At 43.7% G+C, this 71394-nt stretch overlaps 2 protein-coding genes, 1 long non-coding RNA gene and 1 pseudogene across 4 annotated transcripts in view; 1 reads left to right on the top strand and 3 right to left on the bottom strand.

Annotated features, from left to right (window-relative positions):
• RPL14 (ribosomal protein L14) overlaps window positions 1–2973 on the bottom strand; it is a 3906-nt gene extending 933 nt beyond the window's left edge. The window contains exons 1-3 of the mRNA XM_044252425.1: window positions 2890–2973; window positions 2291–2392; window positions 1631–1725 (exon numbers count right to left, since the gene is read on the bottom strand). Of these exons, the coding sequence (XP_044108360.1) occupies window positions 1631–1725; window positions 2291–2392; window positions 2890–2892 (200 nt within the window). The 5' untranslated portion in view covers window positions 2893–2973. The remainder of the gene's footprint in view (window positions 1–1630; window positions 1726–2290; window positions 2393–2889) is intronic.
• Window positions 2974–23515: 20542 nt separating this feature from the next.
• ENTPD3 (ectonucleoside triphosphate diphosphohydrolase 3) lies at window positions 23516–56997 on the bottom strand. Of its 2 annotated transcripts, XM_044252424.1 has the most exons (11): window positions 56936–56997; window positions 55721–55772; window positions 53272–53399; window positions 47003–47120; window positions 38623–38773; window positions 36106–36265; window positions 34832–35065; window positions 28490–28762; window positions 28206–28316; window positions 27664–27801; window positions 23516–24774 (listed from the first exon to the last, which is right to left on the bottom strand). In XM_044252424.1, exons 2-11 carry the CDS (start codon window positions 55758–55760, stop codon window positions 24538–24540), a joined length of 1590 nt encoding a protein of 529 aa, XP_044108359.1. In that variant the 5' UTR covers window positions 55761–55772; window positions 56936–56997; the 3' UTR covers window positions 23516–24537. The 2 variants fall into 2 exon arrangements, with proteins under 2 accessions (XP_044108359.1, XP_044108358.1); XM_044252423.1 differs by lacking the exons at window positions 55721–55772; window positions 56936–56997 and adding an exon at window positions 55148–55268.
• LOC122911022 lies at window positions 35317–35439 on the bottom strand (annotated as a pseudogene).
• An 8572-nt stretch (window positions 56998–65569) lies between the features above and the next one.
• On the top strand, window positions 65570–67991 carry LOC122910559. The gene is made up of 3 exons (XR_006385241.1): window positions 65570–65673; window positions 65753–65942; window positions 67970–67991. It is a non-coding gene; the product is annotated as an uncharacterized LOC122910559 (long non-coding RNA).
• The last annotated feature ends 3403 nt before the right edge of the window (window positions 67992–71394 follow it).

Below are 71394 nucleotides of genomic sequence, written 5' to 3'. Positions count from 1 at the left end.
TATACTTCCAACTCTAGGTTGACAACATACACCACATATCTTGTGTTTTACTAACTTGAACGCTGTTCACTATACCAGGAAGTCTCATAATCCCAAACACGATTTTATTTATTTGAAAGAGTAAGAGAACACAGAGGGAGAAACAGAGTCCAACACGGGGCTCGATCCCAAGACCCTGAGATCATGACCTGAACCGAAAGCAGACACTTAACTGACTGAGCCACCCAGGTGCCCCTGATTTTTAAAAATAAGCTCTAGGTCCAATATGGGGCTTGAACTCACAACTCCATAAGATCAAGAGTTACATGCTCTATTGCCTGTGGCAGCCAGGAGCTCCTCAAATATACTTTTTTTTTTTTTAAATTTATTTGACAGAGATCACAAATAGGCAGAGAGGCAGGCAGAGAGAGAGGAAGGAAAGCAGGCTCCTTGCTGATCAGAGAGCCCGATGCGGGGCTCGATCCCAGGACCCTGGGATCATGACCTGCGCCAAAAGCAGAGGCTTTAACCCACTGAGCCACCCAGGCGCCCCTCGAATATACCATTTTAATAAAAAATGCAAACCAGCTCATTTTCTGTATTTATTTTTTAAAGATTTTATTTATTTATTTGACAGAGAGAGATTACAAGTAGGCAGAGAGGCAGGCAGAGAGAGAGGGGAGGAAGCAGGCTCCCTGCCGAGCAGAGAGCCCGATGTGGGACTCGATCCCAGGACCCTGAGATCATGACCTGAGCCGAAGGCAGTGGCTTAACCCACTGAGCCACCCAGGCGCCCCTCATTTTCTGTATTTAAAAATCATCTCTGATCTTGTATATAACATCACTCTACTGCACTGGATATACAGGAAGCAATTTCCTTTACATAAAGGATGATGTAATACTAATCCTCATGCCTGCTGTACAATGCTAAAAAATATGTGGCCAAACACCACATCTAATTATAACCATTTTGAAGTTCTTTTCAAATATTTTAAGTATCAAAACCCTGCACGTTTAAAAAATAAACCAGCAGTACACATACCAACACGTTCTACTGCGACTGCCACTGTAGCTCCAACAGCCCAAGAGTAACCACCACAGCGTTTTAACTTCCATAATTTACATCACATCAAGAAAGAATCACTACTGATTTCCTCAATTCCCCATAAGGAACTGGGAATAGAATTTCCTTAGGAGCTGTCAAAACTAGATGACATAAGTCAAATATACTTAATAACTGCCACACACTAGAAACTCAACTGATGACAGCTAATACTGTGAGAGAAAATAATTAGTATTTTTGTTCTGAAGCTAAAGATGACTAAAAGTATGTTTGGGAGACCAGAATTCCTTAGGGAAGTCTTTGTTGTGTAAATCCTGAAAGTCGGCAGGAAAAAGGATGGCAAATCTGGATAAAGATGAAGCCAGAGAACTGGCAGGGTGGAAGATAATCACAGGACATTTAAAAAGTAAACAATGGCCCCCCATTTCTATACTGAAAATCCCTCTTCTGAATTGCTCTTCCTCTTCAACGCTGCATACTCCCTTCTCAAGAAACAAACAAGATAGCAAAACAGTTTTGAATTAAACTAAGCAGATTTTTACTAAGCAAGAAAAGCTGGGAGAGGGGCATTGGTTGGTGGATAGTTACCTGTGAGGGAATTTGAGGATGAAGTCAGTGAGCTGCATGCACTTGAAAGGCATAGCCTGTCTCCTCACCTGAGTGCAAGGTCCGTCAACCAAAGCCTAGAACAAGTAAGATCAAAAAATTTCAGTGCAGAACAAAGCAGCAACTCAAGCACATTGTGTATTTATCCTTCCAGAATCACCAAATCTCGGCTACTTAAATGCTTTAAAGAAAGATGAAACTATTAATAGTAGTGTACCCTATAACCTAACTACATGGACCTTACTGGGCAATATCTAAGTCTTTAATCCTTATGTTTCCAACAATAGCACACAAGGGCACTGAGAGCTATATGCCTGGCTTTATTCGGAACTCAGTTCCCGTGTATGAACACCTTTGAACTCCCCCAATGTTTCATCCCATAATTAGTTAAAAGGTCTGGTTAGGTTAAGTGGCAAAGTTAATACTCAAACTCAGTGATACTGGCCAGCTCGAGCCTGTGCTTGAAATCCCCATTTTGCACTGCCTGTCTCCTCTATGGTAAAAAAAAAAAAAAAAAAAAAAAAAAAGCCCCTACTACCCCAACAGTCCTACTTTAAGAGGGCCGCTGGGAAAAGTACCATTACCATCTATGCTGCCTATCAGTCATTAGCATGTGAAATCGACACTTTCCCGTACACTTACCCTGTTCTGGTCAATAACATCTACAATTGCGACCAGCTTCCCGGCATGAGGCCCAAAGGAAACGTAGGCCACCCGGCCAACCTCCACGAAACGCCTGAACACCTAAAATCGAGAAAAGGGATAGAGTGAGGCTTATAGTTTATATAAAGTTTTGCAGGTCACAGGCAGTCTAACTATGTATAGCGAAAAAGAACGTAGGGGGTACACGCCCAAGTGCCAAGGGACAACCTAATAGATGGGCAAAATACGCAGAGTTGGCAGCTGCAAAAGCCGCGTTCCCGCTGGCCTTCAGGTATATGGAGCCTCCAAAGACCCAGTCCGATTGCGCCCCGGTACGCCCCGGGTGGCTCCAGCTTTCCAGCTCTGGCGGTCACGGCGCGCTCCCGAGGCCCAAGGCGTGCCGGGCCTGCATGGCCCTCCACGCGCTCGTCCGCCGCAAGCCCGGAGAGCTCCTAAACTCCGTGCTCCACCCGCCCAGGGACCCTCACGGCACGCTACCTAAGACCCGATGGGGGTCGTTCCAAGCTTTCGTTCCCCCTACCAGGCGGAAGTGGAGCGGCATGGCCTTCAGACCAGGAGCCCCAAACAGCAATACTCACCATGTTGGCGGCGTTGGGCGAGAAGGAAGAAGGCCCGCTCGATCGTGCGCATGTGTAGAAGGGCGCCCCGCCCCTTCAATTAACGAGCTGCCGACGTGGGCACCTATTGGTTGGGGTCATACGTGCATACGCACACGCATGCTCACTGGGAAAACAGGGCGGGAGTGTGTCGGAAGTTTTCTGCCCTTTTGCAAAGGCTAGCAGTGAGAGTAGCTTCTGTGATAGCGCCGTGTCTACCGGGAGGCCGGTTATCTTTCACGACTTTAGGGTGAGGAAGAGCACAGAACCTGTGCCTTTCATTGTAACTCTGTCCACATTCCATTTTTCTTTTAACATTCTTCCATTTTTCCTTCCGTTACTAAGTATTTTCAGAATTTTGTCTAAATGTTACTCATGGCTTAGTACTAGATTTTTTTTTCTCTAAGTGATCCTGCAATTCTGTTAACATTTTATTTTAAAGTAATTCAGACTTACAGAAAAGTTGCAAAACTAGTACAAATAATTGCCATAAATGCTTCTCTTAGATTCCCCAAATACTAACACTATTTACTTTTTTATTGAGAGAGAGAGAGAGACGCAGAGGATATTTATTTATTGAGAGAGAGACGCAGAGGGAGAAAGAATCTTAAACAGGCTCCACACCCAGTGCAGAGCCTGACATGGGGCTTGATCGTATGATCCTGAAATCATGACCTGAGCTGAAATCAAGAGTCGGATGCTTAATTAACTAAGCTGCCCAGGCACCTCTCCCCAAACGTTAACATTTTATGTTTGCTTTATTGTTCTATCATTTTATTCTGAATCATTTGAGAAGATTCCTTTATCTCTAAACAGCACTTGTGTGCTATTTTCTAAAAAGTGGACATTATCTTACATAATCAGTACAAAGATCAAAATTAGGAAAATTATACTAACATAATTTATCATTTATGCTGTAGTTTTATTCAGATGTTATCAGTTGTCCCACTTACATCCTTTTGTACAAATAAAAATTTTGTTTCCTGGTTCATGATCTAATAGAGGATTATAAGTTGAAAGCTTCATGTCTAGTCTTAAAATCTATAATAGTTCCTACATCTTTGTCTTTCATAATACTGACATTTTAAAATACAGGCTAATTGGTTTGTAGACTGTCTCTCAACATTGACTTGTTGTTTCCCCCATGATCAGATTCAGATTATGCATTTTTGGTAGAAATGCTATGCCCTTGATACAAAACATAAGAATACATACATAGGATATCTCATTGCTTAAATATATAGTGTTACTTTTCATTGCTGGATTAAGGCGATCATTGTACTGGCAATCCCCAAATGTCTTTCAGTCCTTTCCTCTAAGCTCTATGCCAGTATTTTCCAAGACTGTTCTACCAGCCTCCTAAATGACCTGCTTTCTCTATTGCCTCCTTTAATCTATTCTCTGCTCATCAAACAGAGGGATCTTTTACTTTATTTTATTTTTAAAGATTCTATTTATTTATTTGACAGAGATCACAAGTAGGCAGGGAGGCAGACAGAGAGAGAGAGAGGAGGAAGCCGGCTCCCTGCTGAGCAGAGAGCCCGATGCGGGACTCGATCCCAGGACCCTGGGATCATGACCTGAGCCAAAGGCAGAGGCTTTAACACACTGAACCACCCAGGCGCCCCCAGAGGGATCTTTTAAAAAGAATGTCAGTGGGGGACGCCTGGGTGGCGCAGTTGGTTAAACCACTGCCTCCGGCTCAGGGCGTGATCCTGGAGTCCCGGGATCGAGTCCCACATCAGGCTCCCAGCTCCATGTGGAGTCTGCTTCGCTCTCTGACCTTCTCCTCGCTCATTCTCTCTCTGTCTCGCTCTCTCAAATAAATAAAAAATAAAAAAATAAAAATAAAAAAAATAAAAAGAATGTCAGATAACATCTCTTCATTGTTAAGTCACATTGTTAAGTAACATCACTCCATTGGTTTTCTACAGTATTTAAAATAAAATTTAGGGGTCCCTGAGTGGCTCAGTTATTAAGCCTTCAGCTCAAGTCAAGATCCTGAGGTCCTGAGATCCAGCCTGCTCTCTGCTAGGCAAGCAAGTCTGTTTCTCCCTCTCATTCTGCCCCTCCCCCAACTTGCACTCGTATGCTCTGTCTCTCAAATAGATAAATAAAATCTTAAAAAATAACAATAATAAAATCTAAATTTCTTACTGTAGCCTACAAGGCCCTGCATCATATGCTCCTATATTCAAACACACCTGTGCCATTCCTCCTTTCCCATCCTTATTGTGCCTCAGCTACACTGGTCTTGAACAGGCCAAGTTCTCTCCTGATCTGAGTTTTTCACATGGTAACTCCTCCTGTCAGAAATGTTCTCCTCTTTGTTCATACTCATTGCATAGCAGTGCCAACCATCTCTTCTATTTTTTTTTCCAGATATCTCTTCTGAGAGACTTAACCTAGCACATTAAAAAAATAGATTAGTCCCCTTCCTCCTTTAAAAAATTTTTTTTAAAGATTTTTTATTTATTTCACAGAAAGAGAGAGATCACAAGTAGGCAGAGAGGCAGGTAGAGAGGGGGAAGCAGGCTCCCCGCTGAGCAGAGAGCTGCATCCTGGGATCAGACCTAAGCCGAAGGCAGAGGCTTTAACCCACTGAGCCACCCAGGTGCTCTCCTTTCCTCCTTTTCTAGCTCAACTTTATTTCCTCAGTGCTATCATCACAATTGCTGTTGCTTGACTTATTTTTTTGTCCACAGAGATTGTAGTTCTGTACCAGTTGAAAGAAGTTTCATGAGGACCTTGGCCATTTTTTTTTTCTTTGTACAGTAGGCTCAATAAACGGGTAGTAAATTAGTTAGTATTTAGGCCTTGGGAACTTGCTTTAAGAATTTCAAAGCATAAGGCATGAATAAGAAAGTTCATAACAGCACTTTTTTTTGGTAATAGCCCTAAACTGGAAAGTACTCAAAGGTCATAAATAAGACAATGGATAAAAGTTGTTAGGAATGGAATCAACAGCAACTATAAAGAACAATACAGATGAGGGGGTGCCTGGATGGCTCAGTGGGTTAAGCCTCTGCCTTCCACTCAGGTCATGATCTCAGGGTCCTAGGATTGAGCCCCGCATCAGGCTCTCTGCTCAGCAGGGAGCCTGCTTCCCACTCTGCTGCTCTGCCTGCTTGTGATCTCTCTCTCTCTGAAATTAATAAAATCTTTTTTTAAAATTTCTTTTCAGGGCGCCTGGGTGGCTCAGTGGGTTAAGCCGCTGCCTTCGGCTCAGGTCATGATCTCAGGGTCCTGGAATTGAGTCCTGCATCGGGCTCTCTGCTCAGCAGGGAGCCTGCTTCCTCCTCTCTCTCTGCCTGTCTCTCTGCCTACTTGTAATCTCTCTCTGTCAAATAAATAAATAAAATCTTTATAAAAAATAAAATAAAATTTCTTTTCAGCATAACAGTATTCATTGTTTTTGCACCACACCCAGTGTTCCATGCAATCTGTGCCCTCTCTAATACCCACCACCTGGTTCCCCCAACCTCCCACCCCCACCCGTCAAAACCCTCAGGTTGTATTTCAGAGTCCATAGTCTCTTATGGTTCACCTCCCCTTCCAATTTCCCTCAACTCCCTTCTCCTTTAAAAAGGAAAAAAAAAAAAAAGAACAATTCAGATGAATTTACACATGACACTGAGTGAAATAAGCCAGATACAGAGTATATGCTGTATGATTTAATTATATAAAATTCCAAACAGGCAATCTGATTGCTAGAAGTAATGATCATGTTAGGGGCTCCTAGGTGGCTCAGTGGGTAAAGCCTCTGCCTTCTGATCAGGTCATGATCTCAGGGTCCTGGGATTGAGCCCTGCATCATGCTGTCTGTTCAGCAGGGAGCCTGCTTTGCCCTCTCTCTCTGCCTGCCTCTCTTGTGATCTCTTTCTCTGTCAAATAAACAAAATCTTTTTTTTTTTTTTTTAAAGTAATGATCATGTTTAACCTTGGTGAGGGCAGCAGTTTCTGGGGAGTAAGAGGCTTCTGAGCTGTTGGTGATGTATTTACATCTAGGTGCTGGTTACACCAGTGTGTTCAGTTTGTGACAATTCAAATCTTCATTCTTAGATTTGTGTATTTCTTTTCACCAAATGTATGTTTCCTAGCTCTACAACCAGAGAATCTGATTTGCAGGTCTAGGGAGAGGCAAGAAACTGCACTTGTAAAACAAGCTCCCCAATCTGTTCACTGAAACACACTTGAAGAAACACCTTGGGATTCTCCAGTTACAGAATTATTTTTCTCAATTTCACTATCTGATTATGTCACCCCTGTTTAAAGTCCTCCAAATGTTCGTTTTTATCCCCTCTTCCACAGGATAAAGTCCAAACTCCCTAGCCTGGCATTCAAGGCTCCCCAAAATCTCACCTCAACACCTTCCTAGCTTTCCCCCAGTGGCAATCCTGCGTCCCTCACCCCTAATCCCGTTATAGCTATAAATCTCGCGGCTACTCATGCAGTTGTGTCTCCTCTTCCTAGAATATGATCCCCACGCTCCCTGAAGAGTAACACCACGCCCATTAAGAAGCATCTAATGATTCCTCCCCAAGCAACTCCAAGACGGTTTTCAGGTTTCTTCGAAGCTCCATTAGAATGGGTAGGTAAGTCCAATGAAGCCTTAAGTACCTCGCGAGGTCGCGGGCGTTCAGGAATGAGCAAGAAAATCGTTAACAACTACAGATTTCACAAACCAGACCAACCGGACCGAGCGCAGAACTCAGGCTGGCTGGGTACGCCTCTTCCGGGACACCCAAAGGGCTCGTCCAATCACCAGGAGGAAGGGCAACTCCTGGACACGCCAGGATCCAAGATGGCGTCATGGACACGCTCACCAGTTTATTCGGCGCCTCCCTGCGGAGCCACGCCCCCGCTGTTCCCGGTCCCTGCTCGTCTAGTCACGTAGAGAAAGGGGGAGCCGAGGTCTTTGCCTGCTAGACGCGGCAGCCTCCGGGCGGTCTTAGGCTGGCATCCTTCGCAGGTCGTTCGCGTGTTCTATCTTGGAAGTTATGACCGTCTGAAGCCGCGCCCCTTGCCCGTACTTGTCGCAAGAGATGGATGTGCGGGGCAAGCCGGGTGCCCCTCTTTGGGTTTCTGCCATGGAGCACGGAGCAGAGGAGTAAAGCTGGTCCCGGATCCCAGCTCAGGGACGCGGAGGACGGCAGCAACACGCCCACTTACCCTTAGAGTCACTGCGGGTGTCAGCTTGTCCAGAGCTGTTCGCCCGTAACCAGATGGGTCCCGGAATAGGTGTTTCAGCTTCGGCCGAGTAATTGTGTCTCGTTTGTTTCTTTCAGTCACAGGGGATGGAAGCGTCAGTTTAGCAGACAAAATGTTTGTCGAATGCCCGAAAGAGAAATCTAGGCCTGTTCAAGAAGTGAACCGAAAGCTACCTAGACCTCTGACTTATTTCTTGTTCCTGTAACCTTTCCGAGATGTGAACACATCCCAGTTATGACCAAAATGGCATGGTATTCATATGTATGCCTACCTGGCATGATATATTTGGGAGTGAAAACAAGTGCATGTTACATCTACTTTCAAAATTTTCATCTTAGGAGCCCCAGAGCTGAGCAAGACAGTGAGTGTCTCAGCCCGATCAACCTAAAACCATCGGGGGAAAAAAACTGTAGTCCAGCAAAATCATGTAGGTTGATTCACTCTGATGAGGGAGACTGCACACCAGAGACACCATAGGACATTTAACCAAAGGAAGGACAAGACTGAGTTACAGAATTGTAGGCAGGTGTAAAGTTTGGATGAAACTTAAATGAAACACTGTTTTGATAGGCTCAATGCAAAGCAGGACTGTGTAAAGGGGTCAACATCAGTCCTAGATAGCAAAAAGACCCATGGTCCTCTTTCTTTGAGAATTTTGTGTAGAAACCCCTTTTCTGAATCTTTGTATCTGAGTGGTAAATTGAAATTATTTCATTCTTGTGGGCCTGGTAGCTCAGTCGATTAAGCCTGCCTTCTGCTAAGATCATGATCTCAGGGTCCTGGGGTGGAGCCCTGCATCTGGCTCCCTGCTCAGCGCAGTCTGTTTCTCCCTCTCCCTCTGCCCCACCTTCTCAAATAAATAAAATCTTTAAAAATGAAAGTTTCATTCTTACTGATAAAACTTCAAACACCAGAGTTTCTGAGAGTCCTTGATTCTTGAGAACAAAGTTTCTAGGTGAGTAAGAAAGCAGTAGTGCTCAAAAAAAGAAGGCTATTATGATACTTTATAGCTGTAGTATTTCTTGGCAGACATATTGTTTCTTTTTAACTTTATAACTATTTTTAATTGTATCTCTTTTTTTTTCTGCCTGAAGGAAGAGCCATGCAGATAGATTTTACTTTCTCAGTCAGAACTAATTTTTATGTCACATAAATGCTGATGATACATATGGAAGGAAAGAACTCTGAAGGGTTTATCAATGAGGAAGTTTTTTTGTTTTTAGTTATTTTTATTAACACATAATATATTATTTGCCCCAGGGGTAAGGGTCTGTGAATCATTAGGCTTATACATTTCACAGCACTCACCATAGCACATACCCTCCCCAATGTCCATAACCCAACCACCCTATCCCTACTCTCCACCCCCCAGCAACCCTCAGTTTGTTTTGTGAGATTAAGAGTCTCTTATGGTTTGTCTCCCTCCCGATCCCATCTTGTTTCATTTTTTCCTTTCCTACCCACCACAACCCCCTGCCCTGCCTCTCAAATTCCTCATATCAGAGAGATCATATGACAGTTGTCCTTCTCTGATTGACTTATTTTGCTCAGCATAATACCATCTAGTCCCATTCACATCATTGCAAATAGCAAGATTTCATTTCTTTTGAGGCTGTATAGTATTATATTGTGTGTGTGTGCGTGTGTGTGTGTGTGCGCGCGCGCCATATCTTCTTTATCCATTCATCTATTGATGGACATCTAGGTTCTTTCCATAGTTTGGCTATTGTGGACATTGCTGCTATAAACATTCAGGTGCACGTGCCCCTTCGGATCACTACATTTGTATCTTTAGGGTAAATACCCAGTAGCGTGATTGCAGGGTCATAGGATAGCTCTATTTCCAACTTTTGGAGGAAACTCCATGCTGTTTTCCAGAGTGGCTGTGCCAGTATGCATTCCCACCAACAGTGTAGGAGGGATATGGGGAAGTTTTTGATCTTTCATGTTGTAAAGCAGGAGGTAAAGTCATGAACCACAGGTGATGACATTCTGGGATGAGAAAGTTGCCCATAATAAGGAAGACATTGGCCTATTAAATCACTAGGGACCTGAGTAAGAGCAAATGAAGGGTTTTTTAACAACCCATTGGTTGCTCACTTCCAGCTTCCCTTTCCCAAAGAGGTGATGGACTCTGGAATGGGTCAGGATTCATGGGATATAGCACCCAGCTCCTTCAGCTGGACAAGTTTGTCCAGTACTCCAAATCCCTGGATTGGGTATTTTGTGGTCTGATTTTTGTGCCTAGCAACCGAAGAGGTAGTCTTGGATTCTGTGCGGTTGAAAGACTGGTCCTGTGTCAAGAAAATACTTGGGAAATATAGCACATCTAAAGAACATGGTAAGGCCACAGCAAAGGTGAAGGCTTCTGTTGCCTTTGAATATAATCAGCTGACAGAATGAAGTCATCATGCCCTAAAAAAGATCATTAAACTCAGATTCTCTGTGGAGGACAGAATATTTCATTGCATGGAAAGCTCACTAACACCAAGATTATATATACATAATCACGCTATATTACAGAACTGAACCCACTGTTAAAAGAAAGTGTTGGGGCGCCTGGGTGGCTCAGTGGATTAAGCCGCTGCCTTCGGCTCAGGTCATGATCTCAGGGTCCTGGGATCGAGTCCCGCATCGGGCTCTCTGCTCAGCAGGGAGCCTGCTTCCTCCTCCTCTCTCTCTGCCTGCCTCTCTGCCTACTTGTAATCTCTCTCTGTCAAATAAATAAATAAAATCTTTAAAAGAAAGTGTTAGCTGTGTACTCTGGAAACAGCTGAACAATTGTAAAATGAACCGGTCAAGCTAATAGGGCCCTAAATCCAGAACAAGCTCCAGGAACAGGTAAAAGCTGATACATTCTTTAGTGTAATCATAGACGGGAGCACTGGTATCTCTCCCAAAGGAAGTCTCCCCCTCGTCATGTGTTTTCACCAGAGTACAGAAGGTAAGGCAGAACCTTGGTAAGATCTGATTGATTTTGTAGAGGCTATTGACATGACTGAGAATCTCTTCCAGAGAATAGCAATCTGGGGTTTACCAGAGGGGGACTTCATTTACCCATCAATGACCAGCTGTCAAGGATCTGTGACAGCTTTCCCGAGGTCTCGTTCTTGAGCTCTGAGATGTGGGAGATGGTTTCAGCTATTATTTGGTCCTATACGGTGGACCCAGTTACCAAGCTTTCAGACACTGTGTGTGGGCAAAGTCATGGACTCCTAACGGTACTCTCAGAGCACTTTACCACTCGGCTGGATTGGCTGCAGGCATTCCTGAATGAGGAGGGGGACATCCTGGGAGGAGGAAGAGGAGTGGGAGAATAGTATCAGAGAAAATGTCATGTGGGGCAGACTCTTCGAGTCTCAGTCTTTTCACAACAAAGTGTAGAATCGCCATCAAAGTTTTTCAGGGGCACCTGGGTGGCTCAGTGTGTTAAAGCCTCTGCCTCCGGCTCAGGTCATGATCCCAGGGTCCTGGGATCGAGCCCAGAATTGGGCTCACTGCTTAGCAAGGACCCTGCTTCTCTGCCTGCCTCTCTGTCGAATAAATAAATAAAATCATTTTTTAAAAATGTTTTTCAGAAAATAGGCACCTGCAGGGGGGCTGAAAGGCCTTTTTTTAAAAAAAAAATTCTATCAACAAGTTTGACCTTATAGTGATGATGCTTTGTGCTGAGGACATCTTCATGAACTGAGTCCTTGCCTCAGGACATAGAGCAGGCTGGTATTGACCGCATTTTCTTGTCTAATGAAGCCAACCTACATTAGATGTTCCCAAAGATGAGGGAAAGTGGGATCCAGGCTTTGTGCCCAGGTACAATGAAGTAAAGCACGAGAACTGAAGAATCCCCTCACACTTTCCCCATCCTGTGTGGCCAACAAATTCCCCATAATGTCTTCATAACCACAGGCCTCCAAGAGAACCACAGAAAGTCCTTATTCATTCTCTTTCTGAACCATGACATTTTGGGGGTGCAAGAGCAGCTGTTGAAATGCTTGCTGGGATTCATTGCTCAGTACTTTATCCCACACCATCTGCATCTGCTGGAGAATGATAAGCCTGAGGTGGCAGTACATGAGGCATTCAAGGGAGATTGTCCCTACCTGGACAGGTATAGAGCAGAGCTGTAGAAGTGGATGCTGAATGGTTGGATGTTCCTAGGTAGGAGTGGCCATATAATATCCTTGCTGCCATACACTTGAACTTCATTTCCCACCCCAGCATCAGTACAGCTCTCTCTGTCCAGGCCACTATACTGGCCACTACCCCTATTCATGTCCAGCCTGCAGCAGGAGAGAATCTGAATCCAATGAGGCACTGTGGAAGGGACCAAAGGCTTGCCTGAGCTGGCTCTGACATGAATTCCTCAGGACATCTGATGGGTAACAGGTCTTGGATGACTTTGACCCAGAGTGGCTGGCAGGCTCTTTGAGTATCTGAGCTTATAACTAGTACTTGGAACTTGTTCCAGGGCACGTGTGTCTGCTGAGCATATTTTGATATTTTGAGTTCACTATTTGATTTCTGTGATTGTTTTTAAAAGTCTTTCCATGTAAATGGAGCTTGCCATGTACTAGAGGAGGTAAATCTTGTGAAACTTTAATGTGGTCAGGTTGAAGGACTATTGCATAAAAAGCAATTAGGGGTGCTCAATATATTTAAAATTCAATCCCACGGTTTAGGAAAGAAAATAGAATTATGTGTGGAGTTCTTAAATGCAAGTGACTTTGTATGTTTTCTGTACCTGCTGTTATTAGATTAAAACTTTGCAGAGAAATCCTGGGTAGAAACCCAAGCACACTTTTTTTTTTTTTTAAGCAGCGATATCTAATTATTAGTACAGTCAAGGAATCCTTTTATGGGGCCTGAGACAAGGGAGAGGGAAGAAAAGGGGGACTTTTAGAGAGAAGAGAAGAGATAGAGTGGAAAGAGACTTGTGTATGGTGAGGGGGGCATCTGGGTTCTGGCTGAGAGAAACAGTGTGATTTTGCTGGAAGAAACACAGGCTGTTGAGTCAGCTCTGCGTTGTCCCTCTCTGTTCCTCTCTGTCCCTCTCTGGTTGTGTGATCTTGGTTGAGTTACTTAAACTTTTAATGGCCTTTCCTCTCTGAACTTGAGGTTTGAGAGCTCTCTGTATTTCCCTAAACATTGTTGGAAGGGTGAACTGGGATAGAAGATGTGAAAAATACTTTGTAAATTATAGGTTTGTATATGTGATTAATTACCCTAAAAGATTTGTTGTGAGACTATTATTCATTGATTCATTTATTTAGTAATTCATATGCATGTGTAATAATTACAGCTCTGATTTGTTGCTTACATGTGCCAAGCCCTGCTCTAAGTAAAGCCATGTGGTCAATAAGACAGCCTCTGCTCTCCAGGAGATCTAGTTGTGGAATAACTCTTCTCTAAGGAGACTGCCCTCTGCAGCTCAGTGCTGCAGCCTGGGATGAATTCACCTGATAGGACTGGGCTCCATAGCCTGGGACAGCCTCTTTCTTAGAAGAGTAGGATTTGGTTTATTCTTGCCTCTGTGCTCATTTAGGCATTTGATTTCTTTGACCTACTGCATCGCCTCATTGAGGTCCTGGGTGGTGGGAAATGACTGTGGTAGGAGACCGTATGCTATTGTCAACAGACATTTTGATGACGTTACCAATGCTTTCTATGACTTTGAGCAAGTTACCTGCTTTTTCTCAACCTCAGCTTCCTTCATGATAAAACAAGGATGACAAATGTCAACCTGAAGGGCTGTTAGGACTAAATGGGACAATCTGTATCAGGGATCTGCAAACTTTTCTTACAGAAGGCCTAATAGTGAATATTTTAGACATTGCTGGCCAAACAGTCTCAGCTACAGCTATTCAACTCTGCTGTTTTAATGCAAAAGCGGCCAAAGATAATATGAAAGTGTGATGGAGCTCACTTCACACCAGTGTATTTTTATCCCTGACCATGGTTCTGAAACCCAGAGAAAGGCAATGAGACTTTTCCCCCGCTGAGAGGTCAAGTTCTAAGATGATTCAGAAGTGAGTTTTTGATAGACAAGAGCAAAGCTACAAAACAAAATCAGAGGCCTCTTGCAACACCACTACTTCTTAGGAAGGAAGAGGGCAGGTGCCAATAATACCTTTTTTTTTTTAGAGGGTGGGAGTGGGGAGAAAGAGAGAGAGAGAGAATCTTAAGCAGGTTGCATGCCCAGCGTGAGCCCACCACTGGGCTGGCTCAGAACCCTGAGATCATGACCTGAGCCAAAATCAAGAGTTGGACACTTAACCCTCTGAGCCACCCAGGTGCCTCACCAACAACACATTTTGTCCTTCATGGGCTGCTTGGATTCCCCATAAAAGAAGGCTCTTCCAAAGTTCTGCCTGGAGGGCAGAGGTAGCTCAGGGCCCCGAGGGTTGATGGGGGTAGAAGGCTTGGAGTCTAATCCCTGAATATGCCCCAGTTCCCTAATCCTGCTGTTTGGGTTATGATGCCTTCACCCTCAACTGTGACTTGTGCCTTCCAGTTCCTCTGTCTTCACCGGAGAGAGGGAGTCTCTCATCAGCGAAGAGTGGGAGAAGGGATCCAAGGAGCTCTTACTTCTCAAACAGCTTTAAACTAATCATGTTTATTTTATGCCCACCAACCCAACTTCCAGCTATACCTAATCCACAAATTCCTGAGCTTTTTGAGGAAGCTACTGCTTAATTGGTTGATTCTTAATTTCCTCATTGATTAAGAATTAGGATATCTTGGGTCTGCTAAATCAGTTACCCTGGTTGGTCAGCATTTCAGGTACAAAATGTTTTTGCTGCCTTCTTTTCTCCTGTTCTCTCCATGCTTGTGGATTTGTGCTGGTATGGACAGCCTTCTTCAAAAGCAGTCTGGATCCTAACCTTCTCCCTATTAAACCCTTTCCTCTGCTGTTTTCACATCTCAGTTAATGACAACACTGTACTTCCAGTTGTTAAGGCAAAATTTTAGAGTAATTCTTGAATCCTCCTGTATCTCACTCCACATACACCAGCAAACCCTATGGGCTCTATTTTCAAATATACGCAGGATTTGACCATTGCTTACAGCCTTCACTGTTACCTTTCAGTCCAAGCTACCAATACCTCTCCTCTGGATGATTCTAAATGCCTACCAATTAGTTTTTCTGGTTTTGCCCTGTATACTTCATGTTATTTTTCTCACTGCAACTAGAGAGTAGACCATTTAAAACAGAAGCCAGATATCCTTCCTTTGTCCAGACCCTCCAGTGGCTCCCTCTTATTCTGTCTACTTCCTGTTAATTCTCTGACTTCATTTCCTACATCTTCTAGTTCCTTCCACTCCAACCACACCGGCCTCCTCTCTGTATCTTGAAATGTTCCTACCCCAGGCCCTTTGCACACACTGTATTCTTTGCTTAGAATGCTCTTCCACCAGATATTCAAACAACTGATTCCTTCACTTTCTTCAAGTGTCATCTCATCAGAAAAGATGTTTCTGGACTATTTATACAAAGTAGCAATCCCCATTTCCTGCTTCTGGAACTCTCTATTCCCCTCACCCTGCTTTATTTTTCTCTGGATTAGTTACCAACCCTTGTGCATTATGTAGTTTCTTAGTATCTGTTTCCCCCACTAGAATGTCAGCTGCATCAAGACAAGGATTTTGTCTGCTTTGTTCATTGGTATAGCCACAGCACCTAGAAAATGAGCTGACTCAGAGGATAAATTCAATTAATATCAGTGAATGCGTTGAATGATTCTATTTAAAAAACCTGAGTCATAGGGAGCCTAGGAAGTTTAGGTCAAGATCACTCAACAATGAACAGCAGAACTGGGATTTGAACCAGGTTTGTGTGGTGTCAGAGTCTGAGTTCATAATAATTTTGCTTGATATTTGGGAAGAATTTTAATGAAGTGTGAAGGTGCTAATGGTATAACACAATTAAAGAGGTAAGGTATAGTAACTCCAGTATGATCTTAGCTATGTAAGTATGTATAAGAGAAAAAGATCCAGAAAGAAACATATGAAATACAAAGCAGTGAGTTTCTGAGGATTTTTAAAAGTATATTTAAAACCTTTTAACTGTAGACAATTATGAAGTACAGACAGGCAGAAGTCGAAAGCAGACAGAATAATATAATGAACCTCCCTTGTACCTATCACCCCAGTCTTAAGGACTATCAAACCGTGTGCCAGCTCTATTCCATCTACTCACAGATGTGTTGGTCAATTTGATGTGTGAACTTGGCTAGGGTACAGACCCTAGTTATTCACTAATCTAGGTCTTGCTGTGAAGGTTTGTAGATGTGATTAAAGCCCATAATCAGATGTTTTTGAGTAAAGGAGATTATTCTAGATAATCTTGGTGAACCAGATTAAATTAGTTGGAAGCCCTTATTTAAGAACAGAACCAGGGCTTCCCTGAGCAAGAAGAAATTCCACATTTAGTCTTTGCACATACTTTGTCCTTTGCTTAGAATTCTCTACCACCAGGTAATTAAATGGCTGACTTCCCCACTTGTGTATGGAAGTGTTAGCTCAAGCCCTGGAATTCCAGCCTGCCCTTCCTGACAGCCTGCCCTGTGGATTTCAGACTTGCCTTCACCCCCACAATCTCCTACTGGCTCTCCTTCTCTGGATAAACCCTGACTGATACACCAGACATATCATTTCATCTGGAAATAGTTTAGCAAGTATCTAAATAGTAAGGATTCTTGAAAAATAAACAAAAAACCCCCACAATTCCATCATCTTACCTGAACAAAATTTAAAAGCAATTCCTTGGTATTATCAAATGTTCAGACCTCCAGTTGTCACATTACTTTAGAATACTAAAATTTTTTTTTAAGATCTTATTTATGGAGCGCCTGGGTGGCTCAGTGGGTTAAGCCTCTGCCTTTGGCTCAGGGTCCTGGGATCGAGCCCCGCGTCGGGCTCTCTGCCCAGTGGGGAGCCTGCTTCCTCCTCTCTCTCTGCCTGCCACTCTGCCTACTTGTGATCTCTGTCTGTCAAATAAATAAATAAATTTTTTTTTTCTCAAAATTTTTTTTTTTAAAGATTTTATTTATTTGACGGAGAGAGAGGAATCACAAGTAGGCAGAGAGGCCGGCAGAGAGAGGGAAGGAAGCAGGCTTCCCGCGGAGCAGAGAGCCCGACGCGGGGCTCCATCCCAGGCCCCTGGGATCATGACCTGAGCCGAAGGCAGCGGCTTTAACCCACTGAGCCACCCAGGCGCCCCAATAAATAAATTTTTAAAAAAAAAGATTTTATTTATTTATTTGACTGAGAGAGAGAGAGAGACAGCAAGAAAGGGAACACAAGCGGGGGAGTGGGAAAGGGAGAAGCAGGCTTCCTGCTGAGCAAGGAGCCCCATGTGGGGCTCAATCTCAGGACGCCAGGATCACAACTGAGCTGAAGGCAGATGCTTAATGACTGAGCCTCTTAGGCACCCCAATACTAAAAATATTTTGGAACTACAGATTTTTTTTTTTTTTTTTTTTCCAGTTTCTTTACTTGGGGAGGGAAAACAAAGTTTGGGAAGGATTTTCTCCTTGGTGCCAGCAGAGGGCCTCCTATCTCCTGTGTTTCCTGAGGAAAGAAGTTTGGTTTCTCCTACAACCTCAGTCACAGCCCAGCATTCAGCAGCTGGTAGACTTCTGGAAAATGTATGGTGAGTGAATGAACAAATACGTAAATGGGTGAAAGAAATACTTTTTAAACTTGTATTCATTGGCTATACTCTGTGCCAGGCACTGGCTATGTGTTAAATTTTCTCTTTTCTTATATCCATCCCATGAGGTAGGTATTATCCTTATTTTCTATATGAGGAAATCAGGGCTCAAAGAAATTGAAAGGCTTTATGAAGATCATAAAGGTAGAAAGTCTTTGAGTTAACCTAGATCTATAATTTTATTAAAAACATTTTTTAGTGTCTTTTTAAAAAAAATTTAAATTTTTTATTAACATATAATGTATTATTAGCCCCAGGGGTACTGGGGCTAATAATAGCCCCAGGTCTGTGAATCATGAGGCTTACACACTTCACAGCACTCACCAGATCACATACCCTCCCCAATGTCCATAACCCAACCACCTTCTCCCTCTCTCCCTCCCTCCCCCCAGCAACCCTCAGTTTGTTTTGTGAGATTAAGAATCTCTTATGGTTTGTCTCACTCCCAATCCCATCTTGTTTCATTGTTTTCTTCCCTACCCCCAAACCTCCCATGTTGCCTCTCAAATTCTTCATAACAGGGAGATCGTATGATAGGGATAGAGGGCACATACCTCAATACTTTCAAAGCCATCTATGAAAAACCCACTGCGAATATCATTCTCAATGGAGAAAAACTGAGAGCTTTTCTGCTAAGGTCAGGAACACGACGGGGATGTCCATTATCACCACTGCTATTCAACAATAGTACTAGAATTCCTAGCCTCAGCAATCAGACAACAAAAAGAAATTAAAGGCATCCAAATTGGCAAAGAAGTCAAACTATCACTAGATCATATGACACCTAATGTGGAAAACCCAAAAGACTCCACTCCAAATCTGCTAGAACTTGTACAGGAATTTAGTAAAGTGTCAGGATATAAAATCAATGCACAGAAATTATTTTTAAAATTTTAAAAATATTTTATTTGTTTATTTATTTATTTATTTATTTATTTATTTAAAAGAGTGAGAGAGCATGAGCAGGAGCAGAAGGAGAGGGAGAAGCAGACTCCCTAATTAGCAGGGAGCCTGACTTGGAGCTCTATCCTGGGACTCTGGGATAGATCCGACCTGATGATAGACACTTAAACTGACTGAGCCACCCAGGTGCCCCTATAATTTTATTTTTTAAATGTCATATAAAACATACACAAAGCGTATACTTGTTTGGAAAAAGGGAACACCTATAACTGCTGGTTAGTGATAGAACATTCTTGTCATCCCAGAAATCCTGTTGTTATGGACCAAATGTTTGTATCCCCCAATATTCATATATCGAATCCTAACCCTCACTGTGATGGTATTTGGAAATGGGTCCTTAGGCAGTAATTAGGGTGAGATGAAGCCCTGAGGGTCAGACCCTCATGTTGGGATTGGTGCCCTCAAAAGAGCAGATACCAGAGATCTCACTGTCTTTCTCCCCACACAAGCACAGAAGAAAGGCCAAGGGGAGTCTCAGGAAGAAGGTGGGCCATCTACAAGCCAGAAAGAAGGCTCTCACCAAGCATTGAATTGGCTGGCACCTTGGTCTCAGGCTTCCTTGCTTCTAGAACTGTCAGAAAATAAATATGGATTGTTTGAGCCACCTGGTCTACGGTACTTTGTCATGGTAGCCCTAGCACATGAAGACACTCAAGTATCTGTTTCCAAACACTATCTCCATCTACCCTCAAATTTAAGAGTAATAATTTCCTTGCTTGCCTTGTTTAGTTTTGCCTATTTTAAAACTTGGTATAAATGGAATTATACGTTTATGTATTTTTTGTGACTTGCCTTTTACCCTCAATGTCACCTTGGCAAGATCTATCTGTTTGAGCATAGATTTGCAGTTCTTTTGTTCTCATGCTGTATGGTATTTTCTAGTACAGATATATCACTATATACCCTACCATTTTATGTGATAGGTATCTGGTAAAAACATCCTTAGGCATGTAGCCTGTTGTACATTAGAATATGTAGGTCTATGGTATATACCTCAGACTGGAATTTTTGAGTCATTTGGTATGCATATCTTCAACTTTTTTAGTAATATCAGTTTTCCAGAATGGTTACATTAAATTATATCCCCATCCCAGCATTGCACCAGAGTTCCAGTTGTTCCACACCCACATGTGCTGTTATTTAGTTTTGTCAAACAATGGGTATATTATATTAATTTATCATGGTTTTTTTAATTTTATTTTTTATTTATTTTTAATTTTTATTTATTTATTTTAAAAAGATTTTATTTATTTATTTGACAGAGAGAGATCACAAGTAGGCAGAGAGGCAGGCAGAGAGAGAGGAGGAAGCAGGCTCCCCGCTGAGCAGAAAGTCCGATGCGGGGCTCAATCCCAGGACCCCAAGATCATGACCTGAGCCAAAGGCAGTGGCTTAACCCACTGAGCCACCCAGGCGCCCCAATTTATCATGGTTTTAATATGCATTGCCCTGACCTATGAATAAGGTTGAGCACCTTTCTATATTTATTGGACAGTTAGATTTCTCCTTTTTGTAAAATGGTTTTCACTGCTCTTTCCCATTTAGGAAAATTAGATCTCTTGCCTTTTTCTCACTGATTTGTAGGAAATCTCCATATAATTTGGAAACCAGTCCCTTATCAGTTATGTATGTTGCAAATACCTCCTTCTACTCTGTGGTTTGTCTTTTCACTCTTAATAATGGTGTTTTTTGAGGATCAGAAGTTCTTAATTTTAGTGTAATCGAATGTATCACATATTCTTTTATGGTTCATGCATTTTGTGTAATGCTTAAGGAACCCTTCCTTTATTCAAGATCTTAAAATTTTTCTCCTCCTTTCTGTTCTAAAAGCTTTGTGCGTTTATCTTTCACACTTAGGTGTTTGACCTCAAGTAAATTTTGAAAAGGGTGTGAGGAAGGGGATTGAAATTTCCTTTTTTTCTGTATGAAAATCCAGTTGTCCCAAATCTTTCTTGCTGCTCTGACATGACACCTGTGTCATAAATCAAGTCTCTGCATGTGAATATCATTCTAAAGCCAAACTCCCATCTGCCATATGATACTGCCTTTTCCTGCGACAGGAAATGTCACAGACATAATAATGTCAACCAGACCAGAATCTCAACTCACAGTCTCCACCTCCAAAAACGCTTCCTAGCTGGGTGATGTTGGCAAGTTATTTTATCTCTGAGCCCATGCCTTTCCTTTGTGGTCATTGTAAGGAAAAGACACAATTTGTGATACCTCACCACTTTTATCTTTCCTCTTATTTCAAATGGAAGCGCTTGTTTTGGTTGAAGGCTTGGGGCCTGGGTTCTGTAGTGTTAATTTTCTATTGGCTATTTAACAAATTGCCATAATCTTAGTGACCCACGTATTACGTTCCAGTTCTAGAGGTCAGAAGTCTGGGTGGGCTCAACTGGGTTCTCTGCTTAGGGTCTCAAAAGGCTGAAATCCATGGGTTAAACCTGGTGGAGCTTTTTTTTTTTTTTTTAAGGATTTATTTATTTATTTTTCAGAGAGAGAGAGAGAGGAGCCAGAGCGAGCACAGGCAGACAGAGTAGCAGGCAGAGGCAGAGGGAGAAGCAGGCTCCCCGCCAAGCAAGGAGCCCAATGTGGGACTCGATCCCAGGACCCTGGGATCATGACCCGAGCTGAAGGCAGCTGCCTAACCAGCTGAGCCACCCAGGTGTCCCCCTGGTAGAGCTCTTAATTGGAACTTCAGGGTAACAGTGCTTTCAAGTTTATGCAAGTTGCTGGCAGAACACAGTTGCTTACAGTTGGAGGACTGAGGCTCCTGCTTTCTTGCAGGCTGTCAGCCAAGGGTTTCTCTTAGTTCCTCAAGGCCATTCTTGGATTCTCTTATGCCTGGCCTCCTCCTATTGATATATTTGGACTACTTCTTCAAGTTAGGAACAGAACGTCAAGTACTTCTCATGCGGGCGCTTGGGTGGCTCAGTTGGTTAAGCAACTGCCTTCAGATCAGCTCATGATCCTGGAGTCCCGGGATTGAGTCCCACACTGGGCTTCCAACTCCACAGGGAGTCTGCTTCTCCCTCTGACATTCTCCCCTCTCATGCTCTTTCTCATTCTCTCTCAAATAAATAAAATCTTTGAAAAAGAATCTTTCTCATGCTTTGAATCTGACTTCTGGAGCAAATCCTCTGCCTTTAAAAAGAGTTCATATGAGGAGAAAAAGCCTACTTCAATAATCTCTCCATTTTAAGGACAGCTGATTGGTGATTACACCAGCAAATCCCTTTCGCCATGTAATGACATAATCTCTCCAGTAACCCTAGGGGGCAAGGTCATGGGGACCATGTTAGACTTCTGCTTACCATAGTCTTACTAGATATGTTACTTTGCCTGCAGATTTCACAATGATCTATTTGTAAGAATTCTTTGATATATGTTAGAAAACCCAAAATAGAGTCCCGGGATCGAGTCCCACATCGGGCTCCCAGCTCCATGGGGAGTCTGCTTCTCCCTCTGACCTTCTCCTCGCTCATTCTCTCTCTCTCAAATAAATAAAATTAAAAAAATCTTAAAAAAAAAAATTAAAAAAAAAAAAAAAAGAAAACCCAAAATACTTCATCAGCTCATTCCAAGTTCCCGAATCAGCTAACAACATTGACTATGACTTGCCCTCATGGAATCTTGGCCCTCTTCCCTGCACAGACATATCTGTTTTTTCATGCAAACTCTTAGTGATTTGGATGCTATTTTTATCTGATTTCTCCATACTTTATTGTCCACCCTTCTGTCCTTTATGGAGGTAACATTAATCAACAAATATGTTGAATATATCACAGTCACTTACCCAAATCCAAGATCACATGTGGCAAGGTGTTAGGCCCATAGTAGGTATTTCTTAGAATTTTGTTGAATGAATGAAGATGAATGGAATTCAAAACGGATTTGTCCTTAAGTAGCCTACTATCTATTTTAGAAATAAGCCATATGTACACACAAGATAAATAAGAGTTTACCTAACTAGTATCTATGTATGTATTTTATTCCTAATAGTTTTTTTTTAAAAAAAAGATTTTATTTATTTATTTGACACAGAGAGAGTGAGAGAGAGATGGAACACAAGCAGGGGGAGCAGGAGAGGGAGAAGCAGCCTTTCTATGGAGCAGGGAGCCTGATGCAGGGCTCAATCCCAGGACCCTGGAATCATGACCTGAGCTAAAGGCAGGTGCTTAATGACTGAGACACCCAGGTACCCCTATTCCTCACTAGTTTTTAAAATGTGGTCCAGTAGATCATTTCGTGTGTGTGTGTGTGTGTGTGTGTTTGTGTGTGTGTGTGTGTGTGTAAGGAAGGCTTTGTGGAAGAAGCAGAGCTAAATTCGGCCTTGAGAAATATGCGTTACTTGGATGTTTGGGAGGATGTCCCACAGGCAGGGTAGGGAGAACTGCGTGAGCAACGGTGCATTTTGGGAAGGAAGCAGCCATTCTGGCTGGGAATCAAGATCTGAGTGGCAGGTTGTAGCCTCACAGAAGTTTTGAATGTCAGATAAAATACAGAAATGTTTGAATCAATTATCTCAAGGAGCCACAGTTTTATCAAAGTGAAGTACTTTTACTTCTCTGGAATAAAGGTGATTAATGCATCATTTTCTTAGTTCACTAGGATAGATTTCCTAAGAAATTTTTCCTCATTTTAAGAACTTACTCTCATAAATACCACCTTGGGTCCTTAGGAGAAAAAGTACTGTTTGCAAGGTAACAAACACACACATTTCAAGTCAAAACAAAACAAGAGTCCTTTATTCCATATTCAGCTAACCAACAACAATCTCAAATAATGTTGATTTTTAGTTTGTCGCCATTGGACTTGCTGGAGTTCTTTCTCATCATACGTAGAATGTGGTAAGCAAGGCTATCTCAGGACGGCATCAAGTACACTTGTGGGAACAGTGGGCAAAACATACACACCACGCTGTCAGTGGAGAAACAGTCCTAAGCAAAAGCTTAGCAAAGGCAAAAAGATCTAATACATGATAGCCTCACTAGGAGTTTTATAAGAGGACCCAGCCATGTGAAAGGCAGGTGGGAATTAAGACATATACATAGGCTGCAATCTTCTGACCAGGGCCCTGAGTGTGAATTCCACTCTGGAAATGGACTGCAGTTTCCAGGGAGATTTTCTGTGTGTCTCTGTCCTTCAGGTTCTGCCTGTAAGATACAGCCTGGCCATGGCCACTGTCATGGCAGTAAAGAAAACTTCTCCCCCAAATACTCTATTCTACTAGTCTGAGGGAGCTCAATGCTTATGGGATTGCCAAGTCTTGAGTTAAGAATCAATGGGAGGAAGCCATAATGCAACATATCTAACTGTGTTAAATGTTTAATGGCCGCCTGCCAGCTTCCAAACTTGCCAGGAGGCATATGACATTTCTGAGGAAGGGAAAATGCAAACTGAGCCCTGAGGTCAATGCTTCAACATCAAACTGTCATAGTCTCAACTCACTGTTCCTCTAGGGCACTTGGAATAAAGAATCTGACCTTGAAGGGAGGTCTCTTCTTAGTTCCCCAACAGGTCAGCAAGTGGGCAGTAGGTCTTTGGTGAAGCAACGTACCCAGAACAGTTGGGGGACTCCCCAAGAGGTGCTCTGGCATAAATCAGACTTGGAGAGGCATAGGACCTAGGTATTTGACTTTAGGTGCATTTCCCGAAGGTGGATATTTCGCTTGCATTGTCTGGTGCTGCCCAGGCTGGTTCTGGGCAGCCCTCAGGCTCTGGAAGCTGCTTCACAAAGCTCACTCAGAATCCACTGTGTGGTCGAAGGCATGCTGGGAGTGCCTCTGCTTCCTGGACAAAGCATACAGGTACACCAGAAATGCCAGACACAGTAAGGCCACTGCTGTGAAGAAGGCAAGGATGCCCATAAAGGCAGGCGGGTCCATGGGCAGGCGGATCAGGGGGCTTTCGGCTGGGATCTGGTTGGTCAGGCTGAGCATGTAGCCCAGAGACCAGGCTATGCTGCTGTTCCCCACCTGTGTGGTAGAAAGATGGCTTAGTTCTCAGGGTAGGGCCCCAGGCAGGAATAACACACATACACCACTGTCATCCTCATGAAACACCCACCAGAAACTGTGGCCCAAGGTCAAAGACTTGTCCAAGTTCAACCCTGCAGAGATTGGGCTAGATTCCAGGTCACTGAGGCCCTACACTCAGCACTGTGGAAAAACCGCTGAAGTCCTCACAGCCTCGTCAACCTCACAACAGCCAAGTGGGATGATGGCACAGTTAATAACAGTGGGAGTTTTTCTACTGTCCAGTACAAAAGTGTCTGTGGCTAAAGAAAGAGGGTAACAAGCAGTTTACCGAACCCAGGACCAGTTTCTAAGCACAGGAGTCAGTCTAAATAAGAAACAGACTTTGTCAATTTCTTATGTAAATTCCATCAGTTTTTGCTTCCTTGTTTTGAGGCTGTTTTATTAGATACAAAAAAGTTTCAAATTTATAATCTTCAGAAGTAACTCTCTATCATTATGTTGTACTCCTCTGTATCTTGCATGATCCTTATTTTAAAGACTATTTGGTCAATATTAAATAGCTATAGTGAGGGCACCTGGGTGGCTCAGTGGGTTAAGCCGCTGCCTTCGGCTCGGGTCGTGATCTCAGGGTCCTGGGATCGAGGCCCGCATCGGGCTCTCTGCTCGGCAGGGAGCCTGCTTCCTCCTCTCTCTCTGCCTGCCTCTCTGCCTGCTTGTGATCTCGCTCTGTCAAATAAATAAATAAAATCTTTTAAAAAAAAATAAATAGCTATAGTGAAATTTTTAAATATTAGCTATACTGTTTCTTTTGGGTAGTATATCACCAGTAGCTAATTTTTAAATTTTATTTATATATATATGTATATATGTATATATGTATATACATATATATATGAAGTTTTTAAAAAGATTTTATTTATGGGGCGCCTGGGTGGCTCAGTGGGTTAAAGCCTCTGCCTTCGGTTCAAGTCATGATCCTAGGATCCTGGGGATCAGGCCCCACATCAGCTCTCTGCTCCGCAGGGAGCCTGCTTTCCTTCCTCTCTCTCTGCCTGCCTCTCTGCCTACTTGTGATCTGTCTGTCAAATTAATAAAAAATAATTAAATAAAAATCTTAAAAGAAAAAAGATTTTATTTATTTATTTGACAGACAGCGAGAGAACACAAGCAGGGAAGTGGGAGAGGGAGAAGCAGGGTCCCGGCTGAGCAGGGAACCCTATGTGGGGCTCAGTCCCAGGACCCTGAGATCATGACCTGAGCCGAAGGCAGACACTTAACTGACCGAGCCACCCAGGTGTTCCTAATTTTTTTTTTTTTTAATTTTCAAACTTTCCATGTCCTTACCCTTAACACATAAGGGTTTCTCTTACAAACAACATATACTTGATTTTTAAAAATCCAATCTGACAATATCTGTCTTATAACTGGTAGGTTTAGTCCAATTATGATTATTGTGATTATGGATATATTTGGACTACTTCTTTCTTATATCTTAGTTTAAAACTTTTAATTGATGCTCCTTTCCTTTTTCTTTATTTTTTCTTTTCTTGCCTTAAAAATGTTATATAAATAAAGTCTGCCTTTCCAAGAGGAGCATTTTAGGCCCCTCTTATGACCCTGCTCCCTTCACACTGGATATCAGATATACTCGAATTTTGGGTTGTTATGGATGGAATCTTTTACTTTTCTTTAGTCTAAGTTTTCTTTTTCCTTTTTAAAAATACACATTTTAAGCCACCACATCATTTATTCTTCCTGCCTATATTTTTATAACATTTCCAGGATTTATTCCTCTTCTTATTTGATTTTTTTTCCTCCAAAAATATTTTTGGCAACCCTATGTAGCAAATCTTCTAAGTCTTTTTATGCCTTCATGTTTGAATACCAATTTGGCTGTATATAAACTTCTTTATGAATAAAGGAAAAGGATTTGAAAGCTGGAATTCTGTATCCATCCAAACTGGTATCCAAGGGAACATCACTTTCTGTTCGCATAATGTACTTTCCTGCTAATTAGATTCATTAAGAAGCAAAGCTTAGAAAGTACATGCCACCAAGAGTCCTTGTATGTCTCCAGACAGCCTTAGCTTTTTGTAGATGACTCAATTTTATTTATGTAAAAGTAGACAGTCACAGGCCTAATGCTGGCTATTGATTGGTTTAATCTAATTATTGCTAAAGCTAATATCAAACAGACGGACTCCAGGCTTTATATCAGCTATTCCTGAGATGAGAAAATTCTCCCTGAAACTGGGGAACTTAGGTTGGGTTCATATCAGCAAGGCTGAGTCTTTCCTGAAAACGAAGCCTGGCAGGTGACTGGCCAAAGAGCCACCTGGTGACACCTGGGGATTCTAGCTTCAGGCCATCCTGGACACTTGACCAGGTCCAGTGACCTCAGACACATTCCTTACTTCATGCTGTTGTAAATCCCTCATACTCTCTGCTACCCTGACATCTGTGTAAAATGGAGAGCAGTTAGTTACCAGCCTCTTAAAGAATCACTGCCCTATTTAAAGTTTCTTTTCCTGATGATAAGTCTGATCCTTAAAATATTTATTCATACACTCAACAAACATTCAGTAAACACCTTCTAGGTTCTCACTCCTGTGCTGAAGGTAATGAGACAGGTCCTGTGCTCGAGGAGCTCAGGGTCTGTGAGTTCTTGGCCTCTGATCCCTCCCCCCATGTGGAAGGGTCCCCCAGGGACACCTCCTCTGGATTCTCCACCATCCCTTCTGGAAAGCTCACAAGGGATCCCAGTCTCTCCAGCTTCCCCCCAGCAAACTGAAATCACCAATACCCTCCGAACGTCTACATTTCTTCTGCACCTATACACAAACCTTTAGAGAGGAAGAGGAGAAAACAACCTGAGCCTTGACTTACTTCTTTTTTAAAATGTATTTGGGGCCAGGTCTCCTCGGTGAATCTGTATCCATTCACAAGCAAGTGGTAGATATAGTGGGCTGAGAAGCAGTAGGAGCGGGCATACACCTCATCAAACCTGGGGAGCAGCAGCGGGAGCTGAGGAGGAGGTTCCAAACAGATGAGGCAGGCATATTTGGCAACACGTGTTTCAGAACACATTTTAAAGAATCTCATCCTGTAGAATTTCATAATACCATCACCATAAAACAATCCAATTGTATCGCATCATAATGAAAATACCCTTCTGCAGTATGGGGTACACCACCTGCTGTCGTAACCATTGCGCCTGTGGTCAGAACATTCATCCACAATGCGGGTACAAGGCAGGTTCCCTTATTACCCCATTTTGTGGATGTTGTGGAAGCACAACAGCATAAAGCCCAAACTTGGAACACACACACACCCACACACAAATGAAATACACTTGGCTCCGCTCACTGTGTTGGCTCCGCTCACTGTGTTGTACGGGGGATGTTGCCCCTTTCCCTTTAAATACTGACCTGACTCCAACTCTCTGAGCAGAAATCCCAGGTGCTTGAGTTGAAGGCGTTCAGGGAAAAGCTCCCCGAAAGATTGAAAGCACTTGCTGTGTAGTAGAATCCTGCAAAAGCCTGGAAGGGGGTTGCGGAGAAGGAAGTCAGTTCTCAGAACGGGATACATTATGGAGCTTTTGGGGTGGGGAATAAGAAAGTGGGCAAACAGGGCAACAGAAGAGAATCAGAAAGGGGGAAGCTAAATATTCAATGGGGGAGAAAGGGAAACTTTTGGTGGTTTTTGCTCTTACCACAAATGCCCCTTTAACTTTTGGCTGATAAACCCCATCAAAGGAACAGTCTTCTTGGTCATGGCAAGCTTTGAAGTCAAACAGGAAAGCCACCTTTTCCCTACACAGTGATGGGTCCCCAGTTCCTTCAAAAGTGATGACGTCATCAGAGTCGTAATTTCCAGGTCTCAGGTCTGCTGTGCACAGGCTGTCAAATATGTAGCCCCCAGTGAGGGTAGTGACATAATTCCGAGGGTAACAGGGGTTGATGATACTGGTTTTGGTGGGAGAATTCTGTGGGTACAAGAGGGAGGTGTCAGAAACCACTCTTCTGTGGAGGGCCAAAGTGTTTCCCTCTTGCAAATCCTTACAATAGCTACCCTCCCATGCCAATAGAGACATGGATGGAAAACATGCCATTTTATGTCAGTGTGCACTTGAAGGCAGCTCCAGTGGGGGTGGGTGAACCTGCACTGAGCATGATGCCAGGTCCTCATTCACATTATCTGACCCACCCCTTAAGACAGTCCTGGGAAGCAGGTTTTATGAAATCCATTTGGATGGGAAAACAAGACATGCTTAGATTAATTGATCATTTTAAGAAGATTTTATTTATTTATTTGAGAGGGAGAGAATGGGGGGGAGGGTCAGAGGTGAAGCAGACTCCCCACTCAGTGGGGAACCTGATGTGGGATTTGATCTTAACTCCAGGATCATGAACTGAGCTGAAGGCAGTTGCTCAACCAACTGAGCCACTCAGGTGTCCCCTAGATTAATTGATCATTTTTAATAGAGTATCACCTATCCACCTAAGAAAATAATCCAAAAGGTTACCAATAGGTGTATTATGAAAATTAAGGTTCCCTCCCAACTACTTCTAGCCACCAGATCCCTTCCCTAGAAGTAACCATGATTGCCAAATTTTGTGATTTCCTGCCAGAGATACTTCTTGTATGCATATGCAAATATCTTTTCTTCTCCCTCTTCCTTTTTCTAAAAACAATAAATGGTACTACTCTATCCACAGTTATGCCCCTTGTTTTTCTTACTTAAAAATATACCTTTCTGTCTCAGTCGGTTAAGCCACTGCTTTTAGCTCAGGTTATGATCCCAGGCTCCTGGGATCGAGTTCCACATCGGGATCCTTGCTCAGCAAGGAGCCTGATTCTCTCTCTGCCTCTGCCTACCACTTTGCTTGCTTGTGCTTGCACTCTCTCTGACTAAATAAATAAAATCTTAAAATATATATATATATATATATATATATATATATATACCTTTCTCATCTTTCCTGTTGTACATATAAAAGCCTCTTCTTTTAAGAGGCTGCATAGCATTCCACTGTACCAATAAACTACAGAGGAGATTCCTTAGATAAGAAATATGCATATGAATATTTAGATGGTTTCCAATCATTCTGCCATTATAAACAAGGCTGCAACAAGTATTTTTGTTACATATAAATCTTTGATCGATTTGTAATTTATTTGGTGTAAAAATTATAGTAGGGAATCTGACTTTATTTCTTTCAAATGACTATCCAATATTTTATGCACTGATGAAAAATCTTCTTATCTTATGCTAAATCCCAAAGCATGTTTGGTTCTATTTATGGACTCCCTTTTCCAGGGAACTGGATTTGAACTCTGTCCAATTTCAAAGCCACTAAGCATCTCCTGCTGTAAAGTCTTGACTTGGACAATACTTATTCTAAGTCTTTCAATTTATTGATGTAGGAAATTGAGATACACAATGAAGTAATGAATCATTTAACAAAGGCCAGTGACAGGACTCCACACATAAGCCTACGGAAGTCCAACACTGATCCAATGTAACTCTAATGACTATCCTCTAGAATGTCTTAATGTGACTGACTCTGTGGAGGCAGAAAAGAGGCTTCTTTCTGCCTCAGTGGTATGAAAAAATCCATGATTTTCAAAAATTGCTGTGTCTACTGTAACATGTCACACCAGGGTCACCCTATGGCTGAAATATTGATTTAAGGGGGGGTAGAAATCAGTCAACTGGTATTTAATTTCCCCCTCCAAATCTGACGTACTTGTTAAATAGTTAATATAAAATAAATTGCTTCTGGCTTGGACTGGAGAAGAAGCAAGATAATACCAATTACTTCTGGCTTGGAACATAAAAGCAGCTCAGTAAAGATCATTTCTTTTTTTTTTTTTAAGATTTTATTTATGTATTTGAGAGAAAGAGAGCGAGCGTGCATAAGGGCAAGCGTGAAGAGGGGGAAGAGCCGAGAGAGAAGCAGACTCCCTGCTGAGTGTGGAACCAGATGTGGGGCTCTGATTCCAGGACCCTGGGATCATGGCCTGAGCCGAAGGCAGATGCCTAACTGACTAAGCCACCCAGGTGACCCTAAAGATCATTTCTGTACTCTTTCTGGAGTTTGAATGATTGTGATGTCGTTCTTTAAATATAATTTGCCAGTGGTCCAAGTTGCTCAGGCCCTCAACATTCAACAAATCTCCCGTGAACTTAGTGTGTGCATGGCACTGGTACTAAAGGGTTAACCATTAGAACTGAGGGCAAAAAAGTCCACTGGAAAACTGAAGCATAACTTGGTCTTAGAATAAATCCCATCAAAAGTGGAAAAATAGTGATAGGAACTATACTCAATAGTGATGGAAGTGGAAAAATAGTGATAGGAACTATACTCAATAGTGATGGAAACTATTAAAAGAACACACCAGGAAACTAATTTAAAAGGAAGGTACAGGACCAGTAATGAAAACTATGTTTTATTGGAAGATACAAACCAAGGATAAATAAATGGAAGGATATTTTATAATTCTATATGGGGATTCATAATATCATCGATTAGCTAATTTTTTACCATATTCATTTTCAGTCAATGCAACTACCATCATAATTTCAATGAAAAAAAACTTCCTGTTACTGCTTAAAATGATTTTGAAGTTCAGAATTAATGTCTGAGACTAGAAAAACAAACCACTGCAACTAGAATAATTGGCTCAAGAATGGAGAAATGGATGAACTGAACGGGAAATCTAGAAACAGATCTTCCTTATCCAAGGACTTATTAGTGGGATGTCTCAGAACCCCTGAAATTATCAGGTTGCAAAAAGTCATTACAACTTTGTTGGTGGGAGTCTGTTTTTGTTTTTTTTTAAGATTTTATTTATTTATTTGACAGAAAGAGAGGTCACAAGTAGGCAGAGAGGCAGGCAGGGGGTGGGAGGTGCCGAGCAGAGAGCCTGATGCAGGCCTCAGTCCCAGGACCCTGAGACCATGACCCACCCAGACGCCCAAGGTGGTTTTTTAATTCTGTTGGAAGATTGCCTATTTGTCCAATTATATAAAAAATACACCTATCCTTCAATTTTATCCCACGGAAGCAAAATCATCAGTTCATAAGGTTATATGCACAAGAAGCTTTACTGGCCTATTATTGCTGCAGCGAAACAGGACATAGCCCGGTGTCCATGGTTGACAAACCGTGAAATACTAAAGGGTAAAGAAAATAAGTTAGCTATCAATCTAGAAAGTCAAAAGCATGACGTTATCAATCTGTGAACAGTGAAGACATTTAGTGAATTGGGTTGGAATGAGATTCTTTCATTTTTGCTTTAATACTTTTTTGCATAGTTTGACATTTTTACAATAAAAATGTGCTTTCTTTTATAACAAAAGGACTAATACAATTTTTCTTTTTAAATAATAGTACTTGGAATATTATGTATCTATAAAAATAATAATTTCAAAGGATATTGAACAACATAGGAAATTGCTCATTATTTAGATAAAAGAAATACTAGGTTAGGTAAAAGGAAAAGCTGGATATAAAACTATATATACCATATGAAGCCAAATTTGTAAATAGACATACTCGTGCACGAAAAAGGAACTAGAAGAAAATGCAATAGTATGTTTAAGGTGGTTAATTCTAGGGTTTTTTGTTTTATTATTTATATTTTTTGTGTTTGCTTTTTCTAATTTTTTCATTCGAAATGTCTTACTTTAAAAAACAAAAGAGGGGCGCCTGAGTGGCTCAGTGGGTTAAGCCTTTGCCTTCAGCTCAGGTCATGATCTCAGGGTCCTGGGATAGAGCCCTACACTGGGCTCTCTGCTCAGCAGGGAGCCTGCTTCCCCCCTCCCTCTGCCTGTTGCTCTGCCTACTTGTGATCTCTCTGTCAAATAAATAAATAAAATCTTTAATAAAAAAACAAACAAACAAACAAACAAAAGAAAGAACTTCCTTAAAGAGGGGAGGCAGGATAGTTAATACATGTCCCTAGCGTCCAACGGGCTGTCCGAGGCTCCAGCGCTGGGCCAACTGGAGGCTTGTTCACATAAAGACAGTTTGCAAGGGTTATATTCCTTCTCACCACACTGCGACAGGTAAGGAAACCAGACCCAGACTGGCAGGATTTACTCAGGCAGTAACGTTCATGATGTAGTCATCTTTGTGAACCTTCTAAGTCGGGGCCTGGTAACACTTACTTGGCACATGAAAGTATTGGTCAGGCAAGTCTGGGCATGCAATTGTGGGCGATCCTCAGCACACCCGGATCCTTCCCCTCACCTGAGTCAGAAGGCTTTGAGGGCAGAACCACCCTCTCAGGCATCCAGAGATTACCAGGCAAGTTGGAGAGCTGCCTCCGTCCCTGTGAGCTGACTGGCCACAGTAGAGGCTGGGGTTTCCCGCCTCTGTGCCCAGGCCTGGGCTCACACCTATGTTCTCAAACCCAAGTGAGACCTCAAGACAGGTGTAGTATTCACTTCTGTATTACAGATTCTTGGATAATCGCTCTTTAATAATCATTATAAAAATAAAAACCACACAGACAAACATTCCTCAGGGACGGCCAAATTTAGGAAGTGAGCTTCTCTGACCTTCACTCACAATGGGAAAAGGATGATTTCACCTGTTTCAAGTTCAGAGGAGACCCTGTCCTCCATCCTTATCAGGACTAGAGCTGGAGGAAGGGGCATTAAAAGCATTGCCAGAAATAAAAGGAGATGGAGAAAAGAGGTGTTTCCAGAACTTCTGCCCTGGAAAGAAGCATGCTGGCTGACATACGTTAGTGAGAAAGCAAGAGGAATGGTGGTTATGGAGACCCTGCTAGGGAGGCTTGACGGGGTTCCCTGTGGGGGTTTGGTTTGGCGAAGTGGAGGTGGTGTTAAGTCTGGGGTGGGCATTGGGTCTGTTGAGCCCCAAGTGCTGCCTGCAGGGTCCCCCACTCTGTCATTCCCAGGCAGTGCTCAGTCTCTCCCAACAATGCCCACCACATGCATGTATACTGAGGCTCCGACCTTTCCTGGGAGGTTCAAGGAGAAGCTCTGGGGAGCAGGCCAGATCTGGAGAGTGAATTCTCACACACAGCCCTGCGTGACAACCTGGTAAATGCAGGAGTCTGAAGATGTCAGTTTTGCTGATGGCACTTTGGTGAGCCAGACCGTTTCTCCCCGCAGGTTAGGGGCTGGGAGGCACTTTCATGATGTGGCTGGTGTTCAGCCCTACATTCTCTTCCTTCCTTAATTGCCAAAGTAGGTGGGAGGGGTGGGGGTTAACCTATGGTGCTGTGCACTATGTTCACAGGCTGACCCAGCCCTTGTCCCCTGCCCCTGGGTCCCACCGAACGCCAGGATCTGTGGCCTCTGGTTGTTCTCTTGCCCCTCTAGGTGGTCAAAGTCCCTTTCCTTCATCTTTCATTTTCCTTTCTCAGCCATGCATGTCTGAGATGGAGGTCATCTGATCACTGGAGTTTGGGGTCTTGGGTCTCATCCATGGAGCCTGTGCTTGCTGACACACACCGCACTAACACTGAGTTTACCTTAGTAGCAGCCTTCCAGCGGATGGCTGAACTAGCCATCTGGGACGTGGAACACTTACCATGTGAGCTACAGACCAATGTGATGCAATTCTGTTACTCAAAATCCCACCATATAAAGGGCATCAAACCTGCTCAATATAGGCCCATCTAAAAGGAGGCTGAGCCCCGGGAAGGCTCGGTCCTCTCCCCTGTCACCAAGTATTTCTCTTGGGACCACTTTTATTATTTGTTCTGCAGTCAGGGGAGTTGCAAAATTCCCAGGCTTATTTAGCTATTGGTTTAAAACAGTCTGTGTCCTTAAAGGGATCCCAGGTCTTGAGTCATTTACAAAACATCTGGTGCCCTGGAATTCCCCTAGACCTCAGATTCAAGTTCACTGGAAGTGGTCAATACAACAGAGAGAGAGAGAGCTTGGACCCCCACGAGTAAACTGGAACATGCTCTCGTTTCTATCCACATTCTAACTGGAGTGGAAAGGACAGGCCCCAGAAGCCAAGGCCCCCTCCCCTCAAGACCCCCCACCTCCCCGCCCCGGCTCAGGTACCTGATGGAGTATTGCCAGAAACCTCTTTTCAGCCTCGTTCCGGCCATAGCACTGGAAGCTATGCGTGTAGAGCGTGTACACATAGCCGTACAGCGACACTTTCATGATGTGGCTGGTGTTCAGCCCTACATTCTCTCCAGCCGCAAAGGATATTTGGGTGGAGGCGCCACCTAAATCCAGGGCACCTGTGGTCTCCACTCCATTTGGATGCACCCACATATGCCACAGGTTCTTCTGCACAGTGGGAAAAGGAAGCAAGAGAAGAGTTGAGAAGCACTATCTTTGTCTGCCCAAGGCTCTCCACCCAAGACCCTTCTCTTATTGCTAAGAAGCATGACATGGGGAATATTCGGGGGCCAAATCTCTCCTTTATTTCAAGGGTGGTGAACTCAAATGCTTTGAGAGACTGGGCAGGCAACAGAAAGTGAAGATTAGGTGTAGATAATTGAGAAATGGTGGGAACTGTGGCAAATTGGGGACTACATGAGCTACACTCTGTTCCAGTTGTTGTCATGCGGTCTCCCATCCAAGTACTAACCAGGCCCGACCCTGCTTAGCTTCTGAGATCAGACGAGATCGGGCGCTTTCAGGGTGGTATGGCCGTAGACCAGTTGTTGTCATGCGGAATGTGAGTCCACTGTAACCAGTGCTTCCAAATTTTAGGGGTGTGTGGGGGTCAGGACAAGCTAAAAATGTGGTTTTTATATGAAATTTCCAACTATTACTTGTTGGCAATTAATTAAAATTTAAGAGTATATCTGAAGGGGAACAAACGAGGCCTTGGGCTGGATATGGTTTATGCCCTCTGTAACATGGTGATTATCTCTTGGAGTTGGCTTTCCTTTGAACAGGGGCAGGGCATGTGGAGTCTGCAGTGTAAGGGACCTGGGGACACAGGGTGACTTGGGAAGCCTGAGGTCTCCAGAAATTTCAGAGGGCTGTGAAACTTTGGGAAGGGTCATTCTCCAGATACTTTTCAAAAGACCCATAGGCTTTAGATTTAGATCCTTCCCACCTCCAATTTCTTATTAGCTAGTGAAGTGAGGATATTCCCTCTCCTGTGTGCTTTGGTCCTGCTTATGATGCAATGTTTCTGCCCCAGCCAAATGTGTCTTTTCTTAGCTATTGTCTTATAGGTGTTTCCTTAATGCATTATGTGATAGCTTTGACACAGGACAGATGCCCCTGTCAGCATGCACCTCTGCTTTAAGTGACCACCCACAGAGGACGAGATAAAGAGCAAGATTAAAAACCATGCATTTGTTTTCACACACCTCCAGGAAATTTCCCATTAAATAGTTGGCTGTAATCCATCCATATATCCCTTCCTCTTGCCCAGAAATGATTTGAGCACCCCTAAAATCAAAGGGCTGGGACTTGAAGTAGTTTTGGATGCTTGCAAGGACTTCATTAGCTGCTGTTTCATTTTGTAACCTATGCAAGGCACAGAACACAAAAGGCTGAGTGTGTGGACAAGAGAGTCTTAAAGTCACCTCACTCAGGTGAAAAGGTAAACCTCCCCACCCGTCTGCTGGCAGGGACGATTTTCCAGATGTGTGCAAAAATGGCAACCCTTTTTGCAAGTTGAAGGCTCCTAGGCAACGGTGAAGGCAGATACACTTGTTACCTATCAGACTGCCAATCAGAAAAACAGCATCAAGTAAAAATACCCCTTGTCCTCTCCTCCCTCACCGGTGCCCACCCCATTCTCTAACAACCAGTTAACCAAAAGAGCCTTCTGCTTAACTACCATTGCTCTGTCTCAGATCAGCACCGGAAAGGGGACTGGTGAAGCCATAGGGGTAGCATAATAATCTCCTGGGGGCACCACCTAAAGGAGCCCTCAGCAGTCCAGAAGGAAGGGGGATCTGAGGAGGAGGGGGGAGGAAGAAGATTGAGTTTCCTGCAGTCCCTGCTTTGCTCCTGGGGAGGGCTTCATCACGATGGGTGTGATGGCCATCATGGCTGTAACTGGATTGAAATCCATCAGTGTGCTGATCCACAGGAGAGTGGCAACACAGCATTCCTATGTCACCTAATGATATAGCATTGTAACATTCATTTGCTGCCATTTTACCTTATAGAAAAAGATTCACTAGGGAGATTCTTTTCCCTTTCATCAGTGGGTTAAGAAAGCCAGGGGTAGGGGTGCCTGGGTGGCTCAGTGGGTTAAAGCCTCTGCCTTCAGCTCAGGTCATGATCCCAGGGTCCTGGGATCGAGGCCCACGTCGGGCTCTCTGCTCAGCCGGGAGCCTGCTTCCCTTCCTCTCTTTCTGCCTGCCTCTCTGCCTACTTGTGATCTCTGTCTTTTAAATAAATAAATAAAGTCTTTAAAAAAAAAAAAAAAAGAAAGCCAGGGATACCAGTTCACTCTTGGCTCAAGAAGAACGAACCACGTCACAACCAGAGGGTCATGCTAATTCTGGAACAAATTATCACTGCTCAGAAAATAATTCGAGAGAGTTTTCCTAGTTTTATCAGCTTCCATCCCAGAGGATTCTCGTTATTTCTTTTTTTACATTTGACTTTTCTAGCAATTAAAATGTCAGCCAGCTCCTTAGAAGGAATGGATCACCATCAGAAAGTTTTACAAGGAGGAGATAATATTTAATATATTAAAATGAGACATTCACTGTGTTCCCAAGTGGTGCACTTCCTAGTCCATGGTTTTTGTCATGGGCTGTAAATCACAAAGTCTTTTAATTATTCCTCACTGGGAGGACTGAGAGAAAAAGCAATTAAGAAAAAGTTGGGTGCTTTGTCTGCATAAGAAAGAAAAGGAAGAAGGAAGGAATTTCTATATCATTTCTATTTCAGGTAAACACAATCATTTTGAAACACCCTGCAGATTCCAAGAGGGAGCAAAGAAATCCAACTTTCTCCCACGTTCTGCTTGGTCAACCAGGACATAGGAATAGAAACAAGGAGAGAAAAACCACAAGGAAAAGGCCCAATCCAACTGAGGGTGCTCCCTGATTTCTTTTAATGATCATGTTGAAGTGGTTCTGTTTGTTTGCTCCTGTGTATCTTCCTCATGCCCACACATATAATTTTATGTTACTGGCACCGTAGACAAAGTGGCTTTGAGGTAGGATGAGTGTCATCTTTGTGGACTAAAGCCTTATTTTCAAAGTTTGGAGCAGCCTCTACCTTCGGTAGATTTAAGTTTGATGTTTTAAAAACTATTTTTCTTTTATTTCAAGGTCAAGGAAATACAAAAATGGAAGAAAAAAAAAAAGAGAACGGGCTCTCAAAGACAGTGCAACTGGGCTGAAAGTTTGCAAATTTAGAAGGATCTTCTTAGTTGAGTGAAATGAGCTCTTTGTTTCCTAATAGCTCTAAAGACTTTGACTGGGGTGAAGTGCAGAAATTCCACTGTTTTCCAGCAGATTCCTGTGGCATTGTTTACATGGGTAAAAGCCACATAAATATGGGCTGCACTCAATCCAGCAGGTTGCACACAGGTATCAAAAGACCAGACACGAAAAAAAATTTTCACTTTTCTAAATAATTAGAGGTACACCCCGTGAGATTCCATATTACCTTCCTTTCTTCCAGAGTTATCAGGAAAATCACCAACGGGGAAGGGAATCCATTTTAGAATGATTTCTTTCTGGGTATTAAAATAAAGCCTGAAAATTTCCCAGCTTTTGAAGCCTACATTTATGGCAGAATATGGGCTTCTTTCTTTCAGATTTGTTCCCAGAAATAGAGTTACATTCTTGGCAGGGTTCAACACATTCTTGGCTATTTTGATCAGATGGGCTCCTTGAGGCCATTCCAGCCCTTACCTCAGCAAGCGCATCCCAGCCGTGGCCCCCAGGTAAATGCAGGTGGATCTATGGAGGTGGGCTGGAATCTGTCCCTTGACTTTTTGCATGCAATCCTCAAAGGCTTTGGGGACATCTTGGGGGTTTTTCCCATAGCTGGAGATCCCAGAGCCTGAAGAGCAAGCAGTCAGCATTTCTTAGCATTCCCAGGAAATAATAAGAGCTGTACAACTTCCAAACAGAAAACAAATCAGCTTTGGAAATTAATGGCTTTGAGTACGGGGGGTTGAACAACAGGTGGATATGTTAAGTCCCATGTGGTCACACTGATGACTCAACTCCCAAAATATGGAAGGGAGGAACTACAAAACTAAAGGTCTCATTATGAAAATTTCAAATATAAATAAAACTCAGGAGAAGAGTATAAGGAACCCCACTGCACCCATCTCCCAGCTTCCACAAGGATCAACTCTTGTTTCATCTCTCTCTGCCCACAGAGCAAACTGCAGATACGGTATCCTTTCATTCTCTAAACACTTCAGTATGTTTTACCAACAGACAAAATTTCTTTTTGTTGCTGTTGTTCAGAAATAATCCATCTTATTGGCCTTTTGCTTCTCTAGTCTCCTTTCGCACTACTTGCCTCTGGCAAGCTCACTTGTTTTTTGTTTTGTTTTGTTTATGAAAGATTTTATTTTTAAGGAATCTCTACCGGCAATGTGGGGCCTGAACCCACAACCCTGAGATCAAGAGTCACACACTCCACTGACTGAGCCAGCCAGGAGCTCTGGGAAGTTCATTTCTTGACAGAACTTGCACCAAATAGGTTTAGAAACATAGTCAAGGTGGAATAGAAAAAAGGAAACAAAAATCCAAACCTATGTCCCATGTGTTCAAACATAGAGGGAATAAAGGAATCTTGTCATGATTTGTCCTCAGGATACATTTTTGTATACCTATATATAATTTAACAAGACGTCATCCTACCCCAAAGTAACATACCTAGAGAGACATATAACCCAGACAAACCCATGACGGAGTTCCTCAGTTAGGTCAGAAATCTCCATGAAGCTGAAATGAATGGTCGCAGAAAGAACTGAAAGTAGAGTTACACAAGATTTCTTTTTTAAAGAATTATAACCACTGCACTATTATTATACCCATAAAAATTAAAAAGAATCCTTTAACAGAACCAAATTCTAGTGAAGGTGCACATTTTCTCCATATTTCCTCCCCCCATCTTCCCCCCATCTCTTTCTGTCCAACCAGTTTGTTTGAATTAGAGTCCAAATCAATTCCATCCATTGCAGTTGGCTGGTATGTTTCTTAAGTCTCTCTTATCCAGGAGTTCCATCCTCCCTTTTTATTTTTCCCTTGAGATTAAAAAAAAAAATTTTTCCTTGCAATTTCATTTGTCTTACAGAGTTTCCCATAGGCTAGAATTTGCTGACTACATCCCAATGGTTCATGTAACATGCTGTTGAGTTCCGGCTTTTCCTATAAATTGGTAATCAAATGCAGAAGCTCAGTCAGATTCAGGTTTGGACTTTTCCAGAAGCAGTAATTTATAGGGATTAGTGTGCACTTTCAGCCTGAGGCACACACATCTGGCTACTTCTCTTTGTGCTGTGAGTAGGCTTCAGAGATCATTGCTTGGACTCGTTAGCCCAGTAGGGTTTATGAAATGGTGATGTTTTACTTCCATCTTTCTTGCTTCACTTATTACCCAAATACTTTCCTAAGAGGAAAACTTCTTTCTGGTCAACTATTTGGTAACCCTACGGTACAGTTTGTACAGGGAAGGCAGGACAAGTGCTTGAATCTTTCTCCTTCATCAGCTTGAGAAATAGGGATTGCATGTCCCTTATCCTCTTAATTTATCCAGTGAGGGATTGTATTTGTTTGTTGTATATCCTTAGGAACATACGAATCTGAAGATACATTTGATGTGTTTCAATTCATTGCTGTTATTCTTATTAATGGTCCCATTGTTGGCCAGTGGAGTTCTCTTCAACATGAGCCCTGAGTCCTTTAGATATGGTCCCAGAAAACTTTGAGAGAGTCTTTGCTCTCTGATATTAGTTGTGTGATCTTACACACTTCTTGCCCCAGCTCTGGAATTAGCCATTTCTCCAAGGAGTCCTGGCTTCTTCTTTTTTTTTTTTTTTTTAAAGTATGGTATTTAGTGTCTGAAATTTGGAAGCCTTTGCAAGACTTTCCAGAGGACAGACCAAGGAAAGACTTTGTTTCAGGACAAAATGCACCATGAATTCTTACTGGTACTTCTACTTTAAAACTACAGGTTTTTACTCACATTGATCTTGACCTTCTTTCTGTGATGCTCAAAATCCTGCTTCCCAGCAACTTCAACTGAATAGCTCACTTGCTTTCTTTCACAACCCATGCACAACAATCTTAGTATGAAAATACCAGCACTACCACCAACTGTATGGTTACTGAAAAGAAACTTAAGATTTTTTTGAAGTTCTTTTTGTCTTTAGGGTATATCCTATTAGGCATTATGGACCCTATGTACAGCATCCATGAATAAAATTTTCTTGAAACATATATGTATACATGCTCATTTGTCTGCACATTGTATGTGGCTGCTTCTGCGCTAATGTGACAGAGCTGAATGGTTACAACAGAGACCATATGGCCAACAGGTAACAAATACTTATCATCTAGCTCTTCACAGAAAAAGTTTGCTGTTCCTGGAGTTAGATGATTTATGGGCATCTGCAGCTTAATCTGTCCAAAACCAAGTTCTTTAATCCCTGCCATGCCCCCAACTGACCCACCTCCAGTGTTCGCCTCTCAGGAAGTGGTACCATCATGCACGCAGTTGCTCAGATCAGACCTGGTGCTCAGGCATCACCAACTTAGAAGTCTCACACTGAATCTTTCATAAAACCATGTTGGCTCTATTTTCAAAACAGCTCTCAAATTTGAGCACTCAGTCTCTCCTTCCCCAGAACTGTTCTAGATCAGAGTTTCTCAATCTCAGTACCACTGACATTTGGGACCACATAATTCTTTTTTGTGGGGCCATCCTATGCATTGCACAATGTTTAGCAGCATCCTTCGTCTCTATCACTAGATGCCAGCAGTACCACCAACCCCAGTAGTGACAATCAAAAATGTCCCCAGACATTGTTAAATGTTCCCTGGGAAGCCAAGGTGCCCAACACTGAAAAGCACAGTCTCAGTCAGACCACCATAATGCCGTAAGTTTATGATATCATTATGTGCACTGTTCTAATAGCCCTGGTTTCCCTGCTTCTGATCACAGCTTCTGACTACATGTTCCACATCCAGAGTGCTCTGTTAGAAGTGTTAAGTCATATCCATGTTAGTTCCTTAACCAGAATCTCCTGAGGACTTCCCAGGACACTCTGAAGAAAATGCATCTGAGTCCAAGTCAAACCTCTCGCTGCTCTCAAGGCCCTCTCTGAGCTGGCCTTGACCATGGCGCTGGCCTCACCACTCACCTTTCCTCCTCATACTCTTTCTGCTCCAGCCACACCGGTCCCTTTGGCTTTCCTAGAAAATGCTGAGCAGCTTCCTTCCCCAACCTTTCTGTTCGCCAAGCCCCCTGCTTGGCACGTTCTTCCCTCAAAAACGTGTATGACTCACACGCTCACTTTTGCCTCTGCTTAACTATCCCCTCCCAACAGAGCATGATCATTCTCTTTCCACCTACCTCACCTGATTTCTCTTCACAGCACTTCTCCCTGACATGTTATATATGCTTTTATGATCTATCTCCTTGATTCGAATGTGAGTTCCACAATAGTAGTGACTTCATATATTTCACTTTAGAATCCCCAGTGTCGAGAACAGTTGCCAGCAAACAGCTGATACTCAATACATATTTATTGAATAAATGAATAAATGAATCAGTCAGTCAATGAGATTTTCAAACCAGCGTGCATGTCTATACTAAGGGGATCATGTAGTCCGATCTGATCTGCCAGAGCAGTCTCTGGAAAGGGACTGGTTGGGGGCCTTGCTGGAATGTCAAAACTTGGGGTATCTGAGCATGTCACCTGAAACCTATTTGCATAAGGTCCCATAAGCTTTAGAAGAGACAAAATTGGGGTCATAGGCTCACAGGATCCTAGGATTCACAACCCCAAGAAGGGAGGGTTGAAATCACTCTTTCAATGTGGAGAAAGATGGCTGACAGATGACTAAAACTTACTCGAGGTGGGACAGAAGCAGAAGATAGGTACCCAAGCAAAGGATGCTTTCAACACCATAGTGGTCTGGGCCCCAGTGTAACTCTACAAGGTATTTCAATGGAGGAGATGGTTACACTTAAGCTCTAGTGGAGTTAAAGATCTTTAACCACTGGTTTGAAGAGAACACATGAAAGTTTTGTGGGAGGAGGCAGCAGCAGCCTTGAGCACCACACACCATGTAAGAGATGAGGGGCGTGGAGAGGCCCAGTGCCCTCCAGGGAATGGCTTTACAACATGCAGCTTTGGACACCAGCCTGGGGACTGGCACCCAAGGCAGCACTCAGCAAACTCAGGAAAACAGCATAACTGAGGACTGATGATACTCACCAAGGCCCCTCCACCCCCATCAAGAAAGAAATTTCCAAGAGCCTGGGTATCTGGGAAACACTACTGGGCAAGCAAGCATTCATCACTCCCTCAGACTAGCCAAGGCAGGGGAGTCCTGGGAAATTTGCAACTGGGAAACCAGAAACCCAAATTATCCCTGGAGAAGCCACGTGTCTTCAAGGGGACAACACTTGCCAAACTCTGTATTTTGAGCTTTAGTTTGTGGTCTTCTGGTCATCTGGAGTATATATATGGATCCCTGAGGCTACTGCAATCAAAGAGAAGACCCATTTCTGGATACGGTGTGGGCTCTATGACCCTGCCCTCCCCTAAATCACATCCAGGGTGGCCGAGGGCCCCCTCCCCTGACAGACTGCCTGTGTCCTTCCATGAAGGTCACATCTCACCCTAACCAGGACTGACTTGGCTGAATTGTTCTCTGGGTCTAAAGAAAGATCTGGGACAGACTAACTTCTTGGCAAGAATATCCACCAGGAGCTCTAAAGTATGCTGCCCCTTGAATAATAATAGCTAACACCTAATTGAGTCCTTACTGTATGCCACACATTTGCCACCTGCTTTATGTATATTGTGTCACTGATTCTTCAAATGATTCCTATTGGATGGTGTTACTATTCATTATGCTTATTTTATAGATGCAGAGGTCAAGACACAGAGAGGTTAGAAACATCCCCAGAGCTCACACAGGATGGGTGATGTGAGGTATTAATGATATCCTACACTATCCCTCTTTTCTTGAAGTGGCTGGTTTCACCTTTCTAAATGAGTATCCTCTGCCTTCTTTCATGCCTGAAGAGGAAATAACTCAGAAGTTAGGACAACAGAGATGGAATCTCTCATTGAGCTTTGGGCAAGACCTGTGTCTTGTGGATAACAATGCAAACAGTACTCAAAAGACATCTAAGTCCCCTGTGGTGTGGAGCCCGGAGAGACACCAAGCAGATGCCCTTTCCAATAAAGACTAGTGTCTCAGCTGTCATATCCTGCGTGGTTTGCCTCCGCTGCAGAGAGCTGCCTTGTTCAATGTCTCACTCTTCCCAGAATGGCAATATCCAACAACTGATGGCAACAGAGGTATCACAGTCTAGCTAATTCAGGCCATGCAGGATAACACCGATCGGCTGAAGCTTGGTCATGCCCCTGTGGCTGTTTGACATCTCTTTCTGACCAATCTTCCTTCTTTGTCCTTTCTTCCACAGGTGTGGATCTCTAATAACTATCTTGTGTCCTAAACTCTAGCTCAAAATCAGCTTCTTGACAACCTAACCTGGACACCTATGTACCAGGGTAGGTGAGCTCCTAGCTGCCCTCCAGGGAAGGACAGATATCAGAACTCACTCTGTTATTCAAAGAAGTCTGTTAGTCTCCCTACAGGAAAGGCTAATTCTGCCCTCTAGCTTTTTCAATGCCACTTGGGCAGCTTATTGAGGTAAATGAAAGAAGCTGTTTGGGGCTGGGGAGACCAGTCCAGTGTCTCTAACCTCTAGTCCTATGGGACAAGGGTATGCCTGTTAACAGATTCAGGATGCACTAGTCAGAAGCTCTACACCAAGTTAGAGATCATGATGCTTTAAAGAGGGTGGCTTTTTTTTTTTCATAAACCTATAATGTATTATTAGCCCCAGGGGTACAGGTTTGTGAATCGCCAGGTTTACGCACTTCACAGCACTCACCATAGCACATACTTTCTCCAATGTCCATAACCCAACCACCCTCTCCCTACCCCCTCCCCCCAGCCACCCTCGGTTTGTTTTGTGAGATTAAGAGTTACTTATGGTTGGTCTCCCTCCTGATCCCATCTTGTTTCATTTATTCTTTTCCTACCCCCCAAACCCCCACGTTGCATCTCCACCTCCTCATATCAGGGAGATCATATGATAGTTGTCTTTCTCTGATTGACTTATTTCGCTAAGCATAATATAAGAGGGTGGCTTTAAAAAAAAAAAAAGTACACACACACACACACACTATCACTAACTGGGGTTTGTTATGAGTACTAAAGATTTAATTATAAAAGGCAAAATTATAAAACTTTGATCAAAGAATATCTTTATGACCTCAGGCTAAGAAAGATATCTTAAATACAAAAGAGCAAATCATAAAGACTGATAACTATTCCGACATAAAAAGTAAAAACCGTTCATCAAAGGCCGCTATGAAGAGACTTAGAAAGATGAATCATGAGCTGTAAGGGGATAGGATGACAACATAAAAATACCAACAAAGCACTTAGATTTACTGTATTTATAAACAACTCCAATGAGTCAATGAGAAAAAAAAATCAAGCATTCAGAAGAAAAGTGAGCAAAAGACATGAACGGGCACTTCACAAAAACAGAAATGGCCGTAAGTATATGAAATACAAATATAAAATATGTAAATATATTTATAATTTGTAACTTTATAAATAAATAAAATATAAATATACTCAACCTTATTTATAACCATCCTTTCCATTACCATGGATATACAAACATCCCACAGGGAAAAATGAATGAGCTTCAGCTACTCCTGTCAATGTAGATGAATCTTCAACACCCAATGTTAGTGAACAAAGCAAATAACAGAAGAATAAATGTTTTATTCCATTTATATAAATACGTGTTTGATTCCATTTTCAAGAACAGGAAAAACTAGGGAGAGACTGGTTGGGTTATAGACATCTGGGAAGGTATGTGCTATGGTGAGTGCTGTGAAATGCATAAGCCTGATGATTCACAGACCTGTACCCCTGGGGTAAATGATACATTATATGTTAATAAAAATAATTTTTAAAAAAAGAACAAGAAAAACTAAATGCGTAAGGACAAAACTAGAAAGAAAAACAAGACAACAGTGAATATAAAATTCAGGCTATGTTGTGGAGATGCCGAGAATGTTGTTTCAGGGGTTGGCATCTCACAGGCCAAATCTGGTTCATTATCTTTTTTTTTTTTTTTTTTTAATACAGCCTGTGAGCTAAGATAGTTTTTACATTTTTAAATAACAAGGAAAAATTAAAAAAATATTTTGTGACCTTTGAGAACTATATGAACTTCAAAATTTCAGGGTCCATAGATCAAGCTGTACTGGAATAGAACCATACCCATCTGTTTATGTATTGTCCATCCTTGTCCATCTCTTTCTACCACACCACTCCCAACATACACAGCCAATGAGAACACAATTCCCCTACTGGAATATAATTTTCCACGACTTGCTCATCTTTCTGCTTATCTTATGAGCAGAGACCTTGACTGCCTTTGTTGTGGATTATATATTCTCAAGGATATTTGCATAATAAGCAGACTCAGAAGATAGAGACAGTGTTCTTCCCCAGATCAAAAGGCAGGTATTATAAATGTTTCAGATTCCCTAATCTCGGGGTTTGTCTTCTGTAATACAACTCACTGTGTGAGCAAATACGGTCTGGCCCTCTCTACACCATCTTGTGCAAAGTGAGGCTTAGAGAACCAGCTCAAGAAAATGTTGTTACTGTGAGCAATAAGTCATCCTTGGTTCTGACCCTGGAGACATGTCTTCCACCAGCCTTCATTCTTGCAAGTGTGGCAGGGTAAAATCTCACACCATGCATGTTTCAGACATGAGAAAACTGAAGCCCAGGGAAGGGAAGTGAGTGGCCCAAGGTCACTGAATGGGTGACGCACTAGCGCAGGATTGTTTATGTTCCTGATGCCCAGTCCCGTGCTCGTTCTCTGCCTCTGGGCAGCTTCTTGGGATCCCTCCAGGCTTCTTTGAAGGCCCTTGGGACTCTCCCTTGCTTCTCCCTTGCTTCTCTATGGGCCTCCTGCACACACTCTGGGCCTTACCTTTGACACTACACTTGAAGGTTTGACTGACCACTCCAGTATTATTCTCCTTCTCCGCTGGCCACTGATATACGTAGACGGTGGTTCTCGAGGACCCGGCATCGAGCACGACTCCATACTGAACAAAAGGGGAAAGGGAGAGTCAGAAATGGGCTGGGCTTCTCTGGGGACTCCTTTCCAATGGGTCACTGAGAACCCCGAATTCTCTCATGAGCTTACTCCACACCACATCATTTAGGTAGGGGCTGACCAAGGGGAAAAAATTATTTGCTCCAAACCAACTTCGTCTCCTTGGACTGTGGGGGAAAGGGATGGGATGAGGTGGTCAGGTGTTCTGGGGCCTGGTTCTCAGCTTTGGCCACACCTTAGAATCACTTGGGAAGTTTCTGAAGCCCCCAGTTCCAAGATCTATCCCAGACCCATTAAATCAGACTCTCGGAGTGGACAAAGGCATCGACAGTGTCTAAAGCTCTCGTGGTGACCCAGTATGAAGTCAAGGTTGAAAATCAGCACTCCGAGGATCCTGCCCATCCCCAGTTTCTTCCTCACCCACAACTCTGAGGTGGGGAACAGAAGCCACCTGGGTCTCAGGAGGGAAATGAATAGTCAGTCACCTGCTGCCCAAATAAACACAGGAAGTTCTCACAAGGGAGAGACACATCAATACCTGTATTAACCTTCAGAAGGAAAGTGTTCATAATTAAGGAGAAAAACCCCACGATACAAACTAATGTTGACATACTGTCCCACTTTGGTAACATGGTACATGAACAGACAGGAGGGTGTTGCCAGGGCTAGCTGTGCTGGGGATTGCTGGCTAGGAGCCCTGGACCATCTCCCCAGCTAGAGGGAAGCAGCAGCGAGTGTCCCCTGAGGGTCTTTTCAGACCAGGCCCTGGACCAAGCCTGAGCAGGAAAAAGCATGCGTTAGCAGCCTATGGGAGCTAGAATGAGCAATGCTGACTGAGGTCTGTGAGTGCTTGGACCTGGAGTCAGCTCAGGGCAGCAGAGACTTCTGGGTCACAGCAATTCCCCAATTCCACCACTGTTGGGTTAGGCTGCTCCTTTCAGTGAGGAAGATGAATTTGGGTTCTGGAGGCAGGGTGACTCAGCTGGATGCTTGCTCTACGACCCTGGGTAGGAGGCCTAAGCTCTGTGGGTTTTCTTAACTTCCGACAACTCAACCTTGAGAAATCCATAAGAGACCAAACATCTGATACTTAATGTTTGCTCAATGAATACAGGCTATATAGAAAGATCAATAAAGCAAAATAAATAAAATTACAAAGCAAGGAAAAGAGAAAAAGAAAAGAAAATAACACCCTTCAAATTCAAATCCCACCATTGTTCTAACATCTTACTATGTATCTTTTCTACTGGCCTTCTGTGTCTATAGCTACGCATGTGAATATGTGGCTAGATGTATGTTTTCAATTCGATACAGGATTACATTGTACATAGTCTTTTCCAATGCTCTTTTCTTACTCAATAAGCTTATCATGCACATCTCTCCCTGCCAGTAAAAATACTGATATCATGATTTTCACCAATTCCCTGATTCTAGACATCTGGGAGGGTTCCACTTCCCACTATTAACAAGCGCTTATTTCGTCTGAAATGGGACCAAATAAAAACATGTTGCTCCAGCTCCTCAATCACAGCTTCCCCATTATACTGACACGGAACATCCTGTGTCCATTGGTATTTGAACTTGGACAGCCTCTTAATCTCAGCCTTCAATCTGATGAACGCTGACAGGGATCTTGACACGATACCCCCTGCAAACAAGGGAGGTATTGTTCACAGCCTGCTCTGGGCAGAGACTCACCAAGGAGATTAGCGCACAGGTGGAGCCGAAGGAAACTGGGCACTCAAGAGATCTGCCTCCCTACCAGTCCACTTTCTCCCCTCCCACCTGCTGCTGACCCCTCAGCGCCCCCCCCCGAACCCTCCTACCAGGGTTGACTGTTTCATAATAAGGTGTGCATTTGTGGATCTTTTGTTCAGACATAAAGTCCCTCAAAAGCAAACTCGTAGTTGAATAGTGTGCAGATCTGGCTGGAGAGGAGGTGGACCAAGGTGATGAAGGAGTTGCATCTTTCTGGAAAGGAGGAAACCAATTATCTAACTCTCACTCTCCAAAGGGTAAACCAGGGAGGGCCGCAAGTCACCAGAGCTCCAGGCTGATGACTGAGAAACAAAAAGGGTTAGTAGGGAATGGTTTTAGCAAGCTTGGTCCTGTGGCTGTGCTTTGGAGAGTTAACAGCCAAGCATGGGACAGTGACCCAACATGGGGATCTAATGTGACCTGAGAGGGACTATGTAGGCCCCTCTTCAATAATGATGTCATGGGGCTGTAAGGGGCAATAGCAATGGGATACTGATCATATTGGACTGGGAAGCCGTAGGACTTCTAGACAGCTGTGGTTGGGGTTTAGGAGGACAAGGTCTCAAAAGGATGATAGGAGACTTAATGATAATAAAGCCAGTGGGGGCATGAGTGAAAAAGAAAAGTCATGCCATCATGTTTATTCTTCAGGCTGGTAGGGCAGGTCAGACCAGTAACAATGAAAATGGAACTGGGGACACTTCGATCCTTGACTAAGTTTTAATAGTTCTGCTGTTCAACTCAAATAAACCAAGGTTAGGTAGGCCAAGGTTGGATTTAAGAGCCAATTATCATGGTTAGGGTCTTAAGGAGCAGTCTAGGGACCCTCAGATAGGCCATGTGGAGCTGTCCCCTCATAACCAACTGTCAGCGGCACACCAAGGCAAAACAAACTTCAAGGTATGGAAACATAAACAGAACAGTTTAAAAGCCCTTGTATTCACTCAGCTTCACTCCCACAACTGCCCTTCCCACCCTTAGCACACACTGCAAAACAAAAAAAAGAGGCTTGTCCTCACTCTGAAATGAGCTACATGTGGAATGTTCTTTCAAGTGGCCATTCTGCTCTTGGTTCCATTGGCTCAGAACATCTGTCTTTTCTCACATTTAATCCACCCAATTAAGCAGAATGGGTCTTCTGAGCCAGTATTCCAATGCTCTACAACTTCCTGTCCTCTACAATGGTGACCAGGACCTGGCAGCAGGATTTGAGAAGATCAAAAATCCCCTCTTTGAACTTTGTGCTAATGGGTGAGGGTGTGTCCTCTGATCCTTCTAAACCCTTGCTTAAGGCCAACATTCTCTGCTCTCTTTTGTTTCTTGGGCACCACGTCTGCTATTTCCAGTCCATTTAACTGTAAGAAGCTGTCTGCCCTTTCTGTTCCTTTATTTTCTTATCTGCAAAATGAGGATAAAAATAATCATATCTATGTGGAATAGTCACTGAGGGTTCCCTGACCACATCCCTCAGGCCTTAGAACGGTGATGCCCAGCCATGCACTTTCCACCTGCCTGAAGGCTTTCTCTGGGAACTTGAGCCCACCTGAGCATACAACATGCCAGAAACACTAAGGAATGAATGTCTTCCAGGGCGTAGCCACTCAACCAATGACTAGCAGAAGTTAGTGTGTAAGTATGTCCTTGAGTGGGATACCTGTGAGGCAGTGGTTCTAGATGCCCTTTGGTAGAAGACAACCCTGCGATGGATTTTATACTGGCTCCCAGAGATCCTCTGCAGAACTGAGCCCTTGCTGCCTGTAGTGGTAACCTACTGGGTGGCAGACCCTCCACCAGCTGCCTTCCCACCCCCTACCTATACTTCCTAGGGTCATTTCCAAATGGCCTACTTTTACTCACATCTTTGACCAAGGGAACCCACCTGACCCAGGAGCATGAAACATGTGAGTTTTCCTCCTTCGGCCGTAGCCTCCTTACTGCGCTGGGGTCTACTTCTCTCTACTCAGTTTGCTCTTCTAGTGTTCTGTCAATTCCTCCATGTCCCTCCAGTATGAACAGAAGAGTTACCTCTTTCTTCTTGGAACAAGTGGAAGCCAGCGGCTGGCAAATGCCTTAACTAGCCCATCCCTAACTTTTGTAGGGAAAATTTTATAAATGCAGACTTTTACTCTCCCTCCCAACTTCCACCTGTCCTCATCCCTGGGCTCCAGACCCACAGAATAAAGAGCCTCATGCACCTACACATTGTCTATAGAAGGTGTGACAGCTCAGACTTCACATCTCTGCTCTGTCTACATTTGCTGCAAAGAGCTGCTCTTTTGCAACCCCTCAGACCACTGGAGAGGACAGTCCTCTGAAGGAGACCCATAAAGACCCTGGCTTCTGGAGTCCCAGGCACCACAGGTTGTTCTAGAAGGGGAAGCATGGCTCTGGGTAGGCACATTCCCTTGTGCTCTGGAGATAACCCTAAAATACAACTAGAGCTGGTTCCTCTGAAATATGGGGTGTAAGAGTGATTACTGGGGTCTAAGAGGGCTATTTAGCTTGCCCCCATGTGGGGGATACCTCCATCTCTCAGTTCAGCAAAACTTCTGCATCCACACCCATCCTCCCCACCTTCCCACCTGTGCAAAAGAGGACAAGTACTCCTGTCAGAGGTAGTGCCTTCTCCTGGGTCCCCCATTCTGCACTTAGGATCAGGGAGAAGAGGGAGGTGAGTGAAGAAAAAGAAGACAGGAACAGGAAGACAAGTTTTCATTTCCGGTCTGCCATCCACTGGCCAAACCTATGATTTCTCATTTGCAAGATGGTGGTGACAATGCTTGCTTTGTCCCCCTGCTATAGCTACCACAAGAGTTACATGAGATAATTCAGCAAAAAGTGTTCCCTAAACTGAAACTGCAATTTACAAAGTGTAACGAAATGGTGTTACTTCCAGTTGCAATCCTGATTTTCCATAGTTAATACAAGAAGTCAGTGCCTGGAACTTGGGGCAATGGCTTCTCTAGGCCTTGGCTAATGTCTTTGGACAACCAGATAATTTGTTTTTCCTCATCACTGGACAGTTGTAGAAGGTTTCTTCTTCTTTTTCTTTTTTCTTTGTGTTATTCATGGGGAGGGTGTTGACATTCTTAAAATAAAATGTCCTATAAAAGAGCCAAATGCCATTATCTATGGGAGATTTTACTTTAATCTTAAGAACAGTCTCAGAATGGTAGGTCAAACTTGCCCACAAAGCTGAGGCAATACTCATTTCTTTTTTATTTTTAAAAATTTTTTAAAACTTCTATTTCAAATACAGCCTTTGAACAGTCACTAAGAGCAGGAAGATGTAGAAAGTACTCATGAGGTCAAGGGCAAAGGATAAAGGAGATTCAAATAAGAGTTTAATTCCTTGGATCCTATGACCCTCTAGCTAAGAAGGGTTTTTACACTTTTAAACAATCATAAGACCAAAAGAAGAAGAAGAAGAAATGTGATCTAGACTATAAATGACCTTCAAAGCCTAAAATATGTACTATTTAGCTCTTTACAGAAAGTGTGCCAAACTCTACTGAAAGGATTCTCTTTCATTTGACAAGTCCCTCATGGGATCACCTCCCCTCACCCTAACAGCCAAGGGTTGGGTGACACACATGGTTTTCAGACCGTCAGACATCATCTGAAAGGCCATGTGGAGACTGACTTATCAAGGGCTAAGAGTAGCCTCTGAAACTGAGCACAAGATTCTCAGTAATTTTTCGAGGGGAAGAATTAGAGGGATCATGGGACACTTCTAGACTCAAGAGAGGTATCTCAAATACAGCTCAAGGAGACCTTTTCAAGTCTTTGATGTTTTGCTTATAAGGTTAGGCCAGAAAAGGAGCCTGGGTCTCCTGGTTTCCACTTTTTTTTAAAATTTATTTATTTGACAGAGATCACAAGTCGGTGAGAGGCGGGCAGGGAGAGAGGAAGAAGCAGGCTCCCCACAGAGCAGAGAGCCCGATGCGGGGCTTGATCCCAGGACCCTGGGATCATGACCTGAGCTGAAGGCAGCGGCTTAATCCACTGAGCCACCCAGGTGCCCCTCCTGGTTTCCACTTATGATCAGGGTTGTGCATTCTTAGAGGAATGCACAAGTTGGTAGATCTTTGGTAGTCATCTGCAACTCTTGGCTACAAAATCTAGTTTTGGTTCCACAGTCAGAAGTCAAAGCAAGGCCACATAGTTCTCAGAGAAGTTGGCACCATTAACATTTTCTATTGTCAAACATCACAAAACCAGTATGTCCAAAGCTCCTCCCTTAGGTCTTCCACCAAAGACCCTTGGGTTCTCCCTTGGGTCTTCCCCCATGACAGGTGGAGAAAGGGTTTTCTTCTAACTCATGACTTTAGAATAATTGATGTCATAGCCCATCCCTTCAGTGGCAATCCCTTCACACTTACCTTCAGTCCTGGAAGGAGGACCTCTTTGTGGTGAAACTGGATGACTGTGATGGCCACAAGCACCACAACACTCAAAAGCAAGACCACCAACGCAATGATGGCTGGGGTTCGGGAGAGAGCCTTGAAGCCTAAAATGGGAAGACCCAGAAGACACATGAGCGAAAGTAGGAATGAGGCATCAGCTTTCTTTGCAGAATCCATAGATTGGGTGCATAACTGTGTGCATACGCCACTTCCTGTGGCTTTAGTGAGACCTACACTTTTTAAGGTGGAACAGGGATTGGGTTCCAATAACCATTTATCTTTCCTCCAAAAGAGTAAACTAAGACATCATTTGCAGAGAGGGTGTGCATAGTTTCGTTTCCTGGTATCTCCCCAGATGTGTTAAGCATACTACTAGTTGTCTCTGAGATGATTTACAATAATATTTATTCTAATATAGACTTAAAAAATGAGTTTTCTACTAAGCAGGTGATAAAATATTTCATTTAAAAATAATATCGGGTTGCCTGGGTGGCTCAGTGGGTTAAGCAGCTGCCTTCGGCTCAGGTCATGATCCCAAGAGTCCTGGGACTGAGTTCCCCATCAGGCTCCCTGCTCAGTAGAGAGCCTGCTTCTTCTTTTCCCTCTGGCTGCTGCTCTGCTTACTTGTGCCCTCTTTCTCGCTCTCTCTCTCTCTCTACTAAATAAATAATCTTTATTAAAAAAATATATATCAGATAAAATAAATTATTGCTTTACTTCAGATATAACCAATGATTACAGAGTTCAGTACACAGTGACATACCGTCTTGCAAACAGTAACACATATGAATTTCTAAAAATATTTCGTTTCCCAGAAAGAAGTCAACCTCAGTCACTTTTCCTATGTCTACAGGGAAGCCATAGGGTCTCACCTTCATCTTCAAAGAACAGCTAGACCCTAAGCCATGTGTTCAAAGGGTCATATCATCTCTGGCATCTGTATTTTAATTGTAACATGTAAACTATACCCATTTAAAAGCAAAATAATAATAATGAAGCCTATGAATAATCTTCAACTAAATACAAAGTTTCTGAAGAAAGATAATTATATCTGTATTGTGTAAGGTATACAATTACTATAATGGACTATGTCTATGTATTAAAGTTAAACTAATATTGCTTAACTAGATGATTTTGAACAGATATTTACTTGGGTCTTAACAAAACAGTGTGAGCTAATGGAAATTTTATAAATAAAGTAGCAAATACATTTTTCAAAAAAAAAAAATATTGTTCAATACTGAAATGACTTCATTCATGTGAAGTTCTGAAACAGGCAGGTGACAGAAATCAGAACAGTGACCATCCTTGGTTGGGTATAGGGACTCACTGAGAAGGAATACAGGGACACTTTCTGGAGTCACAGAAATGCTCTATATCTTCCTAGAATTATGGGGTATATGGGTGTGTGCATTTGTCAAAATTCATCAAACCTTTCTAAGTCCTTTAAGGAAAACCTGAAAATCCAAGTAAACTAGCTCCTTAGGTACAATTTCCTTTTGCAAAAAAAGATTTGTCTAAGTTGCCCATACCACCCTAAAATTATATACTTTTGGAAGACAAGAATGCCCAGTTTGGGGGCATGACTAAAGACCATCTGTCCAGGCACAGGAGAGGGTATGATATGTAAGCAGTCTGCAGAGCACAGTTGTGTGTTTGGTCTCCCCAGTCCTCTGTGTTTCAGCACTTTTCAGGTAAACAGCTATGATTACCTTCAGCAAATCCTGGCCCCAGCAGAAAAGCCTATTGCAAAGCCAAACGGACTAGAGCAGGTCTCATTCGTTCAGGTAATGCAGCCCAGAACTGTGCTGTCATTAGGAGTGAACACACACTGTAATTACAAGGTGTCTACCTGAGAGTGGAGAGGCCAGACCCTTCTGGGCTTCCACATGAGCGACTGTAAAACGTGCTCCAGAGGCAGGCAGGTAGGGCAACCTTGGCAGTATGTGTGTGTGCATGTGTGTGAGAATTCTGCACATGTGCCTCCAGCAGCAAGGGTAGGACGCTGACCTGGGGTGGGGGTGCAGAGTGCGGAACCTGTAGACACTGTGCCAGCAACAACACTGTGATGGAAGAAGAGGAAAGATCTAAGGACTTTACAATGCATTACAAAAGCAACAATATTCTCAAGCAAACCCCACACGCAGCTTGGTAAGGGAAACCACAAACAGCCAAATTAATGAATTAGGCAAACCGGAAAAACCATTTAAGCAAAACATGCATGTTAGTCCTTGTTTTGCGTAGCTTTGATCAAAAGCATTACTTCTACCTGAGGCATGCTGGTGGTGAAAGCTCAGTAAGTGACTTGAGTCTCAAACCACAGACGGTAAACTCAATGGCAGGGGCCACGCATGAAGAACTGTGGGCTGAAGCCTGGGCTGTGACTTGAGAATACCACACCTGCTGCCTGCTTGGAGATACTAACCTGCTTGCTCACAGGGTTGGCGGGTCAGCACAGTGAACATCTTTCCTCCCAACTGTAGGCAAGAGAACACAGAATGACGGTGTGTTGTTGGCCCCTCACTTCAGTTCCAGAAACCAGCAGTGTTAAGCCCAGTTTGGGGGCAGGACTAAAAAAACATCTGTCCAGGGAGGAAGGGGAGTGATACATAGCAGTCTCCTGACCACAGCCACGTGGCTGCCTTCTGTTCCTCAGTTTTCAGGTAAAAAGCTAATGACTACCTTAAGCAAACTCTTGTCCCAGCGGGAAAGCCTGTCACGAAGCAAAACCTGCTTTCGAACCCACTTCACTTCTTCCAAATCAAAACCTCTTGGGGGACAGAGAAACGGAGCCCTTTGGATATAAACCCAAAGCTGGGCTTAAATTCTAATGTCACCTCCCCAGATGCAATGAGAAGAACAGGTTTGCTGAATTTTTTTTTTAAGATTTTATTTATTCACTTGACAGAGAGAGATTACAAGTAGGCAGAGAGGCAGGCAGAGAGAGAGAGGAGGAAGCAGGCTCCCTGCTGAGCAGAGAGACCGATGCGGGACTCGATCCCAGGACCCCGAGATCATGACCTGAGCCGAAAGCAGCGGCTTAACCCACTGAGCCACCCAGGCGCCCAGGTTTGCTGAATTTTAAATAGAAATTTTTCCAAAAAGTAAGTCAATCATTTCCTGCAGATTTTTTCCACCTGTACACACCGGCTGGGGCAGAAGGAATCTTCCACCTATTAGCAACATTCACAGGACTGAGGTAGGGCTTTTCTTCAAATCGCAGAAACAAGGGAGATTTTTGTGGGTGTTGGGCACCCGCGAGCCCAGAGTCGCCCCTGAAAAACCTAGGAGGGATATTTTTAGCTGCTGGTTGGAAACAATTGCAAAGGGATGTCGGGCCCCCGGGATCCAGCGCCCCAGGATCTGGGAGGCCCCGCTCTGGAACTGTGTCTCCACACACCAGGAGAGCTAAGCGCCAGCCCATCTCCGGAGTCGCAGATGGTTCGGTGGGGACGCGTCCACCTCTCCGGGCTTGGCAGGAACCACCTCCCTGCCTCCCAGGATTGGGGCGCGCACCCTTTGGTCCCTCCCTCCAGTCCTCTCTGAAATCCGATCTATTCTCCTGCCTTCCTAGCTCCCAGCCCCACGAAGCTTTCCGCTCCTTCCTCAGCGGCTCGGGCGCGGGGTCCCCGGTGCTCACCTGCGCGCTGACGGTCGGAGCAGGGCGAGCGGCGCTGCCGCAGTGGCAGCAGGCGGCCAAGGCTCCGGAGGCTCTGCGGAGGCAGGGGAGGCAGGGCGGCCCCGGGGCGGGGCGGGGGCGGAGCAGTCCGGCCGGGGACCGCCCCCGCGGCCGGGTCAAGGCCCAGCACCTTTGCTTCATCTTGCCCCTTCCGGTCCTCTTCACTCCCATGCCGCCCGGCCCTACCTGGCGAAGGCCGGGAGGGTGTCCACTGCGTGTCCATCAAACATCGATGTCAAGGCCAAGGACCCTTTGATTTCTCTTTTGGTTTCCTCCATCCTTACCTCAAGACTACTTGGGGGCAGGGGGCAGGGCAGAGTGTAGAAACCCGGCACTGCTTGAATGTGCACAGGTGGGCCCTGTGCCCCATCTTTCCGTGGAGGGGAGGCTGGTAACCACCTGTAATGTTGGGCGTGAGGCTAGCAGGCACACTGGTCCCTGAATCACCTGGGCCAGGAGAGCAAAGTAATACAGAGAAGTTCCTTGTCATGTATTTCAGACTGACTGCCTTGGCCATGCCCAGGGATCTGCTCACTGTTTACTCAGCAATGCCCTCCCCCAACCCCATTTTATATGGGTATCAAGACAAGATTCAAGGCTAAGATTCAAGACAAGCTAATCCTGGAAGAGGACAAAAATGCAGCGACTCAAATGCCGCAGGGGTCTTGTTTTTAATGCATCAGCAGGCCCTTTGGGACTCTTGGAATGATCCACCAAGAGGCCTAAGTAGAGTTCTGTTGGAGGACCCCTCCTCGTGGGTGGTCCTGAATAGCTGGAAGGAAGAGCTAAGGTCTGGGCTATGTCCTGGGTCTGCCTGTTCCCCTGGAGACGTAGACGCTGTATGCCACTAGTTTCCTGTCCTGTGCAGATGGGACTGAATCCACTGACAGTTGCCCGGGGAGGGGGGGGGGGTGTTGTCTTCAGAGAAGAATGCCCCTGATTTGAGACCTCTGAGCCCAGAGATAAGGGCTCCGAGCTAAGGGTGTGTGTGTGTGTGTGTGTGTGTGTGTGTGTGTGTGTAGGAGCACTAGTCACTCACCGTGAGTTGTTTGAAATGGACCGTTGCTGGGAGATTTCTACAGGGTCTGCGATGGGAATGTGGGGCAGTCAATGAATGCTTGCTGAATTTACAAGACTTCCTTTCTTTGAAAGCTCTGGGCCAACAAAAGGTAAGGCATCTGACCAAAAGCTGAGGGATTTCTGCTCCCCAGTGGCCATAGACCCACAGAAAGCTGCTGATACTCTACCTACACCAGAGTCAGTCACTTTGGTTCTAAGAAGTGAATGGCTGACCTTAACATCCTCAGTGATTCCCCAGGAGCTGGGAGAAGGTTCGTGGGCCTAAGGGGCCTTCAAATACAGTTGGTGGTCATTCTAAAAATAACCCAAATCAGTCCTTGTTGCCAGCTTTCACACACACGCTTCCCCATCAACCGTCCACACATAGGAGCAAACATACATTATCTATCTATCTATCTATCTATGCAAACCTTTGGGGTTTTTCCTGATTATAAAATAATACAAATGTGGGGCACCTGGGTGGCTCAGTCAGTTAAGCATCTGCCTTTGGCTTGGGTTATGATCCTGGGGTCCTGAGATTGAGCTCCATATCAGGCTCCCTGCTTAGCAGGGACCCTGCTTTTCCCTCTCCCTCTGCCACTTCCCCTGCATGTGCTCTCTCGCTCGCTCTCTTAATCAAATAAATAAATAAAATAATTAAAATAAGATAAAATAATACAAATGTACCTTCCAGATATCAAACCATACCACAAAGCTACAGTAATTAAAACAGCCTGGTTTGGGCACAGGAATATACCAATAGCTCTAAAGAACAAAAGAGGTCAATACCAGATTAATGGATACAGGATTTAGTTTAATAGAAAGAGAAGACTGGAAGAACACATTTCTCAATTGAACTGAGAAAAAAATCCCAATCATTCATCAGTCACAAAAAGAGATTTTAGATAGATGAAAAGTTTAAATGTAAAAAAGGATTTGATATCCTAAGGAAATATAGGAGAACATTTTTGTGATCCTTGGGCAGAAACACCCTATTCCAACATGAAATCAAAGCAGGAAGATAAAGTCAACAGCAATCCTGCAGGAAAAAAAAATGTAAAATAAGTGCATGGAAAAAGACATCTTTAAATAAAAAAGACAAATTGTGTGGAAATATTTAATAATGTGATAGCAAAGTGTGAAAAATCACAATATATAGTGAAGCCAAACCAATCTAGAAAAATAGGAATATCTAGAATAAGAAAATGGACAAATGGCCCAAGAAGTATAAGTGGCCAGTAAACATGGCAAAGATGCTTAATCTCATTACTTACCCCAACATGGCAAAACTTTGACATCTTTAAACTAGATTTTTCTTGACTGATCAGTTTAGCAAACTTTAAAAATATCTGCAGTGCTCTGTGTTGGAGAAGGTATGGGGGAAACAGTTCCACTTGAAGCTTCTGGGAGGTGACATGCCTGGTTTTCCTCCCACCTCTTCGGATGCCCCCTACATGCTATTTGCTGGCTTGTTTTCCTCTCCCAAGAGTTTCTCAAGATTCTGTCCGGGACCTCTTTCTTCCTCACTCTGTACCCCTTTCTCAGTAACCTCATCCCTGCCCCTGGCTTCCGTTCTACTTCAGGAAACCTCTGAAATGCATGTGTTCTGCTCAGGCTTTTCCTCTTGAGCTGTAGACCTAGAGAATGGCCTGATTTCTTTTGGATGTCTTAGAGGCATCTCAGTTTCCTAGGTCTCCAGCTGAGCTCCTCATCCTCCTCCAGAAAACCATCAGCTTCTCCAATGCTTCTTGTCTCAGTGGACGGCACCCCCAGTCATTCAAGTGAGCAAGCTAGAAAGCTGAGGTTTCTCTTAGCTAATCGCTCCCTCGTCTCTCATCATCAATCAGTCACTAAGGATGGCTGGCTTTGCCCTCTTAATTATCTCTCCCATGTGTCCCATCTCCACCACCACCACAGCCTGAGCCAGGATTTGTCAATCTAGGCACTATTTATATCTCAGGCTAGGGGGTCATTTTAGTGTCTTGTAGGATGTTTATTTAGTGGCACTCCTGACCTTAATCTGCTAAATGCCATAACACTCCCACACACCATGTGACACTCAAGAGTGTTTCCAGAGATTGCCCAGGGTCTTCAGAGGGGTGAAATTTCTCTGGTTGAGAATCACTGGCCTAAACTACCACTCTCTTTCTCCTAGATATTGGCAATGGTCTCACTTAGCTCTTAGTGTCTACTTTCTTCCTCTCACATCCATTTTTTCCTCTGCCACCAGCCTCATCTCTTCAAAACACAAATCTCACCATGTCAACCTCTCCTTAGCAAACTTCTGTGCTGTCCATTCCTCAGTGGATACAGATTCAAATTCTCAAGATGACCTAGAAGGCCCTGCACTGTCTGGTCCCTGCTTCCCTCTCCAAGCTCATGTGAGCCAAATTCTGCTTCTCTCTTTATGCCCCGAGGGCATATCAGCCTTCTTTCAATTTTTCAAATACGTCACAGGGCCTTTGCACAGAACTTCTGTGACCTGTGGTGTCTGCCCCTTCTTCCATCCTTCCCTTATTAGCTCATATTTATACTTTCCTTCTCAGCTCAGAACTTCATGGATAGCTCCCAACACTCCCCAGTCTGGGCCACACAGCCGACATGAGTCAGACCCTCAGGGGCATGCTTCACCACAGGCATTCCTTTCCTTCAGTTAGTGTTTTATTACAATAATTGTCCAGTGAGTGGCACCTGTTGCCTATGACCAGGTGCAACAGTATGTCGATTCCCTGCGTAGTTTGCAGGTATCAGAGTTGCTGGGAGAGACAAGACTCACACAGGCTCTGGGTTGGACAACATTTTACTTACATGGAGAAGAGACAGAACAAGATCCCCTTCAATAGCCAGTGTCTGTCTCCTATGCTTGGCGGGTCTCCTCACCCAGACAACACGGGGAGATGGTCTGCACACGGATTCCGTTTGCATTTCAGGCCAAGGACCCCATGTCCTCCCCCACGGGGTCTGAAGAGCAGAAAGCTGAGGTCCTGCCCAAGGGTCTTTGACCCACGCTGAAGCAGAACAAAGAAGGACACCTGTTCAAATGTGGGATAGGAAAAGATATTACAGAGCAGAGAGCGATACCCATCACCGGTTAAAAGGGCTCTTTATCCCTTTGTAAGGAAACACTGCCCTCCTATGCCGGAAGCTAGAAGCGGCACATGACTGCCTTTCCCAGTGGTAATTTCAGATTGTTTTGTTTGTGCCCACTAGACGGTAAAGTCTGTGCAAGGAGAAACCATGCTATTCTTATTCACCATTGTTTTCTCACTGTCTTGCACACTGGACCTGGTGAGCCCTCAATGAAAACACGTGTTGAATGAACGCTCTTTTTACAAATTAACAATATTAATCCCTTGACCATCTTGTGTGACAAAGACTTTCCCCTAGCTGTCCGCTCAAGACTCGATAGTTTTATAAGTGTATGTTGAGGCTTGTAGTGTCTGAGTTGAGGCTATATAATTGAAAATAGTTCACAACTCTCTAGGATATAGACCAGACAGAAAACCAGGTTATCCAAGTGAGTGCGAGAGTGGTATTTAGCAAACTTGGCTTCCAGTCTCAACTCTGCTAATTGCCAGCACATACATGACTCTGGACACAGCTCTAGGTTTCTAAGATGCTCAGTTTTATAATCGGTGATATGAAGGTACTGGGTGAAATCAGACTGCCTGTGATGATTCCATTATTTTGGAAAGCTCAAGGCTAGGGATGTACATCATTAGCACAGTGGGAATGGCTGGAGTTTGGAGACTACAGGTGACCAAGGGCAAAGCTCTAAGAGTAGAGTGTCAGGGTGGAAGTCCGATTGCCAGAGGTTGTGAAGAATGCACAAGAAGGACATAGAGTGCACGTGTGTGTGTGCGTGTGTGTGTGTGTGTGTGTGTGTGTATACATATGCCCCAGACAACCCTAATTCTTGTTCTCCTCCAAGGCAGTCCTCCCCTCTACCATTTCGGCCAAACTTAAGTTCTGTTGAAGCTCATTACCTCGTTTTTACTGATGCTTTTTGTTGATTTAGCAAATTTAATAAAACACAAGGCGTAGCGGGGTGGGTGGGAGGTTGGGGTACCATGTGGTGGGTATTATAAAGGGCATGGCTTGCATGGAGCACTGGGTGTGGTGAAAAAATAATGAATACTGTTTTTCTGAAAATAAATAAATTGAAAAAAAAACACACAAGGCGCATTTTTTTCCTGAATTTATAATATTTGTAACAGTTGTTTTGTAACATTTTCACCAGTGAGGCCAGGTGGGGACATGACGTGAGCCACAAGGCAGAGTGTCTATTAAAGGAAGATGACAGTGGCTAATTATGAAGGTCTGACCCAACCCAGGTCTCCTCCTTAAACCCTGCAGCTGCCCATGAGGAAGGTGCTTTAACTGCACGGGAAAGGTAGATGACCTGCCCAAGGCCACACACCTAGTAAGCACACGGAGGACACCAGGCAACTGGCCTTCGGAGAGCCACTCCACTCTATTTGACCTGCCCTGTGTGCCTCCTCTGCATCCCAGCGCACCCCAACAGGGACATCCCCAGATGTTCACTCCTCTCCTAGCTCATCTTACCGAACTCCAGGAAGGTCCATCCCCAGGGTGACCCCGGCAGGCTGCTGGCAGGGGCTCTGGATCTGGGTCTGAATCTCAACTCCTCCCCCTGTTGGCTCAGTGGCGTGGAGGGTTATAGACAAAGGTCATTTCCATTGGTCTGGGTTCACCAGAGAAACAGAATCAATCAATCAATCAATCAATCAGTTGTGGTTATGAAGGTTGAAAAGTCCCCAGATCAGCAGCTGACAAGTGGTGTGACTCTAGTGTGAGTCAAAGGTCTGAGAACCAAGAGAGCAGATGGTGTAAGTTCCAGTTTGAGTCCAAGTCTGAAGACAGGAGAAGACTGATGTCCTATCTTGAAGATAGGCAATGTGAGCTCGCCTTATTCTGCTGCTATCTGTTTAACCAGATACCTGGGCACGTGACTGTCAAATTGACACATAAATTGACTCATAAAATTAACCCATATGAAATCCAATTGTCTTTTCTTTAGTTCTGATGCTGGACCCAGATTCAGGGCTTGTCTGGGCGGTGTCATATAGGCAAGCCATCCCCTTTACAAAAGAAGTTCTGGGCTGGGAAAAGCCTTGTCCCAACTTGCTTCTGAAAAGACATGCAGGAAGACTGACAAATGCACTTTGTGGCAATGGCTCAAGAGTCCCGTGTAAAAAGGAGAAAAGGCAAATTTGGAACAAGATCAGTGAGATTAAATCTAAGACCATTGTGCTCTTCTGGGCTATCCTTTCCTGTCGGTGGGCTAACTGCTCATCTCCATCCTTCCTACCTGCTCCAGTGCCAGACCCCACGGCAGCACAGCTCAGTTAGGTGCAACAGCTTCTATCCCCCTTGATCCTTCTTCATTTCTAGCCTCACAAACCCACTCACTGGGCTGCATTTTCCAATCATGTAACAAACGTGACTTGGGGGTCTCTGTGTTCCAAGGCACTGGGCTAGGTGCTGGGGCTGGGCTGGAAATGAGTAGGTCTGAGCTGCAGACTGAGCATGCCCTGTGTCCTTCACACCCTCCTCCATCCCAGCCCTGTGTTCCCCAGATCAGACTGCTACAGCCGCCTTCACACATCTGCCCTCCGCTTCCCACCCTTAGCCATCTGACTTCCCACACTTGCCTGGGGCCATCGACCCCTTTGCCAGTCTGGTGAAGCTTATGAACAATCCCAGAATTGTTTTTTAAAATGTACAAAATGAGACACAGAATTACAAAGGAAACCTTTATATTGAAGTGCATTTTCAAAAGGTTTTAAAAATCAAATTTAGGAGGATGACTGGATGGCTCAGTCAGTTGAGCAACCGACTCTGGATTTTGGCTCAGGTCATGATCTCAGGGTTGTGAGATCGAGACCCACGTTGTGCTCCACACTGGGCATGGACTCTGCTTGGGATTCTCTCTCTTCCTCTGCCTCTGCGTCCATCACCTGCTTGTGCCCTCTCTTAAAAAATAAAAAATAAAAAAAATAAATCAAATTTGAGATGTAATATGTATGTGTTTCTTTATTACCTTATTAAGCAATGAGATTCAGCAGCAGATTTAAAGCCAACTCTAATTTATTTTTAAGATTTTATTTATTTATTTATTTGACAGAGAGAGAAGAAAGAGAGAGAGAGAGCACACAAGCAGGCGGAAGGAGAGGGAAAAGCAGAGAGCCAGATGTAGGACTCAATCCTCGGACCCTGGGCTCATGACCTGAGCTAAAGTCAGACCCTTAACTTACTGAGCCACCTAGGCTCCCCAAAGCCTACTTTAATTTCAAAGCATGAAGAACTAAAGGATATTTAGATACATCTACTACAACTCAATTTCAAAGCATGAAGAACTAAAGGATATTTAGAGACATCTACTACAACTATACTGTGATATGGAAATATCTGTGATTTCTGTTGCGACAAAGTTACAGGTCCTGCCAATAGCATTGTGCTTTGTTGACTACACTTAATTGAAGGAAATGTTTCATTTCCTAAAAATAAAGATTTTTTTTTTCTCCCATGCAAGGATACAAGGTCCCTGCATTCTTTCTGTGGACCCCAGGTTAAGAAGCTACCAGACTGGTATTACAGCAGAAGTGTGGGTTTCCTGTTCAAAATCTTTTGATGATTCACTCATTCAAAAATAGGGGCTCACTGCTTGCTGAAGTAAGTCTAAATTCAGGCTGGCCTTCAAAGATTTGCTTTTACGAATTAATTCTTTTCCTACCTTAAAAAATTACATAAATGGTATGGTATCTTCTGTTCTTTTGCTGATGAGGGAGCAGGAGGCTGGCTGAAGACAAAGCAAAAGCTGGTACCTTGCACCCCCCCCAACCGCTCCCCCTTGGTAAAGTGTGTGACATTCCCCAGGCACCCCTGACTGCCATAAACGGTAAACAAATAGTTAACTTGCAGAGATCACCATCCTACAGGTCTGGAGTCTCCCTTGCTTTACAAATGTACTAGAGATCTACAAACAAAGAGGTTACCTTATCAATAGCACAATTTCCAAACGCAAATAACTCAGTTCCTCAAGCCCTAATGTCTCCCTCCCTACCATAAACAAAACTGAAGGAGGCTGAGTTAGAGGGTAATGTAAATATAGTTAAATCTCTTCTGAACCTAAATCTCACTAACAAAGATGCTTGATAGCAGGATTGTGACATCCCACCAGGAATCTCCCAACTATCTTGATGTTAATGGCTGGCCTAAAGACAACATTGATCAAGCCACAAGGGCAAGGCCTCGGGTAGGCCTCCGGTAGGCCTCTGGTATCCCAGCACCTTGTAGGCCCTCTTTAGCATATGAAAGCTCCATTGAAACCTCCCTGCCCCTCACCTTCCCCCAACCGCAGGGTACATAACCTGCCACCCCTCACAACCCGGGGCGGCAACTCTTCCTGCCCACGGGTCCTGTCCTTGAGCTTTAATAAACCACCGTTTTGCACCAAAGATGTCTCAAGAATTCTTTCTTGGTCATCGGTTCCAGACCTCAGCCCACCGAATGGCACCTAGGTTCTAGAACTTCATCAGACACATACTAAGCCCTTTCTCAGGATGACCCTATCTATCCCAGGGTCAGCAGGCGTGGCGGGCCCGACAGCCATTCAGGTGGGCTGAGATTTATTAATAAGTGCTTTCCCTGGATGCCAATTGTAGCTGTAATCTATTTTTTGTCACTTGATTTCAGGGGCTGAAATTCTGCACTCCTCGCTCCAATACACCTAATTTCCTTTTCCACGTGACCAGCTTCGACTGATCTTTTTTTCTGCCTGATCAGATTCTGCATTCTTCTCATAGTTCTCTATCTGGCTGGCGGCCACAATCCTATTGTCGTTTTATTACCAGTCCTCTCTGCAGTGTGCCTGTTTGCAATTAGGGTGAGTTTTGTTTTCCTGTGTGTTATTTCCTTCTTTCCATTTTTTAAATTGTCATTGTCCATTTTCTAACTTCTTGAGCAAAATGGTTACCTTATTATTAAACAACAACAATAATGCCTGTCTTCTCTGAGTCAGCTCTTTACTCCAAGGGCCACTTTGGCTACATGCCACCCATTTTCATATTTAACACTCCTGTCATTATTCAGCTTGAACTATTTTGTGATTTCCATTACGATCTTCTTTGACCTATTGATTTTTTTTTTAATGCATTTTCTTAGTTGATGTTTGGGATGATGTTTGGGAGCTAAATTTTCACAACTGATTTATTAGAGTTTTATTGCACTGTAGTTAGAATATCTGGTGTGTATAATACTGATCTTTCACGGCCTTTAAGATTCCTTCTGTGAGGGCCCCCCGGGTGGCACAGTGGTTAAGCCGCTGCCTTCGGCTCAGGTCATGATCTCAGGGTCCTGGGATCGAGTCCCACATTGGGCTCTCTGTTCAGCAGGGAGCCTGCCACCCTTCCTCTCTCTCTGCCTGCCTCTCTCCCTACTTGTGATCTCTTTCTGTCAAATAAATAAATAAAATCTTTAAAAAAAAAACAAAAAGATTCCTTCTGTGACCATGCACATGATCAATTATGTAGCTATCTGGTTGAACTTGAATATTCAGACGATGTTTTAAAAATTCAGTTTACAAGTTTGTGTGGAGTAACATTAGTGGTTTGGAGGGACAGTTCTGGGAGTTTTAGCAGAAGCCTAGAGTCCAGTAACTTCCGTGACCGAGCCATATGGGTTCTATCACTCTCCACTGCTCTTTTGCAGTCAAACCCTTCCCCCACCCTCAGCTCCTGGCTATCTTTCATCTGTTTTCTGTACCTTTAATTTTGCCTCCTCCAGTCATATAAATGGAATCCTGTAGATACCTGACCTTTTGAGTCTGGCAGCTTTTATTCAGCACAATGTGTTTGAAATTCGTCCACGTTGTTCCGGGTATCCATAATCATTTCTGTTTATCGCTGAATAGTCTTGTATTGTATGGAGAGACCACAGTTTGTTTACTCATCCACCGACTCAAAGACATTTGTATGGTTTTCAGGAACACTATTTTAAATTATTGGGAGTAGAATTCTCTCATATCCCTATATGAAGCTTATTGTGTTGTTTAAATTTTCTGTGAACTTAGAAAATTCTTGTGTGTTGGATCCTTGGATCTGTTACTTTCTGGGAGATGTTACCCTTCCACTATGATGGTATATTGGTTCTTGTTTCCGTATAACCCCTGTGGTATTTTCTTTTCTTTCTTTCTTTTTTTAAAAAAGATTTTATTTATTTATTTGACAGAGGGAAAGATCACAAGTGGGCAGAGAGGCAGGCATGGGGGCTGGGGCAGGGTGAAACAGGCTCCCTGCTGAGCAGAAAGCCCAATGCAGGGCTCCATCCAAGGACCCTGAGATCATGACCTGAGCTGAAGAGAGAGGCTTAACCCACAGAGCCACCCAGGTGTCCCCGGTAGTTTCTTTCTTTCTTTTTTTTTTCTTTTGAGGTTTTATTTATTTATTTGACAGAGATCACAAGTAGGCAGAGAGGCAGGCATAGAAAGGAAGGGAAGCAGGCTCCCCGCTGAGCAGAGAGCCCCATGGGGGGCTCGATTCCAGGACACTGGGATCATGACCTGAGCTGAAGGCAGAGGCTTCAACCCACTGAGCCACCCACGCATCCCCCACTGGTAGTTTCTTGATATACTGAGAAACCTCTGTTTTTGTTTTTGTTTTTGTTTTTAAGATTTTATTTATTTATTTGTTAGAGAGAGAGAGCACGTGAGCACAGGCAGACAAAGTGGCAGGCAGAGGCAGAGGGAGAAGCAGGCTCCCTGCCGAGCAAGGAGCCTGATGTGGGACTCCCATCTCAGGACGCTGGGATCATGACCTGAGCCGAAGGCAGCGGCTTAACCTACTGAGCCGCCCATGCTTCCCCCACTGTAGTTTCTTGATATACTGAGAAACCTCTGTTGTTACATTCATATAGTGAAAGATCCCCCCGGGGCTCCAAGCACCCCGGAATGGACCCCTTCTCAGGAGGAGACCCCCGGACCCAAAAACCAAGCCGAGTCCACTGATCAGATGCAAACAGCACGAGGTTTATTGAGTTGACACAGGTACCTGCGGGCGATCAAGTCTTAGGAAGACTCGCGCGCCAGCCCTTTGTTTAGGGTCTTTTTATGGGGTTCGGGGAAGCGAGCGCATACGTACAGAAGCAGAAACATAGTTACAAGGTTCTTATTGGCTGGTTTGAATGTAAGGCATACTCGGTGTTTGTAGATTGGCTTTGAAGGACCCCGGCGCGCGAAGAGAAAGGTGGGGAGGGGGAGTGAGGAGGGGGAGTGGACCTTATTACTTAGCAGAGAAACATCCTGCCTACGTGACTAGGTCCACATACTTAGGCGACCCCCCTTGCCTACATGACTATGCACATAAGGTATCCTGTTTAAACAGGAGACCAGTATCACCCCCTAAAAGCCAAGCGGTTACAGAAAGGCAAGAGAGCGGTTAAACAATTAACTGGGGGAAGGGTCTAACAGGGGAAGGGCGAAGCCAAACGATTACAGAAAAGCCAAGAAGCAGTTAGTTAATCAATGGCTGGGGGGGGTGTCTATATGCGGAGTCTTTCATTAGCTACAGGTTTGTGACGTCTTCTAGATAAATTGTTTTATTATTATGCAAAATCCTTTTCCCCCAAAGATACAGATGTGAAAAGAAGGGCCATCTGTACCCCAATGTTTATAGCAGCAATGGCCACGGTCGCCAAACTATGGAAAGAACCAAGATGTCCTTCAACGGACGAATGGATAAGGAAGATGTGGTCCATATACACTATGGAGTATTATGCCTCCATCAGAAAGGATGAATACCCAACTTTTGTAGCAACATGGATGGGACTGGAAGAGATTACGCTGAGTGAAATAAGTCAAGCAGAGAGAGTCAGTTATCATATGGTTTCACTTATTTGTGGAGCATAACAAATAGCATGGAGGACAAGGGGTGTTAGAGAGGAGAAGGGAGTTGGGGTAAATTGGAAGGGGAGGTGAATCATGAGAGACTATGGACTCTGAAAAACAATCTGAGGGGTTTGAAGTGGCGGGGGGATGGGAGGTTGGGGTACCAGGTGGTGGGTATTATAGAGGGCATGGATTGCATGGAGCACTGGGTGTGGTGAAAAAAATAATGAATACTGTTTTTCTGAAAATAAATAAATTGAAAAAATTTTTTAAAAATTCTTAAAGGTATTACTGCTAATAGTTGAGCTTATCTACCATTAAAATAGAAAAATTTCTTCACATCTTATGATGCCTTGAATTCTATTAATAAAATTACATTGAGAATTGAAAAAAACAAAAAACAAAAAAAAACCTTTTTCCTGCCTAACAGTGATTTGTGTCTTCAAGTTCTTTTTACTGGGCATGGAATACTGCCATGCCCTTTGCCCACCTTCTCTCCTTTGCTGGCCCACAAACTGTCACACCGGCTCCCTAGCTGACTGCCCATGATTAGGCTGCCAAGGGGAGGAAAGAGACGTAAGAGTGGAGAAGAGAGGTCAAGTATTTCTTGCCTCTTCCCCCTCACACTAAACTGCATGATCTAGCAGGTGCCGTGTTTGGCCATGACTGTAGGGCTATGGAGACCCCTTTTCCCAGGCTCTGGCATCCTTTGAAGTCTGGCAAAACTGTCTTCCCCTTGTCACGTCTAGGCTGAGAGTATCAATAGCTGCTTCTTTTTAAAAATTTTATTCATTTATTTGAGAGACAGAACAAGTTGTCCGGGGGGAGACCAGACAGAGAGGGGAAAGCAAACTCCCTGCTGCGCAGGGAGCCTAACTGAGGGCTCCATCCCAGAACCCCGGGATTGTGACCTGAGCTGAAGTCAGAGACTTAACGGACTGAGCGACCCAGGCGCCCTGAGTATCAACAGGTTCTCTCTGCTTCTCATTCTGTTTTTATTCCCTGAATCTACCTCTACCTCCCTCTGTGGGTTGTCCCTAAAGTCTTTTGAACCATCTGACTTGGATTCCGCTGGGACCCAGATGGATCCATCTGGTAGATTTTTTCAGCCTTTTACTTCAGCCGCATCACTAGATTTTATGTGCCTCTTAGAGCCTTCTCTTTTTTTAAGGTGAATCTGTGATTACTGATATATTTTCATTCATTTTTCTACCATTTTATTTAGAGACCTTTATTTACTGTGCTTTTCTCTCTGTCTTTGCTTTCCTCCGCCCTTTCCTTCCTGCCTTCCATTGGATAGATGAAGCTTTCTTTATTCCCTGGTTTTCCATCCACCAGTTCTGACGGTATACATCCTATTATTGTTCTTTCATTGTTAACTGTGACATAATAAGAAGTACATATTTGGCTTCTACCCCTGGTTCGTGACAGAGCTCCCAAAAGCCTTGGAATTTCTTAGGTGATCGAAGCATATTTTGTTCTAATGCCCTGCATGGGGGCTAGTCACCAGAAAGACCAAGCATTATTAGAAACTTGAAATTTTAGGTGCAGCCCCCAACCTTCTAGGAAGAGAGATGGACTGGAGATTGAGTTAATAATCAATCATCCTTATGTGATTAAACCTCTATAAAAATCCCTAAACCAAGGGCTTCAGAGAGCTGCTGGGTGAACATAGCTATATGCCAGGAGGGTGACTTATCCCAGGTTCACTACACATGGAACACTTCTGGACCTTGTATTTCTGCATCTGTATTCTTTATCATCTCCTTTACAATGACTGTGTCTCCCTGAATGCTATGAGTAAGTATAGCAAATTATTGAACTTGAGGAGGAGATTGAGGGAACCTCCAAGTTGTAGTCAATTTTTCAGAAGTATGAGAGATGTCCTGAAACCTGTCCCTGGCATCTGAAGTGGGGGCAGACTTGTAGGATCAAGCCCTTAACCTGCAGGGTCTGTACTCACTTCAGGTAATTAATGCTATGATTGGATTCTAGGACACCCATTTGGTGTCTGGAAAGTTGGAAGATTATTGTGGGGAAAACTCTCACACATTTGTTGTCAGAACCAAATGTTGTGTAGAGGAAAATAGGTGTTATTTTTTTTTCTTTTAGTTACTCTTTAACGTGTACGAAGATATAAATTGTACATTTGATGAAGGTAATTAGTAACTTAACTCAGTCTCCAACAGTGCACAGTCTATAGAATGCAATCACTGTGTTTCTGTCTCCCATCTGCCACTCCTGTTGCCATGAGTTTATTGTATTAGGCAGCTGGGACAACCATGACAAAACATCACTGACTGTGTGGCTTAAACACCAGGAGCTTATTTTCTCACAGTTCCGGAGGCCAGAAGTCCTAGATCAAGGGGCTGTTAAGGTTGGTTTCTGGTGAAATCTCTCTCTCTGGCTTATAGACAGTCACCTTTTCACTGTACCATCACATGGCCTTTCCTCT

This window comes from Neovison vison, chromosome 6 (genome assembly GCF_020171115.1).
Source record: "Neovison vison isolate M4711 chromosome 6, ASM_NN_V1, whole genome shotgun sequence".
Taxonomy (NCBI): Eukaryota; Metazoa; Chordata; class Mammalia; order Carnivora; family Mustelidae; genus Neogale; species Neogale vison.
The sequence above is the reverse complement of the archived record's forward strand: the minus strand, read 5'-3'. Positions and strand labels throughout refer to the sequence as shown.

Excerpts from the sequence above, each read along its gene's own strand:
- ENTPD3 (XM_044252423.1), bottom strand. The coding sequence starts at position 55,253 with ATGCACACACACATACTGCCAAGGTTGCCCTACCTGCCTGCCTCTGGA. Across the intron at positions 53,400-55,147 it reads TCTGGCCTCTCCACTCTCAG|GCTTCAAGGCTCTCTCCCGA; the intron begins GTAGACACCTTG and ends TTCCCATTTTAG. Across the intron at positions 47,121-53,271 it reads TCCTCCTTCCAGGACTGAAG|TATGGAGTCGTGCTCGATGC; the intron begins GTAAGTGTGAAG and ends CCTTTTGTTCAG.